The sequence below is a fragment of the Morus notabilis genome, unplaced genomic scaffold, assembly GCF_000414095.1.
Source record: "Morus notabilis unplaced genomic scaffold, ASM41409v2 Scaffold1219, whole genome shotgun sequence".
NCBI classification, from domain to species: Eukaryota; Viridiplantae; Streptophyta; class Magnoliopsida; order Rosales; family Moraceae; genus Morus; species Morus notabilis.
The window spans coordinates 1-64867 of record NW_010360067.1 but is presented as its reverse complement, the minus strand read 5'-3'; the positions used below and the strand labels follow the sequence as shown (position 1 = coordinate 64867).

General features: G+C 35.2%; 4 protein-coding genes across 4 annotated transcripts; 1 reads left to right on the top strand and 3 right to left on the bottom strand.

Annotated features, from left to right (window-relative positions):
* Positions 1-8457: 8457 nt before the first annotated feature.
* On the bottom strand, positions 8458-11973 carry LOC21400185 (7-deoxyloganetin glucosyltransferase). The gene is given in 3 exon segments (XM_010095833.2): positions 8458-9407; positions 11406-11661; positions 11663-11973. Coding segments are annotated over 3 exon segments (1485 nt in total). The 5' UTR covers positions 11942-11973.
* A 13779-nt stretch (positions 11974-25752) lies between these two features.
* On the top strand, positions 25753-28173 carry LOC21400181 (14-3-3-like protein F). Its single transcript, XM_010095829.2, has 4 exons — positions 25753-26323; positions 26966-27088; positions 27536-27652; positions 27773-28173. Exons 1-4 carry the CDS (start codon positions 25838-25840, stop codon positions 27824-27826), a joined length of 780 nt encoding a protein of 259 aa, XP_010094131.1. The 5' UTR covers positions 25753-25837; the 3' UTR covers positions 27827-28173.
* Positions 28174-33964: 5791 nt separating this feature from the next.
* On the bottom strand, positions 33965-38216 carry LOC21400179 (splicing factor 3B subunit 1). The gene is made up of 2 exons (XM_010095827.2): positions 38105-38216; positions 33965-38025 (listed from the first exon to the last, which is right to left on the bottom strand). The coding sequence occupies exon 2, from the start codon at positions 37987-37989 to the stop codon at positions 34177-34179; it is 3813 nt and encodes a 1270-aa protein (XP_010094129.1). The 5' UTR covers positions 37990-38025; positions 38105-38216; the 3' UTR covers positions 33965-34176.
* A 3503-nt stretch (positions 38217-41719) lies between these two features.
* On the bottom strand, positions 41720-58523 carry LOC21400178 (probable DNA helicase MCM9). Its single transcript, XM_024164127.1, has 9 exons — positions 58519-58523; positions 58197-58246; positions 57087-57168; positions 56726-56847; positions 56562-56629; positions 42351-42460; positions 42223-42270; positions 41941-42093; positions 41720-41811 (listed from the first exon to the last, which is right to left on the bottom strand). The coding sequence occupies exons 5-9, from the start codon at positions 56570-56572 to the stop codon at positions 41756-41758; spliced, it is 378 nt and encodes a 125-aa protein (XP_024019895.1). The 5' UTR covers positions 56573-56629; positions 56726-56847; positions 57087-57168; positions 58197-58246; positions 58519-58523; the 3' UTR covers positions 41720-41755.
* Between the last annotated feature and the right edge of the window lie 6344 nt (positions 58524-64867).

Sequence of the window (64867 nt, the reverse complement as noted above, 5' to 3'; positions counted from 1 at the left end):
CCCTATAGCTAATATACAATTAGGTTTGAGACTATATAGGTCAAGGATTCGTAGAAAATTAATTAGAGTTTGATTACTTGGGTAGATTTTGTATTTTTATTTCCTTTTTTTTGGGGGGCGCTCAAGATAAGATAGACATTGTATAAAAAGTCGCAGTACTTGAGACTTATTTGATTAATCAAATTGAGGTGATTTGAGGGTCCCAAATAATACAAGAAAATGTCACAAAAAATGTGGCTTCTCATCTATTATACATCAATATAAATATAATCATGTCACGAGTTAGCAAGTGCATGAATAAAGTAGTTGTAAAGAGAAATATAGCAATCGCGGACAATTTTAAAAGACTTTCCAAGTAATGGAACGGATCTTTGCTGGGTTTTCTCCAAACAAAAACAAAATAAAAAGGAGAAATCAAGGAACAAGACAAATGTGACCCCGCAGATTTTTTGACTGATGGTACCATTTCCGATTACAAGAGATGTGTGAGAAATAAATGGGGGAAACGTGAGGATTGGAGAAAACAAAAGTTTGATATTGAACCAAAGAAAAAAGAACAACAAAGAAAACCAAACCAAACCAAACAATTTGGCTTCAAGTTTTTGTGGACCGACAAAGACATATCAAAACTCTTGGAAAAACCGACCGCGCCGTACAAAAGGATAGTGTTAGGAACCTGTTATTATTAATATTATAAAAAATAGAAAAAAAAAAGTTGAGAGCAATATAATTCCAAGCAAGTGTTTACTTTCCCACAGGCTGAAGCCGTCAAAACAGTGTAACAATCACAATAACCAAGATAGTCTATTAAAAAAAAAAAAAATCTTGAGATCAAAATCATGAGAAGAAAAGCCTGGGTTGGTTTGGAATTCATTCAGAAAACGTTTTTTTTTTATGTTTTTTGAAGAGAAAAAAAGAGATTTATTTAATTATCTTCTCATGAAAAAAAGAGTATAACAATATCACAATAACCAAAGTTTCCTGTCTTCAAATACAGCGAAAGCCGAACTTCGTTTGCCTTTCTCTATATGGGTCCGAAACCTTTTTAAAGTTGGTGAGGCAAAAATCTTGACCCGTTTTTTGTTCATTAGCAAAAACAACTTTATTGGAGCTGGGTTAGACTTTAATCTCGCGGTACCACTTTTGAAATCACGAGTGGGTCAAAAATATTGTCAGTTGTCACGATCATATTTTACCAATGTGGTCTTTACTAATTATTTATTCATAGTTGTCCTGCAATTAGTACGTAGTAAACAAGTTTAGTGTCACAATCAGGGTATTGCACATTCATTTTCTCTCTGGAAAAACTCATATTTGCCGATGTTACACGTTCATTGTCAACAACAAAATCACTTTCGTCAACTACCTACTTATTATATACTCTTCACTCACATGGGTAACCATGTCGTTCAACTGCATAATCATGTCACTTTTCAATGTATTAATCCAGATTTTAAGAGCAGTTTAATTCGTTAATTTAAATTTTTAATTTGAATTAATATGTGACTTTACATGAGAGTTTTTTACTATGATATTGTGAGAATTTTTTATTATAACACAAAAATTAAATGTGACTGTTTCTATAAACATTTTACTGTAACAAAATTTAACCGTGAAATGAACAGAGCCTAAATTATCTACCTCAACTAAATTTAATAACACAATTTCTTACATCAGACGTATCATTTACGTCATTGTCTGGACTAGTTCTTTCTTATTCCACTTACGATTTCAATAAATTATCAATTATGTTTGGTGCCTGATCGGAGAATATGTCTAAATTTATAATATATCATGCATAATTTATTTTACACGTACGAAACACGTGACTTACAGTTTTTTTTTTTTTTTTTTTTTCAACGTGGGACTAGTTAATTTTAACAGAATGTGGAGCTTATCACAAGCTCCAAACTGATCTTCTTAAACAATGTCTATTATTACTGTCGCATTTAAGAGTTTCAAAAGTCAAAACAGTACGCATGTCCATTTCAAAAAAAAAAAAAAAAAGTACGCATGCATTATTGATTGTGCATTGCATGATATATGCTTTTGATGTGATTCGAGTTTTTAATTTAAATTAAGATGTAATTTTATATAAAATTTTTTTATTATAATAAATAAATTATATGTGATTATTTATGAGAATTTTTTATTATAATAAAATTTTAATTTTAATTTTGAATCGATAAAATAAACAGAACTCTAATAATCAATTGTTACATTTTGAAATAGAAAAAGTTGAATGTCAACGAATTAACTAGAAAGCAATTAATTATTTTTTGGGTAGGGATTAGAAAGCACTTAATCGGTTCATGGTTATCTCTTCCCATGCATTTAAACACCAATAATTAGTGGCTTTCTGGTCCCGCAGGGCTTTCAAAAACAGCTGGATCAGTCCACGATATATATGCCGATAAGCAAAACTTAAGACTAGGATTGAAGATCCTCAATTAAAAAAAAAAAAAAAAAGAAGGATCGGTGATTAGGAACCAGTTGTCACTCGGCATTATCCATGCGTGCAAATATATAATTAATCCGCTTTGGTTTTCAAAATCCAAGGCAAGTAAAAAATTTGCTGCTTTTTCCTATAAAAAAATTAATTGAAGCAAAATATATAGAAAATTTAGAAAAGCAAATCCATCTGGCAGGAAATTAATTTATTAACCTATTCCGAATTAAGAGAAATAACATACTCGTTCATTTCACCAATTTAAATTTTATTATAATAAAAAATTTTAAAAAATAGTCACATTTAATTTTTTATTATAATAAAAAAGTTTTTATATAAAGTCATATCTCAACTCAAATTAGAGAACTAAACGGGTCAGAAATAATATTAAGGTTCCGGTATTGAGAGAGAAAGTTAGCACAACCAGTTGAACTGTTGAAATTGGTATTCATACGCTTTGCCATTATTCAAGAAAATTATAGTTTTTGGATTTAAGTTAATTTTGTCTTAGATCAAGATGCAATACGATGCGGTCATATTCTATCTCATGTATCAAATAATAGACCTTAATAGTGTTCGATAGATATAAGATAACCATATTATAAATAAATAAAAGAGCATCTATTCCCTTAAATAAGAACCCCACAAATACATATATTGGTACTAAATTTGATGGCATTATATTGGTGCGTGGACCCAAAATCGAAAAGCGTGGAAGTAAAAAATTTGGAGTCGGCAAACGGCCCTAACATAATTTGAATTTATGAGAATGATTCGCCATCCAAAGCTGAAAGCGAGATTTAGGTATAGCTAATTAGAATGCATGAACTGTTAACAACTCTATACACTAGCCCTTTATCCAAAAAATAAAAAATAAAAAAATAAAAAAAAACTTTATAATAGTCAAAGATATGCTTTGCATCTATAGTTGCTTTCAAAATTGACACTCAAACCACTCTATGGGAAGAGATTTCGGTCCTCGTTAGCCCACAAATAAGATAAAATCCCATGAAAGAGCTTGCATATTCTATTAGTTTATTAATTCATCCCAAAAGTTGAAGTTATTAGGAGGTGAGCCAACAATAATTTTATATTTCAGAAATAGTAAAAAATAGGCCAATATAAAAAGCTTAAGAAAATATATAGGCCAATTTTTAGTTATAGAAATTAATAGGCCATAACTTGTCAAGTTATGGTTCATAACCAGATAAGTTATGGACAAATTTATCAAGTTATGGTTCATAGTCATACAAGTTAAGGACAAAAACCGTGAATTATGGACAATAACTTATCAAGTTATGGTTCATAACTAGACAAGTTATGGACAAAAACAGTAATTTGGTCTATTTATTAACTTATGTAAACTATTGGCCTATTAATTTTAATTCATCTAAAGTCTTTGCCTATTTCCCTCTTTCTCCCTTTATATTTTTACACTTTTCCTAATGTGTAGGCTGGTCAATGAGCAATCGTGTGGGTAAATTAATTGAAAAGCCTAACAAGTGAATTTTGAAGCCCGAAATATATTAAGAACCTAACACGTGATGACAATTTTAAATAAGGATAAAGAGTACAATTACGGGGGTTTGAGACCAACAATAATTTCATGCCTTTGTAAAAAATAACTCTTTTGAAAAGTTTTATTAGTAAAATAACTTTTCAAAAATTTTTATTTGCAAAATGACATCTTTTTACAAAGAATGAGTAAATGTATTTCTTCATAAAAAAGAGAAGAAGGTCATTTTGCTAATTTCACTTTGTTAGATAATCATTCTAGCATATTGCCTTAATAATTTTGTACTTTAACACATTCTAGTAGTCACGGACTCAGTCAATTTGGAAGTTTCCTTTCATCTTGTGATTCATATGCATTAATTATAAGCTAGCTACCGATCCCTTTCATGCATCATACCTATTATTCGTTTCTTATTCCATTAATTCTGTTGAGGTGCTCCCAATTATGTAATTTTGCCTATGATCTTGTTAATTAACCTCAATCTGATTAATTACATATCATGTAAAAATCGAGAACCCTAGATTTATTACAGGTGATGGGGCACGCGGTTGAGGACGACTTACCAAGACTATTTCAACTAATAAATAAGGATCGATTCTTAGGCCGTGTTCAGAATTGATCTCGTTTTTATTTTTCATGTTTTTCGAGAAAGAAAAAATGAAAACGTTTTCAAAACGGCGTTTGGGACAATAAAGGCAAAAAACGGAAATGAAAGCGATTTTTTAGTTTAGTGTAAAATGAAAGAGAAATGAAAAATGACTTTTAGTCGTTATTCATTTTTTATTTTTGTTTTCTCCTCTCTCGAGCAGAAAGAGACATTAATGAGGTTTTTTATACTGAAAACAATCTCTTGATAAAACTACCAAACACATTTTTAAAAATAATTTTTGTTTGAGATTAAAAACGTTTTCATTTTCATTTTCATACAAAAAATAAAATCATTTTGGAATAAATTCCAAACGCGCCCTTATAATCTATAATGAGACTGAAAATATGCCTCTCCTCAGTTTATCAAAATGATTTGAGTTGATATGATTTTGGAATCACCACATACTAATTAACGAAAACATGGTCTATAAGTTCTTTTTCATTCCACTTGTGGTCCTAGAAAATTGTCAATTATGACACCATAAATCTCTTTTTGTAATTCTTAGCAATGAGAATGATAAACAAGTCATGCTTTCAAACAACAAAATTTCGACATTCAATTTGTTTTGATTAAGCATAATACTGAGTGGGTTAATTGATGGAATTTCTCAAATAAAATAATTACGCATTAGAAATTGAAAATAAATGATGCATACCGACCCATCGCATAAACTCGATACATATATATATATATATATGTATATGTATAATCTTATTAATAGAATAACAATAAAACATGTGGCACAAGTTTCTTAAATTTTCCATCTCACAATATTTTAAAATCTTGGTTTTTTTTTTATTTTTTTAATTTTAAAGAACGTTCTTGGTTACAATCCTATTGTCTATGTTCTCTGAAAATATTTACCTAGAAGATATCTAATAATATTATTTTTTTTAAAGGAAAAAAAGTAATATCATGATGCATAGAATGACACTTATCTTGTATGCATGATATCTTATATTTCAGGCAATAGAACGAGAGATTAATTATTAAACAAACCTTACTCGGTATGGAATGACTTGATTGACTCTAGACAGTCGTTTGACTTGGACGCATCATGGCTAGAGATGTTTAATGGACAAGAGGATAGAGAGATGAGCTAGATAAGGTATGGGTCAAGATTTTATCTCTTTGTACTTTTGATCAATACTCTCATGACCAAAATAAAATAAAAAAATTTCAATTTTTATTTTAAAAAACAAAACACTGTTTACTTAAATGATACTAAACGCACCCATAGTATTTGATTAAAGAGTATTTATCGAGAGTAAATGGTGAAGATCAAGATCCATGTAATTTAAGAGGGTATTTATCTCATTTTTTTAAGAGAGAAAGAAAGAAATACGTCAAGACTTAAGATGAATTAAAATTAATAGGTCAATAGTTTACATAAGTTAATAAATAGGCCAAATTACTGTTTTCGTCCATAACTTGTCTAGTTATGAACCATAACTTGACAAGTTATTGTCTGGTTATGAACCATAACTTGACAAATTTATCCATAACTTATCTGGTTATAAATCATAACTTGACAAGTTATGACCTATTAATTTTTATAACTAAAAATTGGCCTATATACTTTCTTAAACTTTTTATATTGGCATATTTTTTACTATTTCTCTTTTTTTTTAATGGATAACAGCTGGTAGACCGCTACGATACACTTAGAGATAAGTCTAGCCCAATATGATTCTGATTGGGCTAGGCCCAGCATGTTTACTAAATGGACTGGACTTTTCAAAAATACTTGAGTCTGTCCAATTAGGACAAAAAATCCTAACTTGCACAATAAAGAAAGATTGCGACAAAATCTACCAAAATTAAATCAAAATCAACTTTAGATTTCCTTCTTAGAATCGGAATTATGCTCATCAAAATTATTTTTCTAAAAACCAAATGAGCACAACATATCATAATTAAACCAAAATCGAAATTGATGGATTTTGGTAATCACACCAAATTGATGGAAGAAAAAAATTGATGAACTCATCTTTTGAATGCATTGTTTTAAGATTTTTGCTCTTTACTTTTAATTATATACTTTTGACTAATGTAGTTATTTGAGTAAAAGAGTATTAATCAAGTGCAAGGGATCAAAATCTAAGGGGTATTTTATGGGGTATTTATTTATTTTTCTTTTTTTTCCCCTCTTGATGGAGGCCTTTCTTAAACTAAACGGGTAGAAAGGCTTTTCCTTTACCCATCCCAATTTGTCTTTTTTAATTACCTCTTTTATATTTGAACAAAATATGAGTCCTAAACATAGTAAAAAATAACTTTGAATAAATAATGAAACATTTATTTTTCTAAACATTTATTTTTCTAAAACTAATCAAATGAAAAAAATAAATTAATATTTATCAACTTAAATTATAAAAACACTCATTGACATGAACTAAAGTAAAATAATTATTATTTGTTAAAATTTAAATAATAAATATTTGTTTATTAGTTGTGATTACTTCAATTCTATAAATTTCATAACTAAATTATTACAGAATATAAAATAACAAAAATTATTATGTCTAATTATTGCTCTTAATTATTTTATATTCTAACTAACACTTAATTTAATTAATCTATTATTATTACTATCCTTGTTATTGTTATTTAAGTAACCTCGTACATAATTAATTAATTAGTCAAGTAGAACTAAATAAAACAATAAATAGTAGAGTAATTATTTATATTCAATAAAGTAAAAAATAATGATACATTGAACTCTTAAAACAAAAAATTTATTGTTTGTTCAAGTAATTCCTATTGACATATAATTAAATATTTAAAAAGCACACAAAGTTATTGTTTTATTGGACAAAATGACAAAAAATTATTTTTATGTAATTAATTAATTATTTTATATTCTAAAAAAATAATCGCTTTGCTTTTCATTTTTTATTAATTAATTACTGTTTACACAATTTTAATAATTAAATAATTACTGTGATATTTGTTTGAATATTTATTCTATTTTATTATTTTATTTGTGAATAGTGAAATAAAATAATAACATGGTAATATGATTAAATCAAATAATTAAATAATTATTTTAGTTGTGAAATAATTAATAAAGAATTTAATTAAAGTATAACTATTTTATATGATCAACTATTAATTAATTATTAAGTAATTAATTAATGATATAATTACTCTTGTTATATAAACTATTTATTTATATTTAATTAAATAATTGAATAGAGATAATTAAGCGTTTATTACTTCAAGAAAATATCATCAATTGAATAATTCCAAGATAAGGGGTATCAATTCGTTAAATAAATGTTAATTTCTTTCCTTCAAATGGATATTCAAACAAAGTAATCCTGTTGAATTATATAATTCCAAATCTCAATGAAACAAACACAGCCTGAGGGTTTTGAGCACTATGCCTAAGCTCAAAACGACGAGGCTGAACGGTCAAAATAAACGAAAGACAACACTAGTAGAAAATTTATAAACGACAAGCATTCGTGCAGCAACCAAAATGTTGCTCTGCTAGGGGATTATAAACATAACGACAGAAAAGTGCAAACAACGACACTTCTGTAATAAAATAGACGCAGCTTATTTAGAGCATCTCCAATCTCTAAATTTTAGCTAAAATATTATTTTAACTAGTAATTTTTTAGTAAGTTACACCAATCATATTCTTTATTTTAGCTAAATATTAATTATTTTAATATTTTTTTAAGTTTAAAATATTAATAAATTTTTTTTAACGTTTTACATATATTTAACTAGTAGAAAATACTTTAGTTAAAATAATTAATTATTTAGGTAATGGTTGAAGTGAAAAAAAAGAGACTAAATTATTAATTTATTCTGACTAAAAATATAAAATAATTAGTACGGTTGGAGCTGGTTTTTGAACAACAAAACCTCCTCGATCAACTTCTCAAAATTTGTTAAGGAAGAACCACCTGCCTCGGTGGCCTCCTCAGCCTTTCTCTTCCACTCCAACGCATTTCTTCTCATTTCCTTCCCTTTCTCTCCGTCCATCAACTCTCTCACTAGCTTCTCTACTTTCTCTCTCTTCACATCACTATCAATCTCCATCCCAACACTCCATTCGCCACAAGAAAACCTACAGTTGGTCTGCTGTTCGGCGAAGAATGGCCAACAGACGATCGGCACACCGGTGGTCAAGCTCTCGATCGTCGAGTTCCAACCGCAATGCGTCAAGAAGCCTCCGACCGACGGGTGCCTCAGCATCGTCTCCTGGGGGCACCAGCCGGCCAGCACTCCCCTTTCTCTCGTCTCTTCCACAAACTCCGGCGGAAGAATTCCCGAGTCGTCAGCAACGAGGTCCGGTCTAATTATCCAAACAAAGGGTTTCTTGCTGTTAGACAAACCCCAAGCGAACTCTATAAGTTGCTGCCGAGTCATGACTGTGATGCTTCCGAAGTTGACATAAACAACTGAATTAAGTTGCTTGGAATTGAGCCATTGGAGGCATTGGGACTCTTCTTTCCAGAGATTGGATCCGATGGAGGACAAAGGGCTGTTCGGACGAGTCTTTTCGGCGGGGAGGTGAAGCGGCCCAACGGTGTAGATTCGAGGGAAGATAGAAGAGAGAGATTCCAAAACTTTGTGTTCCAACACGTCAAAAGTGTTCACGATTATAGCGGAAGCTCTGGAAGATGCGTTTATCTGTTCTATGGCAATGTTTATCATAATGTCATCTGGGTTTGTTGTCCTTATGAAGCTAGGAAGATCTCTCAGTCGGATATCTTTCATGCCTGGAATCCAGTCTATAATGGTGTCTAAATATCCGTTTGACAAATAAGTTTCGTCTGCAAAAGAATTTTTAATTGTATGTTAGCTCCAAAATTGGTGATGATCAATATTATATGTATGTTTCTCCGATTTGGTCTTAGTTTAAGGACTTTGGTAGAATGGCTAATAAGGCAGAGGGTAATTACATTAATTTACTAATACAAAATATTTCAACTAATTGTCGCAAAAAAAAAAAAAAAAAAAAGATGTGTAAGTCAATGTGATAAAAAAAATAGACCAAGTTTACCAAAAAAAAAAAAAAAAATTTCATCAAACAAATTAAAAAAAAAAAGGAAGACTGCTTATATATGATTTTCTCACATTAATTTCTTTAAAAATATAAGTCTAAGTCTATAAGATTATGTACAAGTTGCATGCATAGTTTAACATGAAAATCAGACCTGACTTGGTGTAAAGATTAAATCCACCATATATTAAAAGAGAAAACAAAAATTGATTTTATGCTAATGTACAAAAAATTATCTCATTATTAATATAAAACACTTACAAGTTTTCAATGATTATGTCTTCATCTATAGTTACTGATCAAATTAGAAAAATAAGTGCATACCTTAATTACATTTAATGACATGATATTTTGTAGGACTTGCTATCATAGGTTAATCAACAACTTAACCTTAAACATTAACTAAAAAAATTAGTATGAGCTCTCTAAATTCATGGTTCATTAATTATCATAACTTTTTTTTTATTATCAACTATTCAATTCATTATAACCGTTTAATTCATATGGTTAAAACATTAATGTTCACCGATGAATAAATTTAGAGTAACCATTGAAACTATGCTCATACATATATATATATATATATTTGTACTTTTAATGGTGACTTTAACATTAACCCAACAATGAGTATCATTGTTTTAACAGTAAGAAATTAATCTGATGGTTGTAATAAATTAGATAGCTGACTTAAAAAAATTATGATAATTAATGAGGTTGTATTCTTATTATGTCACGTCATCAAAGTTTCATATTTAATGGATATTCATGATGAGAACGTAACCATTGAAAACTTGTCTATATATATACATGTGTGTTATAAAGTCTTAAGCCTGACATCCAAACCAGTCGGTTAAATTTAATCATTTTTGTAGATGCGTGTAACATCATTCTTGCACATGTAACTTTTTTTTTTTTTTTTTTGTATTTTAATATAACACATATTATATGTGTTGTATTTGTAGAATACTATATTAAAGCAAAACTGAGTGTTACACACATTAAATATGGGCATAAAAAAAGTTACATTTATTGGACTTGTAAATGAACGTAAGACAATTCTTATATATAATATACATACATACAAACATAATCATTAAGTTATTAACTTTTGACTATTTCAACGAAGTAATGTACTGGCTATTCTTTTTTTTTTTTTTTTTTTTTCACGATTCCTTTTTAGGAGCAGCTCTAAGCATATTGATCTTATCATATTTTTAGTAAAGATAGCTAATGATTTAGTTATTTTTTTTTATAATTTTTTTTCACTCCAACTGTTAGTTAAATGATTAATTATTTTATTGTTAGAGAAAATAGTTAACTATTTTAGAAAATATCATCTACTAGCTAAATATAATTAGTATAGAGAGACTAATTATTTCATTTTTTATATTATTTTATCTTTCGACGGTAGTAAATGTAAATATTATTTTCTAAATTTAATAAAATTATTTATATTTTAAATTTAATAAATATTAAAAGAATCTATATTTAATTAAAATGGAGAGTATGGTCGGAAAAACTTATTAAAAAATCACTAGTTAAAATAGCTTTATAGCCATTTTAGGCAGAATTTAGTTAAAATTAGAGAGTTAAGACACTCTTTGTCAACTTTGAGTGGTTGCAGACAAATACCTACATAAATAAATAAACAAATAAACAGAGGGACGAGGCTCGGTCCCGCTCCCATCTATGAACCAAAACATGATTTATAGAGATTAACGAATTAAAGTAATATACAACATGCAAGATCTTATGTTGTAATCCGTACCTTTCAGTGGTATAAGACCTTTATCAACAAGATGTCTATACTGTACGTATCCCATGAAGCCGCAGGCACTGGTCGTCCAAAAGCATGCAAATGGCACTCCAAATTCTTCCGCAGCTTTGAGGGAGAATGACATGGAGCCATCGGAAACGACGCAGCTCACCGGCGGAGAAACAAGACCGTTAATTGAGCTTCCGTCATTCAGCTCGGCAATAAGCTTCCGAAGGGGTTCTAGGCAGTGCTTTCTGGTGGAGTCGCAAAAGGGACGGGATGTCCTGCGCCGAGTCGGTGTCCGTCGGAGGGAGACCATCGGGGATTGCGGCAAAGCGGAAGCCGGGCAAGCCCTCGAGGGATTTGGGGCCTCTTGACTTGAGGAGACGCTTGTGGTTGTACTCGGTGTTCACAAAGGTTATGTGAAAGCCTCTTTGGTGGAGAAGTTTGGCCAATTTAAGCATTGGGGTAATGTGGCCTTGTGCTGGGTATGGGAGGCACACTGCGTGAGGCTTGTTTGCACCACTAATATGGAAAATAGAAGACATCTTGTTTGGACGATCTTGGATTTGAAGGAGGATATATCAACTGGGATTAATTTATATACCTTGCATTGTGCAGACTTCTGCTGTGCCCATATCTTCTATCTTAAAATGTCAATTTATTAAATAGGGTGCTTTATAAGTTATTGTTTGTTGTTATATATACTAATAATGTGGGACTCGGGTTTCTCTCTCTCCATTGAATTTTCATATATAGTTATTTCAATATGCTTTATAATCGTACAACTTCGTCCCCATTCAAATATTTAATTTTCTTGTATATTTTCCAATTGAAAATTAGATTTGCTACGTCTCTTCATTACAAGAATATATATATATATATATATATATGTTGAGTTCATATTTCGTACCTCATCTCATCTTTTACCGTACATGTAATAATTTGGACTCCGGTTTGACACTAAACGAGCTACCACGATTCTCAAGTAGGTTAAAACGACTCATCAATAAGTCAACTTCACTGGTTGATCCCATAAGTGAATACTCAGCCTTAGGCACTAAGCAACTAGAGAATATATTCTAAACATTCTTAAAACAGGAATTGGCAATCGAATCAGCCCAAAAAAGAAAGAAATCAGTTAGCCAAGCTAGAGGAATCAAGGAAAAAAAAGGTTAACGGATGACTTAGGTCGCAAAAAACACGCCTATTGAGCAAATTTGATTGCTTTTTGCATAAGAAAACTGAATCCTCATCAATCGCGCAATAAGGAGGCAGACATTTGACCAGTCAACGGGAAGGTGGATATGTAAAGGAAGGGAAAATATCACCCAAAAAGGAAACAAATACACCCATTGAGAGCCAAATCGACCAAGAAAACAAGAAACAATTGTGGAGCCTTCATCAGCTATAAATATAAGAGATTTAGACATCCTGAGAGATGCTCATCAGTATAATTAAGCACTCACGCTCCCTTCTAGCATATTTTTCTCCTATTATTTTCAGTACTTTCATGCATTCCCCCTTCTCTCTCTTCTCATTCTTCTCTCATCGACCCATTATAATGCCTTTTAGCATACAAAGTGAAACCATTGGAACCCGATAGAGGACTTAGCTCTCATTAACGAGCGAAGCTATATAAATTATTGTCTCTCTTTTACTGCTATATTTTACTTTCTTATTTACTAACGCTTTTGTTTTCACAACTGATCAATTTCTTTAATTGATGACTCCTAATTCGGTCATTCAATGGTAGATTTCAACCTCTATAATATATATGTATTTATCTATACAGGCACAGAACCAAGCTTGTGGGGACACGTGCCCCCACTGAACAGTTAAGAAATATATGTTAACATATAAGGTTAGGTTTTTTTCCCTTATAAATATTGATTGAGAATTTATACAAATTTTGAGTTTGTGTGCCCCCACGGTTAAGATACCAATACCAATTTTCCATATCTCCCCCTTCGCCAAAATTTGTGCCCCCACAAGCGTATTGCACAGAGCCACAAACCTTCCCTTTTTTTGTTTGCTAAAATGTTTGAAACGTTTTGAATTCTATCTTTTTAATTGCAATCGAATATAATTGACTCACTTAATTTTAGTATTATTGCATTTTAAATAAATATAATTTAGATTAAAAAACTGTGTATACATCATTATCATTAAGCGTTTCTAAAACATAAAACCTGTTTGCTTTACTAGAAAATATTAAAACTATAATTTAATTTTTCTATACTTTTAGTTTAATTTTTTTTCTTTATTTGTGCCCTCAAATTGAAATCCTGGCTCCATCACTATATATATAAATAATGCTAGGTATACCAACTTAAGTCCTAACTTTTGTATATCAACTGATATGAAATCTGAGTTATCATTTTTATATTAGTGAGTGTTTAAAATATTGTCACGTCAATTAATAATAAGAAATTGCATCTACTAATAATAAAACATGATGACTCATATGCCACATCAGTTGGTATATAAAAATTGAGATTTGAGTTAGTGTCCCTAACATTACTCCTATATATATACATATATATAGGAATTGTCTCCAATCCGGTGCCGGATTGGAGCGACATATGTATATTTTTTTAAAAAAATATGTATATTTTCTCTTAAAACAGTATAATGTGGGAAGACATATATAATTTATTTAAACAACTATATACATGATCGAAATTTTTTTTCCCCTGTCAGCAAATCTGATCAAAAACTAGGATCAAAGCCTAGATTGGAGCCACATATACTAAAATCTTATATCTCTTTTGGTCCGCCTCTTATTCTCGCTTAATAGCTTTCTTGAGTTTGAAAACTATGGATTTTTGCTTCATATCTTCAATCTATCTGCAAAAATTAATGAATTATTTTTCGTTGGAATCACGCATGCAAAAGCATACTAGACGTATAGTCAGTCAGTCCCACATCTTTTTCTATGTCTCGAGCATAGGTTTTTCCGCAATGATTAAACACGTACATCTAAAGTAACTTTAATCACAAATTTTTTTCATTTTTTGTGAAATTTTCTCAAACTGAACACACCCTATCTTGTTTGTTCTTTTTTCTTTTTAAGTTATATTCACCATGCAAAACTCGTTCATGTACTAGTTGGGGCTAGTGGACATGCTGGTTCTGGGACTGGTGTTTGTGCTGGCCTGCCCTACGTACTTTTGCTTTAATTATAAGTTGAAGTGGCCTTTGAAATGTTTGTGTGGTCAAATGGAGTAGAATGTTTATCCATTTAACTTGCCCTATATATAAATTACCCACACAAAAAAAAACTTGCCCCATATATACGCAAGTTAAAAACACAGTATTCCGTAAGTGCCTCAAAATGGAGCAACTTTCGACGTTTAAAATATATAGATATTACTATTAAATCTAAGAACCAAAACAGAGAATTTGCGTGATGAAAATACATAAGAAAATAAGGTTTATGCAAGTACTAGCAAAATAAGTAAAAGACTATTCTACACTTATTAAAGATAAAGAATAACTAATTATATTTAACAATTACCATCTTCAACCACAATTCTCCAATGTGTGGTTGCAAGACCTAGCGGTGAATCAACACTTTGACTCCACCACAAGGTATATGTTTTGATCAAGCCAATGAAAAAATTAAATTGATTCACGACAATAATGATGAGAAGGCAGTAAATCTTGCCGTATTACCATAAAATATATTTGAACATTGGCGCTAAAATATGGCAAGATGACTGTATAATTTAAGAGATATACTAAATTACTAATCAACATTTATATGCAGCTTTACTGTAGCAATTGTATTTGGTATTTGTAATGTTAGAATTAATTTGTAATAGTTGGTCTTTTATTTATAAACAGTACTCTTGTTTGCTTGCTTTGACAAGAGAAAGTGCATAGAAATCTTTTTCTCAATTCATTAGTTCTTGCATTTTCAATTATTCCATTTAGTGCAAAGTCTTTATATTCTTAATACAAATCTTTCAAATGCAATTATATATTCTTAATAAGAAAAGAAACTACTCTCAAAAGCGATTCTATATGCTTAATGTTAGTTTCGACATACTTTTTTTTATTATTTTTTATTATTTTTTAAGTTTTTCAACTTACTACTTGATGCTAAATTTAGTACCGAGTAAGATAATATGATGACTAGCAAGTTTCCTTTTTTTTTTTTTCCCTCTCTTCTCTCTTTTTCTCTCTCTCATGAGGCAGCTAGGGTTTTGAGTTTGGGATCTCTTCTTAGTGCCGGAGTCTGGCACTACCACTGGTTGGTCATTAGACTCTTGGCCCTAATTGAGACGGTGGTTGAGGTAATGCATGTGTGGCCAGTGGTTGCTGGGTGTGGTACATTACTGATGGATGCGTAAATCTGGTGAGGAGCATAAGCTTATTGGTGGATATGTAGCGCAAGGGCATTGTTCGAATTGTTTTTACATTCAGCTTTGTGGATGGCGGTTGCCCTTCTGCTGCGATGGCTCTACTCAGATTCGGTTTCTTTGGGTTCCATACAATGTCGTTGGCTGGTCATCATCATCTGTTCCTGTATGGTTGAGGAATTTCTTGTTTTTGATTTATTATTAATTTATATTTTCATTGGGCCTAAAGGAATTCAAAGAAAATTATTATCGTACATTTTTAACAAGATTTTTAATTTAGTGCATTAGCCCAAATCATGATCAGAAGATTTTATTATTTAAGCGAAGTTATTAATTTATTGAACATTCATTTATCGAGGTTTTATTTTATTAACTTTGAGCGGAGCAAAGCAAAGCAAAACAAAGCAGATTGCAAGGCAATAACAGTAAGATTTGGGGAACAAGTGAACGAATACGAAAAGATTAACGAAATAGAGTCAGCTATTAATAAATTATTTGCCTTAGTTACTGTAATATATATATGTAAGGATATATAAAATATTTAAGCTAAGACACATGTTGAAAAATATTTAAGTCTATAGTTTTCAGTTTGCTTTGGCTCATGAGTTTTAATTGAGAAGTATTCTTTTTGTATGAATATTAATAGACTACTTTTATGATGTCTGGAGAGGAATTTCCGATGACCTGTACATTTTATATTGGAACGTGCAAACTTCAGATGTTTGAATTATATAACGTTACAATAAATTTGTAAATTTAAAAAGAAATATACGATAGCGTCCACATTTAAACGATATAATTACGAATATTAAACGATGAAATTATAAAATTAACGATAACATTGTGGACCGACATTAGGAATGGTAACGGGAGGATATAAACGACAATGCCCTTCGCTAACGATATTTTGATATAAACGACAACAATGCCGGAAAACAAAAACAATCTTAGAGAAACATAACCACGTGAAACGAAACTATACATCTATACATACTTTAGAGTCAAAGAGTTGACTACTAAAGAGGCCATGGTCTCTATAAAGGCGAGATGTTTACTTCCACTTTTGTTTAGTTCTCTATTTTTCTCTATTTTTTCATTTTTAGACTTTTTTTTTTTATATATTTTTCTTATCTCTCCTTTTTCCCTCCATATTGCCTTTTTTTTAATATATATTTTTCCACACTATTGCTTACATATTGTTTTTAGCAGTAATTTTTTTTTTATTGATTCACTAAGTGTGAATGAGTTTTTGAATAACGATGAACGACATAGGATGAAACTCCTTAGCAGCCGTGAGGAAAGGTTCTAAGACATAGAGTTAAGGATTTTAGGGCTTTTAAAAGGACGCGATGAAGGGTGTTTAGAAATTCTCATTACTCAATTGTATTTAATTTAATCAATTATGAAACCCCCTAGCGGGATTCAAATTAGATCGAATTAAATGGTGAGTGGGCCAATTTGATCACACATGGCCCACCAATCACAACCCACGAAAGTTTCTCGAGCGTGGCTTGGGTCTACGAAGCGAGTCCAATAACGTCACGTAACACGAAGGTTGGACCTGAACCCTTAAATGAGCTTGGTACAAAATCGGGTATCAACAAATTCTCATTTCCATTCTCTCAAACAGTCTTCTACTTCTCTGTCTCCACTCGTCCCACCATCCCTTCCAAGTTCCAACTTCTCTTCCAATTTCTCCATCTGATAGTCCTTCTACCTCAAACTCTTCTGAGTCTACTCCTTCCACACCTTCCACTTACTCTTCATTCGAACCTTTCTCTAGTCCTTCTCCCACAAAGTCCTCTAACACTAATACTACTTCACAGATTAAGGATGTTGTAGGTTCTATGCATTGCATTAATTCAACATCCTAACTACAGCCACAATCCCCACCACCACAGCGCCAATCTAAACCTCCCAGACAACTAAAACCAAGTGCAAACACACGTCCAATGCAAACTCATCTCAAAGATGGTATTTCCAAACCTAAACTTTACCCCTCCTCCTCTCCCACCGATCCACCTTATGAGCCCTCTACTTTTAATCAACCTGTATCACATGCTCATTGGAATCAAGCTATGCAATTGGAATTTGCAGCCCTGCAGAAAAATGGCACTTGGACTCTTGTACCTCCCCATCCTTCTCACAATCTAGTGGGCTGCAAATGGGTAGTCAGAGTTAAGCTTAAACCAGATAGTTCCCTTGAGTGTTGCAAAGCTCGTTTAGTCGTTGTATCATGAAATCGAGGGCATTGATTACTACTTCCAGTCCTGTGGTCAAACTTACTACCATTAAACTTGTTCTTAGCTTGGCAACCCAATTTTCATGGCCAATTCAGTAGCTTGATGTCCATAATGCTTTCCTCCATGGCGACCTTCAAGAGGAGGTCTATATGACCTAACCCCATGGCTTTGTTGGACCCCAATTTCCCAATTATGTCTGTCATTTAAACAAAGCTTTATACGATCTCAAACAGTCTATGAGAGCCTGGTTCATTAAACTAAGTTCTGGGATTCTCGATCGAGGTTTCATTGGGTCCAAATCCGACACGTCCATGCTCGTGTTTCACACTCAAACTGGTATCATGATTTTACTGATTTACGTCGATGATATAATAGTGACAGGAAGCAGCAATGTCCTCACTCAAAATGTCATCAGTGCTCTTAATTTCAAATTCTCTTTAAAAGATCTGGGGCTATACACTATTTTCTCGGTATTAAAGTGTACACAACAACAGAGAGCTTACACTTGAGTCAATCCAAATACCTTTCTGACCTTCTTGCCCGAGTTAATATGCTGGACTGCAACCCTTCTCCTACTCCCATGTCGTCTACGGTTTCTTTATCGCCGATGTGTCGTTGGTGCTTTGCAATACTGCACTCTCACTCGTCCTGACATCGCCTACTCCGTGAATAAATTGTGCCAATTCATCATGATCTAAAAGATCTTCATTTGCAAGCTGCAAAACGTGCTATCCGCTATCTCAAAGGCTCTATTAACTTTGGTATTTCGTTTTCCTTGTCTGATCTCTCCCTTACTCTTGTTATACTGATGCGGGCTCGGCCATTTCTACTAATGATAGACGTAGTACAAGCGGTCATTGTCTTTGCCTTGGGCTCTAATCGAATTATGTGTCATCAACTTGATGTTCACTTTGTACCTTCTTTAAATCAACTATTAGGCCTTCTTATGTCAGGATACGGTTCAAATAATAAATATTATTTTTTAAACGGTTTACAAGCTGCTGTTGAATCGATTAGTTATGAAATACCATTAACTTTATGCGTGTTATCAATATCTCTACGTGCGATTCGTAAATTGTTTTCTATTTCTTCTTTTTTAAGAAAAAAAGTGGTCATTTCATTGTGAAAAGAGTAAAGGTGGTCTTCTTTTACTTTTGATTCGGTGTATAAAGTCTTATATACTCCATTTTGTACTGATTTTGAGAAACAACAATACAACAAAGAATATTCTTTGATTTTACAAAATTTCTCTTCACAGTTCCTTAACTTCCTTTTCTTCCTCTTCTTCCCTTTTCTCCAAACATCATTTACTTGAGTCAGTGGTGACGACGATGTACGATGGTAACGACAACTATAAAACATAGATTTGGGGTTTTTATTTGTGGTAAGTTTTAGAAATTTTAATAACTTGGGGATTTAGTTTAGAACTAAACAAAATATAATTAGAAAAATAAAATAATTATATTGCAATCATCTAAAAATGACAAAAAAAAATTAGGGAATATAAAGTGAATTAAATTATTTTAAAGGAGAACTAAGTGAAAAGTAATCAGGTAATTAAATGAATAATGAATAATGTCTAATAATTTATTTCTCATATAAAAATTTAAATCGACAAATAATTTTTAAATCATAATAAATATTGATATATTCTTAAGTATAAAAAAGTAAAAAAAAATATTCGGTAAATAAGTAAATATTAGTAAATATGTTATTTACTAACAAAACAGTGTAACTCTGATAAATAAAAGTATTAATGAATAGAAAATACAATAATCTTAGATTACGTTGTAAATCAAGAGTTTACCACGTAAATCAGAGAACAAAGATTGTGCTCAACTGGTAAATAAAGGATATTCATCATAAAGTTAGGATTTATCAAATCTTTTATTTATCCGAGGACATATATTGTATTATTGCTGCAAATAAAGGCAACGTAAGTTCAAGTTTTACTAGAGAACACACACTGTATTATTGTTGTAAATAAAAGATATACACTTTAAATTCAAGATTTCACCTTTAAAAAATTCAAGATTTATCAGATAACATAAATTGTATTATAGTTGTGAATAAAATATATAACTGTAAATATAAAATTTCAAATAACACAAATTGTATTTTATAGGTAAATCCTTGATTTATCAATGATTTATTCGTATAAAATTAGTTTTAGGGAATTTATAAATTAAGGCTTATTTCTCTTTTCAAAAAATAAATTACTTTTATTTACAAAAAAAATAAATTTCAACACTAATTAATTTAAAAACAAAAGATAATGCAAAAATATTAGGTAAATTTGGTAAAAATTCTTGTACATAACATATTTACTAACAAAGCAAAGTATTTATCTGTAAATAAAAGACTATTAATGAATAGAAAATAATACTACGATTATTTTACACCGTAAATTCAAGATGTATCAGAAAAATACATAACAATTCTATTGATAAATGTTAAAGCATTAAAACATAAAGAATGCAGATTATGTTCAATTGGTAAATAAAAGGCATATGGTGAAAGTTAGGGATTTACCTAAATCAAATCAAGTTTTCACCTAATTTAACCCTAATTTAAATTTATTCAGTGGATTAAGGATTTACATACGAAATCACTTTGATGAAGACAAACTGCGTAAATGAAGGATGAGGAAAAAAAATCATTTTATACCCTTTATAAAGTCACTTTAGTATCCTGTAAATATTTTATTTACTAAACCATTTTCGTATCGACCTGTTTTACTCGGTAAATAAAATATTGTTAGACAAACTTACACAATATATCCTTTATTTATGAAATCACATTTTATTCACTAAATCACTTTAAGCTCATAAATAAAGGATTTACATGTATATCTTTTACTTACAAGCAAATCATTTCTTTACAATGTTCATTTTAGTTAGACCAGACAGACACAATAATGACATTTTGTACACACAAAACGGTTAAATCAACCTTATTTAAACATAAATAAAAAATGATGTGAAGTAAAATGCAGAATAATTAAATGAACACAGTAATATGGTTATTTAACGTGGCCAAAAACTCTTTTGAAAAAAAACCACGTGTGTTGATCACACCAGCACAAAGAAGATTTCACTATCACCAAATACAGTTACAAAGCTTGGAATTACAAGAAACCTCCCGAATCTACACCCTCCGAACTCATGGTGACTCCTCTTTGACTCGCTTTCAGACTCATCGCCTTACTTCGAGTCTTCTACTTGCCTTCGGTCCTCCTGACCTACTCCAGGCACGATGCCCGCTTTCAGTCCCCTGACTTACTCTGAGCGCCACGATTTGCCTTCAGCTCCTCCTCAGACCTACTCTGAATCTCACAAAGTCCACATATTACAGGGTTTGAGAGTTACAAATAAAGCCTAAGAAAAGCTATAGATTTCTCTCACTCTTAAGCACAAAGGAGAACACTCAATTTTTCTCTCACAAAATGAACACTCAAATTTTGTCCGTGCTTTCCCAATTTCAAAGGTCACAAGGTGACCTCCTTAAATAATAAACCCAGATATGAGAGATGCCTAGGATCTCTCCACTTGATCAGGGTTGAGATTTGATTGCGATCTTCTCATGAATTTTTGATGCAATTTCTTCATTGAATCTCGTTTTCACTGTATGAACAGAATTTCTGATCCTGCAGCGGTTAATATAATCTGGATAGATAACTCGTGATTTATTAATAAAAATGCATTCAATCATGATTTTAATCAAATCCTAAATTGATAAGAAAAGTCCTGAAAGAAATGTTCAGAAAACATAGTCAATGATTGAATTAATCCTCACTGAACCTAGACTCAATTATGCACAAAGGTCAAATCCACATAATCTGAAATTTCAAGAAATTACTAAAAATAGATGAGATAAATTTGTGATCAGCAAATTAAAAATATTATCTCATATAATAAGCAATCATATCCTGTAAAAGAATCCGAATATTAGCCCAGAAGTTAACTTGTGATGACAAAATCTTCAATTATCCAATCAAATCGGGCTATTTATGGAAACAAATCAACGAGATTACAATCAACCAAATAAGGAGACAAAGTGTAAAAACAACAACACAATTCTATTGATTTGATACAAGGTTGCCAACAAAAATGCACAAATCCCTCACCAATCACAAATGCCACATAGGAAGATTTGTTTCTCATATGATTAAAAATCCTAACAATCTCCATCTTTGGCATAGTTGGTATCAAAACCATTTAATTGAAAGAAGTTCCTGCATACACAAAGTGTTAGTCCATAAATACAATGATCCATGCTCAATGGACAACACTTCAATGTTGCTCAAGATTTGTTGCTGCAAAAGAAACGATTCTTCTCCCCCCTTAATGAACTTCAAATCTCTTTCCAATCTCTTTATTGATTCTTTATTCCTTATTTAATTTCTGTGCAGTTTGATGTTAGCTAATTAAAGTTTGTATTCATTTCATATCTATTTTAGTTATTCATATTTCATTAGTTACATTCTTTAAGATTAGTTTTAGTTTTATAATTTGTAGAAACTACTTCATACTATTTTTATTGTCTCAAACAAAATTAAGATAAACAAATATTGATAATTAATAAACATCCTATCTCCGAGGGAATGGTACTTAACTCTCACTCTATTACTTGTTTAAACAGTATCTTACACTTGCGATTTTCAAAATATACAACAATCAGCCGCTTGCCACAACTGGAAACATTCGCACGACCTCAGACCTCAAAAATCGGAGTCGGCGAAGTTCAAAGATCGCCATCTCTAACTTGAGATGTCACCAAACTCAAATGGGAAATTAAACTTCGTCAACAACCTTCAGTGATAATTGACAGAGGAAGGGAATCGATGGAGGCTTTGTGAATTTCATACGCAAAATAGTGGCGGCTCGCCAAGTTAATCTTACTTTAGGAAGATTGATCGTGGCTAAGATTTATTGATGAACCTCGTTATAATGAAACAAAAGCTAGAAGATGAGCTTCGTCAATGAGTTGTCATCGCGATGTAGTTCTATCTGGATCCTAACGAAAATCATGCATATCTTCTCACGATGTAGCTCATGACAAGCATTTAGTTTAACGACAAGCTTTCCATGATTATGTCGTCGATAATCCTTAATGGCAACAAACAACACACTGTTGTGACGGTAAGTAAGAGGCGAGGAGAGAGAGTGTTATTGTGGGGTGGTGGGGTGAGAAGGAAGGGGAGATTAGGAGAGCAAGGGTTTACAAATAAAGACTGAAAAGGGTAAAATTTAAATACTACATATGATAATTTTAAATTTTAAATTTATCTCTCTCTCTCTCTCAATCACTAGGGTTTTCCGTTGTGTTGCTGACAACACCGCCTCCTTTTCCCATTAAGGTCGGAGTCCGGCAATGTCTTAGGGTTGATTGTTATATCATGTTCTAGAAAGAAGTGTGACATAAGGGTCTTTACCATCATGGAGGTAACCCTCGATAGGAAGTCGGATGTTAACTGCTTGGGCGGGGCCGCATTGGGGCCTGCCGGGGATTAGCGTCGATGAGATCTTGTGAGGGCATCGTGGTTGGAGGTTGCTAGGCCTAGATTCAGCCTTGGTGAGATGGATCCATGGTTGTGGGATGCTAGATCGAGCGAAGAAAGGTGTTTTCGTCAAATGTTTGGGTGCGACGTTGATCATTAGTGGGAGATGGTTCTATGGTAGTGATGGCAGATGTCCTCCTCTGGTCATGGTGTTATCTTCATTCATTTTCTATTTTTTGTTTTGTTGATTATAAAAGCGGTGTTGTTTTCACCACGTTTGTGTTCTAATAATAGAGCCGATGTCTCCACATTCCAATTTTGTATGTTTGTCCCACTTGTTTGAGTTGGTTATTGATAGTGTATATGGTTTTTATCAAGATTTGTTTCTAGATCGAGGTTGCTTGTGTCCCCAATATTTGAGGTTTGTTCTCGATTGACTGGTTTTATCCATCGACTGTAGAGGTTATTTTTAACGAGCATTTGCCGCGCTTGACTTTGTATGTGCCAAGCATGTGTTTTCTCTTTTAGCTAGTCTTGACACTTGTGTTTATCTATGTCCTTCATATGTTTTCACAGGTGGGTCCACTCAATATTAAAGATGGAATTCTCTTATAGTTGGTGGTCATTTACTGTTATTTTTAAGTATGTAATTTGTTGAATTTAAAATAAAATTTTTCCTTCAAAAAAGCATATATCTACAATTTCTTTTAGGATTAATTTCAAAAATTCCTCCCGAACTATGACCCTTATAACACTTTGCCCTTCAAATTTTAAAAATTAACATCGGTTCCTCCCGAACTTTGTTTCGTAACAATTTTACCCCTTCTGTTATAATGAGTAACGAAATTACCACGTGTCACTTATTTAGTGAGAATTGAAAGCACAATTACGTTTATACCCTCCTAATCAGATAATTCCTCATTTTTATTAAAAAAATTCACCATCTTCGTTCCTCATTTTCGTTCCTTTTTTTCCTTATATTATTCATCAATAAGAAGTTTTTCCTTATATTATTCATCAATAAGAAGTTTGCCAATGTGCGAGAGTTTGAGGTTTGAAAGCGTTGTGTTGCTCAATTTCATTAGCCTCTTACCCAGTAAGCATTTTAATCTTTTTGCTTTTCAGGTTTTCTTTTTTTTTTTTTTCCCGAGTTTTGTATACGATTTCCCAATTTCCATTTTGAATAGCTTTCTGGGTTATAATAATTGATCATAATTTGCATCTTATGATGAAAACTGATTTCTTATTCAAATCTGACAGATGCTGATAAGTGTTTCCAACACGTTCTTTTTTTCTGCTTCCTCTCTTGCCTTGATGAAGAAGAAAAGGATGGCCATAGAATTTGCAAAACGAATAACAATACCCACACGGAGATGAATTTAAAGATGCTTGGAATTCGTTTCAGAGAATGCTTTGAACGCGTCCTTTTTCTTCTGTCGCAACGTTTAAAATCATATTATTCAAAATCTTATTATTCTATTGTGATTTCTCTATATAAGCAAATGAGTATCAAATTTTCAGTGACTTGGTGGATGCTCTTTGCAAAGAAGTTTAAAAGAAAATTTAATGCTGCATCCATCAACCAACAACTCTAAATACCAAAAAAAAAAAAAAAGACATAATGAGTTGTATTTTGAGATTTTGAGTTTTTTTAACTTTTCTTTTAATAATCTAGGGTTGTTACAGGTTAATTTATGATAATACCTTCTGGTCATGTACCTGACACGTGACGATTTTCGTCACTTATTGTAACAGAAGAGAAAAACTTATTAACGGAACAAAGTTTAAAGGACAAAGTGTTATAAAAGTCATAGTTCAAGGGGAATTTTTTAAAATTGATCATTTCTTTTATTTATTCTTAAGTTTATGAAATTAGTTGTATGTTACAAATCCATAAATTATTTTAGAAGATTCTTAGGTACGTCTAATGTATCGGTAAGTCAAATTTTTTTAACCGTTTAAATATACGTATTTTTAATTTTTATGTAATTTTATATAAATTTAACGAATAAAAAATTTAACTTATTAATATATTAACGTATTAGAAAATGTCCCAAATATTTTAAAACCCTCCAAAAATAGAAAATAAAATATAAAAACTAGAGTAACTGATGGGATATTTATTTTAAGAATTTATTTTAATTTTGAATTATAATTCTTAATTAAAAAGTTTTTTTTTTTTTATAAAAAATTTAAATTATAAAAATTAAAATCATAAATCGTGAATTTATAACTGCACTTTTCTTTCTTCGCAGTTTGGATTCCCTTTCATTTCCTTTCCTCTCCTCTCCTAATCCAAACCCTCAAGGCTCAAACGCAGAGATAGATCCGACAATGGCGGCTCAAACATCACGGGATGAGAGCGTCTACTTGGCGAAACTGGCCGAACAGGCCGAGCGCTACGAGGAGATGGCCGATCATATGAATAACCTTGTTACCGTCGTTGCCGCTGGCGAGGATCTCACCGTCGAGGAGCGGAACCTCTTGTCCGTGGCCTACAAGAACTTGGTCGGTGCTCGGCGCGCGTCGTGGCGGATCGTCTCTTCGATCGAGCAGAAGGAGGAGTCCCGCGGCAATGCCAGCCACGTCGTCGCCATCAGGGCGTACAGGGCGAAGATCGAAAGCGAGCTCTCCTCTATCTGCGGCGACGTTCTCGATCTGCTCGAGAAGAAGCTTGTCCCCTCGGCCTCCGCCGCCGAGTCGAAGGTGTTTTACCTGAAGATGAAGGGCGATTACCACCGCTACCTCGCCGAGTTCAAGGCCGGGGACGGCCGCAATGAAGCTGCCGAGAGTACGCTTTCCGATTACAAGGCTGCTCAGGTTAGGATTTTCGCATCTTTTTGTGATTCGATTTGACCGGTTTCCGATTCCATTTATGGCTTGTTTTCTTTTGTTTCTTGGATTTCTTGTAATCCTTAAAATAAAATGGCTGTTTTGCTCAACTTCGAAGGAAAATGTTTTATAGTAACTTGAAAATTCTTGCACTTGGTTTTAGGACTTGGGACTGAAACAGAGGTTTCATTCGTAGTTGCATTATAGGGGTCAGCTAGGGGATTAATCCTGTTTGTTTCTTGGAATTTCTGAGTGGCTATCTTGGCTTGATGATCTTTATTTGGTTGCTTTAGCCCGTTTAGTTATCTGATTCGAGTTTTTAATTCGAGTTGAGACGTGATTTATGTGAGAATTTTTTATTATAATAAAAAAATAGATGTGACTATTTGTGAGAGCTTTTTACTGTAGCAAAACTCAAATCGGTAAAATGAATGTGACCTTAGTCTTTCTGAGTTTGTGATGTCTTTGTTTTATTTTTTTTGATTCATACTTGTGATATTTTGTTGATTTTGCATTATATTATACGTTCGAACCTTGCATTTTTATTTTAGTGGTATTTAGATCAGATGTTGAGTTATGGCACTTAAATGAACCCACTCTGTGTTTTTGTTTTGAAATATTTTGTTGCAGGATATTGCAACTACTGAGCTTGCTCCAACTCATCCTATCCGTCTAGGATTGGCTCTTAACTTCTCTGTGTTTTACTATGAAATTTTGAGCACTCCTGATCGCGCTTGCGCTCTTGCAAAGCAGGTAAGGAAATTTCAATTTGATATGTTAGTTTTACATCGATCCCTGTTGATCTTGAATCTTTTGATTGGGTATCGTTCTCAGATAAGCGCTCTGCCTGGGGTTGCACCCAACCGAATTCCAGATTCTTTCAGGGCCATATAATCATAAATAAGTAGAACTCTTTTATAATAAATATGGTAAATATAGTCTAGCTTAGCTTGCATGTGTCTAATCCCGGCTAGCTTATTTCTTATTTAAATGATGGGTTTGGTGATTTTCGGTACGATGCTCAAATAATCAATTACAGTGCTGGATTTGCCTCTTATTTTTCACATTCAATCTTTTGTTCCCCCCACCCCTAGCTCATTTCATTTTCATACAATTTATGTCGGTATATTCCCATGGTTTTCTGCTTTGTAATCTAAACCGGCTTCTCAATGTTCTTCTCTTTATTTATGTTTCGTTTAGGCGTTTGACGAAGCAATAGCAGATCTGGATACATTGGGAGAGGATTCCTACAAGGATAGCACTCTGATAATGCAACTTCTTCGTGATAATCTCACTCTGTGGACATCAGACATTCAGGTTTGATCCTAATCCCTCTTCCTCGTTCCCCCATTAGTTATTGTGGATTAACGATGGAAGATTTATGAACTCTCTGGGTTGTGATTATTTACTGATCAATTTCTGCTGGTATGTTTGTAGGATGAGGGAACGGATGAAATAAAGGAAGCACCTAAGCATGAGGGTGACCAGTAGAAGTGAGAAACTTCACACCTGCGTAGGAGTATTCTTTCCTAACTGAAGTTACTTGGTCCTAGTTTGAGTTTACCATTTATTCATAGGGCTTATTTCTTGTGCTCCGGATTTAGGGGCTTTGCTTTGTACTTAGATGAGCTTCCTACGGTGTCTGGTTAAGTTTTAGTTTGGATGATTAACTTGCATCTCTTTCAAATTCTTGTTAGCATGTCGTGAAAAAGTATTGCTCAAGCGATTTCCATCTTATTGATCGTTGGAGGGTTTTTGTGCCCTTGTATTGAAACGATGAATAAGATAAATTTATGTACTAAATGAATTTTTCTGCGATATATCCTTATATTTCTTGTGTTTTTTATGGATAAACTACAAATCTATTATCTTAAAATTATAGGAATTCCCTCTGAACATAGGCACGCGTTGCAAATTCCCTCTGGAGTTGGTTTTTTTCCTTTTGTTTGCTCAAAAGACAAGCCATAAGGTGTATTAGTCAAGAACTTTGGGGCCTTAGAAGCATGACAGAGGCTATATACTCTTCGGAGTTGCGCCTTGCGCGTCTCTGTCTTCATGTTAAAAGACAGAAGCTATTCGTGAGGGGCAGACAAAATTGTCTGTTGACGGTTTGGGAGAGGCAAACGAAATTGTGTCTGTTCAGACGGCAGCGGTCGTAGCACCCAACAGCTATTCGGGAGGGGCAAACCAAAATTGTGTTTATTGAGACGGCAGCGTTCATAGCACCCGAAAGCTATTTGGGAGGGCAAAACGGGAGGGGAAAATGAAATTGACTGTTGAGACGGCAGCGGTCATAGCACCGGATACTTCAAAACAAAATGGTTTTTGGGATTTCTGTGGGCTTCAAATTCAAAACGATTTATGCTAATTATGCTCACGTATAGACTACTTAGTAATGGGCATGTTGGCTATGTTGGCTTTGATGATCTTTTTTTTTTTTTTTTAGAAATTGAAACTGGAATTAGATTAAACAGAAGCATCACGGTACTCACAATATTTGCAATGCTATCAGGGAATTCTTCCAGCCAAAATTGGTCAGAGTCTAGAGAGATGACAAACCTTGCTAGTTTGTGGGCAGCTTCATTACTGATAAAGCCACACGAACCACCACCAACTTCTCTAAGCAGCACTCTAATATCTGCTAAAACAGGCGCCTTCACAGCCAAGCTGGCTGGGCTATTAACAAAGGTTTTAACCGTAGAAGAGTCACACTCGACCAAAGAGACCGCCAAACCACTATCTTTTGCAAAAAAAGAAGGCTTCCCGAACAGCTAGTGTTGACAAATTTGGCGGTAAAATAAGAAATGAGTAAAAATGAAGATAATATAGACACATAGTATTTTACGTGGAAAACCCCTAAAGGAGACGGGATAAAAATGACGGGGCAAGTGTAGAAGGATTTCACTATGAAAAATAGAGATTACAATCTTCTCTCTATATTACACGGAGAAAACAATAAGAACCTCTCTCATGCAAATAGGAGAAACTACTCACAAAAGAAGAAAAGCTAGAAAAACTAAGGTCGTGTTTAGAATTGATCCCGTTTTTATTTTTTACGTTTTTCGAGAAACAAAAAATTAAAACTTTCTAAAACAGTGTTTGGTGCAATAAAGACAAAACATAAATGAAAACGATTTTTTGGTTTAGTGTAAAATGAGAGAGAAATGAAAATTTCATTTTTTGTTTTCGTTTTCTCCTCTCTTGAGCAGAGAGAGAGAGAGATTAATGGTTATTTTTATACTGAAAATAACCTCTTGATAAAACTAATAAATGCATTTTCAAAAATAATTTCTATCTGAGATTGAAAACGTTTTCATTTTCATTTTCATACAAAAAATAAAATAATTTTAAAACGAGTTCTAAACGCGCCCTAAATTTCTCTCACACTATGGGACAACTCTCAAAAAAAGAGAGAATGGGACGATCAAAAACTGAGGAGGGAGCTCAGTATTTATAGGCCCAAGGCCTCCCCCCTTTTATTTCCTTCACATTTCTTCCTTCCCTTCTCTTCTTTTCCTTTCTTCTTTCTTCTTCAAACTTGTGGGCTGCTGGGCTTCTTTTTTTTCTTTGTTTTCGGCCACCCATTATCTACATCCCATCATATTTGACATTCTCCCACTTGGAGATTTGATTGAAGATCAATCATGTCTCTACACCATCCTTTCTACCTTGTCGCTGCCATGCTACTTACGTTTCTGCTAGGCCACTTGAGGATCTACACAATTTGAACTTGTCAATATTTAGTGGCTTGGTCAAAGCATCTGCTAGGTTATCCTTGGTGTGAATCTTATGCATATCTACGATGTCGTCTTCCACTACTTCACGAACAAAGTGAAATTGAACACCTATGTGCTTCGTCCTGAAATGAAAGGCTAGATTACTTACACATTCGCTCTGACTGTCACAAAACAAAATAATCTTTTCTTCTTTGTGCACGAGCTCCTCTAATAACCTCTGAATCTAAATTGCTTCTTTGTAAGCTTGTGTAGCCGCCACGTATTATGTTTCTGTTGTAGATAACGCTACAATGGACTGCAATTTCGACACTTAGCTTACAACTCCTCCTGCAAGTGTGAACACATAGCTTGTAGTGGATTTTCTTTTATTTAGATCACCTGCAAAATCTAAATCCACATAGCCTCTGACAACAAACTTCGATCCTCCATAACATAACGCAACATCTGAGGCACCCTTGATGTATCTCAAGATCCTCTTGATAGTACTCCAATGTTCTCTACTAGGATTTACCATGTATCGATTGACCGCTCCTACTGATTGTGCAATGACTGGTCTTGTACAAATCATAGCAAACATTAAGCTACCCACTGCTGATGCATACGGCACTCGATGTTGGGAAAGGTGTCCTTAAAACATGAGATGTAATAAAGATATTTTATTATTTGATTAATAAAATAGTTTATTCATTATTTATGCGTATGTATTATTGAATAATTTATGAATATCATAGAAAATTCTGCAATTGTTTATGTAACCTTAACTATTGTATATAAGTGTTATATACGAGAGGACAATATTTAAGGATAATAATCGAAACAATGTTCGTAATGAATGTAATTAAAGTTTTCAGAATCTTTAATTAAAACATTATTAATGCGTGTCATTCCCATTAAGAATGAAATGGTGTTATCCGCATCATTAATATAAAGGGATATTAAATGAGTATATTATGTATAATGAGATTATGTAGAACTGGAACACATACACAATTTGATTTTCTGATAATTTCCGTTAGATATAGAAAATCAAATTTGAGTCTACCATTGGTCATATATAGAATGATCTTAATCCTGAGTTGTTAGTAGACTCCTATTTGTGGATTTGTGTTCTTTTATTTACTCAGTACGGATTTCGATATCTTAAATCCTATTCCTTGTATCTTGAAAACATGATGAAATGGATGAAATGGATGACCTGGAATGCTGATATACAAGATGGTATTCATTCCTTCTTTTTTGAAGAAACAGATAAATAATTCCCTTGAGAGTTGATTCGGTACTTGAATAAGTAACGAGTTCGTATTCATGAATGTGTTTTTATGAATATACTATTCATTAGAGAATTAATGGTACTCAAAGATAAAGATGTAATTAGAGAGGTTAGTGGATTTTACCTAACTCTAATTATGAATTATTTATGGATGATTGATCTATATGTAGTGACTATATCAAATGGAAACTTCAAGTTCTTAGAAGTAAATTATGTTTATAATTTCGAGAATGCAATTTCAAGTTTTTAGTGGAGTAACTTTTTAGAATTAATGGAATTAATTAATTAATTAAAGAGTTTAATTAATTATTAATTTCATTGGAGCTCAGAATTATAGGTCCATGAGTCCCTGTGTTATCCTTGTATTATTTGCAAGACAAGATGAATTATCAAAATTTTATTTCACTCGCGAATAATTAATTAAGAATTAATTATATGTTAAATAATGTGATTATTTAATTATTTTGTTCACACACTGTGGTTGGTCCATAGGGGGCATGTGACAGGGAAAAATCTCACTGGGATTTAGTTGCTTGCTCTCCAAATAATCCGGTTTACTTGTCTGACAAGTTTTCTAATTAAATTCAAAAAGGCAACTAAAGTGTTACTTTATTTGGAATCCGGTTTACTTATTTGACAAGTTTTTTAATTAAATTCAAAAAGGAAAGTAAAGTGTTACTTTATTTGGAATTGAATTTGAGCTAAAATTCGAAACTGGAGAGAGCAAAGAATTTTTTTCTCTTTCCTCCTTAGTTTGGCCGACCACCATATAAGGAAAAGGAAAGGAAAGTTTGTTTCCAAAATTAAAAGGGAAACTGTATTTTTAATGAGATTAAAAATATAGTAGTTACTAATTTCCTATTTCTTTGTTTACAAGCAAAAAGGTTCTTCTAGTATTATATAAATAGGAGACAATATGAATTGGAGAAGTTGATTTTTGATATCCTAATTCCATAGTTGGCCGAATTTCATAGAGAGAAAAAAGAGAAGAAAAGTTCTTCCAGTTTTTTTCTAATTCTTTCACATATATGCGTTGCTAGTGAAAGAATACAAAATTAGCGAGTGATCCTTTCTGATAGTTTTTACCTTAAGCCCACACTCATCGTCTTGTGAATTTCAAGGAGTAGACGAGGAAGACTTGGGTATTCTAAGAAAGCTTTGGAGCGAGGATTGTCCATTGGTCAAAGAAATCAAGTTATCCGCCTAATCATTAGCAATGTATCTATTGTTATAAATTAATGAGATTAATTTATTATTGCATAAATTAATATAATCTATAGCGTATTCAAAAGTTTTGTTATACACGATCTGCACTACCACGCTTATGCACTTTGAAAATGTTTCAAAACCAATAACTGGTATCAAAGCAGTCAATAGACTATATTAATTTATGGCATGATCATGTGATAATAAATCTTTATTAAAGATGTGATATTTAATTTGTTTGTATGTGATGGGTAGACACTTGCATTTATCATGGATGTTTATATTTACTCATGTTTGATGAATTTATAGATGATGGATTTGGTCGTTAATTATATGGTTCCATGGATCGGTTTTATTTATTTGTAAAATTTTTAAATTTGATTAGAAATTTTGTAAACCTTTAGATATAGGATTTTTGTTGTAATTTTATGAGATAAGATTCAAAAAATCCGGATCACCTCCGCCGGACATCCTTACTGTTGCTGTTGTCGCTGCAGCAGCCCGCGCGCCCAGCAGGCCCGTGACGCCCAGCATCCCACGGGCCTAGCTGCTTGCACGTTCGCCTGCGTGCCAGCGCGCCTGTGTGCCCCGCCCACGTGCCTGCATCTATGGCTGAGCCACAGTGAGCCAAACCAGGCCCTTATGATTTGGTTTGCAATTTGATCCAAAAGAGTTTTGGATGGAGAAAAAACGGAGCCCGGACCCGAAGAGGATGAATTAGAAGACCGAATTAAATTCAAGGCCCGTTGATGTAAATTATTGTAATTTTAATTCCATTATTTATTTCAATTGGATTGTAATTTAATTATTCGTGAAACTTGATCAAATTCGTCTCAATAGCTGATTGCTTATTTATATTTCATGAGATGAATATATATTATATGTCCATGCATATAACATGCCATATAGATTAAGTTTGCCTACTCATATGTTTAATTACATGTCATGCATACATGTACATACTATTATTTATTTATTTTGTTAAACGAGTTTTGAAAAATAAAATAAGAATTATGCGCTAAATTAATTTAATGAGATTAAATTAATTTTATTGCAATGTTAATTTGCAAAAAAATGTAATTATATGAAATTATATTTAAGAGTTAAATTTTAAAATTTCAATAAAATGTTTATTTTATTGAAGTTTGAAAATCATAAGATGATTTTTAAAGAAAATACATATTTATAAAATATTAAGTAGAAAGTCCACGGTTCTTTTTTCCTAATCAAAATGGTGTGCATGTATTATTTTTGACAAGGAAAACTTTCGCCTGTGAACAAAAATCTCCCTGATACTCTTCCACAAAAAGATAGATTTAAAAAAAAAATAAAAGAAAAAAAAGGAAGGAGTTCGCAACCAATCTAAAGGATATTCCATCAGAACTAAACAAAAATTATTGCTAGTACGCAGAGGCGTGTTGAGAAATCTGTTGATCTTTCTAATTTTAGAGATAACGAGCTTTTATGTATTTTAGCAAAAGCACCAACATGAAAAAAAAGAGACGGCACCATAACCATCATTAAAGCAGACCATTTTTAAGTACTCTCTCTCGATCAAACTACAACAACTAAAACATAAAACTTGACTGTTCCATAAAAATTCTATATTAGCTAAATAAACTACAACTTCACACGAACATCATCAATTCAGGCCTGCTATACACATTGTTATGCTCATCTTCCAGCGTCGGATAAGCCGCCACAAGGGCATCTTGAGCTCCAATATACAGCGAGTTGTAAATCTTCCAATAAACCTCTCTAACCTTCCTTGCAGGATGGAAAAGCCCTTGAAGGCAGTAGTTCAGGACAATGGCAGCACCCAAAGCCACTCTCATCCCTTCAATGGCTTCCATCACGGCATTTATGACATGTGGGGAAGTCTCGAATATGTTTGGCCACACATAGTTCAGCAGATGGACCAGCGCATCCTCGCAACCCAATCCTGCCACTCCCAGGGCCATGTGTTTCACGGCAGAAGCTGCGGTTTGCCTGTGCACCAAATCTCTGTCCATCAGGGCATCCTCGAGCAAGGGTGTCACAGCATAAATGTAGTCCTTCCCCATTTCACCAATGTACTCGAACAGGAACGAGAGTGATTTCAGGACACCATTCTGAACGTTCAGCTCCGGAACACGGTACTCATTCATCAGGGCAGGCAGAACTGTGAAAGGCGAACAGGTTTCGGCGACTATTGCAATAGCTACAGTTGTGCATACACGGTTTTGACGTTCCTGAACCTTTAGATTGTTCAACAGGGTAGCCAGCACATCTTGTGGTCCAATAGCTTTAGCAATGTAACCAAATGTGTTCACCGTAGCTCGACGGATGCCCTTTTTGTGGGCTTTAAGCATCTCAAGAAGTTCGAAACATATTCTCATCCACTCCCTAGCGGGAACAAACTCAGCACCACGATCAGCAATACGACCCACAAGGTCAATACAGTTTTCTTGCACTTTCTCGTGCCTGTTCTTTAAAATTGGAGTCAACCTGGGAAGCAAATCCTTTATAGGAGGTGTCATCTTCGTCATACCAATGACATTAACAATTGCCTTCAGCGCCCCGAGAATAGATCCAAGAACTTCAGGGTATTCTTCTCCCAAATACTCGTATAACACAACACCAAGATGACCCATGAGTTGTTCTTCTTGGCACTGCTTCATGACAACAGCAATCCTTGAAATAAGATCAGCCGCCTGCTGTCTAACCTTTGCACTCTTATTATTCAAACGCCACTTGATGGTACCACAAATCTGAGGTAAATACGGCTTTACCCTCTGTCCAAGAGAATTTACCACTGCTCCAAACCCATTAAGCATCACATTGGCATCATCACTGGTCTGCTCTTGGAAAGCATAGAGAATTCCATCAATCAGAAGCTCTTCCAAGCGAGCATCAATATCAGACGAACCCAAGTTTGCTACAACCTTTTCAATTGTCTCCATAACCATTCGCCTATATGGTTCACTCTCGTCCTTGAGATCCTCAACAACTCGTCCAACAATATCAGCAACACCAACTTTGTTTGCCATCTCCACAGTTGTTTCCACTAGTTGCTTATAGTTCCTTCTATCCAATGCCATCCTCCTGACCCAGAAGTTCTTGAAGAACTCGGGAAGAATATCAGTTCTTATGTAATCAGCCTCCACACCCTCCGTACTCACACACTGCTTCACCACTTTCAGCACAATTTTTTTCATTTCTTCATCAGGTGACTGGAACTCTCGAATCAATATAACCATCACTTCCTTGGTATAGTAACTGGCATATATTGCATCCATCAAAGGAATAATAAAACCAATGGCCTTCAAAAATGCAGCCAAGACCTTACCACGGTGCGACCTAATACCTTTCCACAGCGGCTTCAAAACAGAGTCGAAGCTCTCAATACCATATGGAGCGGCAGCTTCTGCAAGTGCAGCAAGTGAGAGGGCAGTAATTGTCCTCACCTTTTGATTCTCATCATTCAGACCGTGCTCTATAATCTCCACAAGAGACCTCAAGTGGGGAAGAACAGCACAACCAATCAAGATGGCAATCTGCTGAACAATCTTGATACCAGTGTGCCGAGCTTGCCAAGATTTCTTACTCTGACAAACGGCTTTCAAGAATGGCAAAAGCGCAGGGATACCAAGAGCAGAAGCAACAACACTAAAGGCTCTAGCAGTTGTGTTTCTAACATACTCATCGATGTTGTCAATATCAGGACGCATAGCGGCGATCATAGTCGCCAACCCTGCTGCTTTACTAAGATTGGAGATAATCTCTCTTCCTTCCACTCTAGCATAATAATCTTCATCAATCAATAAAGGCTCAATGACAACAAGAATTTTGTGAACATACGGTCTTACCAATTCATCCAATTTGTAAAGCACCCTATCAATGACCTTAACCAAAAGATGCCTCTCTTGGTCCTCCAAAGTAGGTTGCATAAGCAGCGGCAAAATGCGGTTAAACAATGGACCAGCACCAAAGTCTCGAGCTTTATCAGTAAGCTGTCTTAACGCCGTTTTCCTCTGTGGCGGTGTACCATTTTTAACCTTGAGCAAGAGCTTCATAATCTTCCTCTCTTTTTGTTCCTCGGGGGACAGTTCTTCCTCATCCTCTTCGTTCAACAACGCCCCAAAATACTGGTAATCCTCTGGTTTCATAAACGGCAAACCACCCGGAGCTTCCTTTGGAACATCAAACTGCTGCCCGCGGTTCTCCTCCGGGATTGCATAAAGAGGAGTTCCCATCGGTGTCGGCGTGGCGAGCAGCTTCCTTGCCGGAGTTCTAATAGGCACGTAAGAAGCCGGAGGCTCCAAAATCTTATAACCCTCTTGTGGGAACATAGCATCAAGCTCTTCATCAGTCAATGGGCGGTTTCTCTCCTCAATATCCTTCTCCCACCTCCATAAATTATACTGCTCCGGTGTAACCGTGCCACGCAGATTAATAGCCCCCGGTGTTGGAGTAGCAAGCTCAACCCCTCCAACAGGAGTCACACCAGGAGTATAAGCAGCCGCGGGCGTAGCTCCCGCCATCGGAGTCGCACTACCCATCGTGGCCGGGGTCTCATCCCACCTAGACCTCTGCTTTTTAGGAGTCGGTGTGGCCATCCCCGCAAGCTTCGGGGTAGCATCCCAAGTCATCCCGGCAGGGGTAGCGCCAGGGGTGACCGCACCAGCTGGGGTGGCATCCGAATCCGCCACTCGCCCCGGTGTCGGTGTCTCATCCCACCGGTTCCTCCTCGCAAGCGAGGGCGTTGAATCCCCCAGTCTCCCAGGCGTCGGGGTCGCGTCCCATCGCCCCGGTGTCGTATCAGGCAAGTCCCAATCGGATGTCGTCTTCGCCTTCTTCGCAGTGCCATCGTCCTGAGACAGGTCCCCCCTGTTCCTCCTCTTCTGCGGCTGGGAAGCATCGGCCGAAGCAGCCGGCACGCCCTTCTCCGCCGCCTCCTTGGCGGCCTCCTCTTCCTCTTTCTTCTTCTTGGCAATAAGTCTTAGGGTTTCCTCCTCCTCCCTCTTCAACGCCTCTTCCCTCATCACATCCGCATAAGTCCTCACCGACGGGTCCGGCGTCTTCTCCCCAGAAGCAAACGGATCGTTTCGGTCCGGCGAAATCACCCGATTCAGCCTCCGCTGCCTGTACGGATCCTCTCGATCGATAATCTTCTGCGACTTCTTAAACCCTAAATCCCCATCTTCTTCCCCTCCCCTGGGCACCTCCTTCATCAGCGACTTCGGGGCGGTATACGACGCAAGCTTGCGAGCGACCTCGTTGTCCATCGCGTCGAGATCCTCGTCGTCGTCCATTACCGGAATAGAGGAGACATAGGCATCCTTGTCGTTGCCACCATAGAACTCGGTATCGTATGTGACGGAATTAATCGAGGCAAGTTCTCGCTCCATTTTTCTTCTATCTTCCTGTGTCTTCGCGATCTCCGGGTCTACGGACGCCATTGTTAACCCTTCCGAAACCCTAGAAATTTGCGAAATCTGGTGAAACAAATGAAAATTATGGTTAAAGTGAGATATTAATAATGAAATGCGAAGTGAATTTGATTTTGGAACTGACCTGAGGTTTAGGGCTGGTTCTTGGCTTTGTTGTTTTTGTTCTTCACAGTTTCTTTCTTTCTAGGAGACGAATGACGATGTAGGGTTGGAGCTTGAGATGAAAATGACGAAAAGCCCGATAAAATATGAATGGCAATGATGTTATGGTTTTGGATTTGGGGCCCCGAATATCGTCTTGATAACCGACATTCATAGTCGGAAAGTCGGTTTGGATCTTTGGGCTCCGGCTCGGCCCATAGGACATTATTATGGATTTATTTACAGATAAGTCCATAACATATCAAGAAATGACCATCATATCCTCCATTAGCTATTCCTTAAAATTATTTAATTCATAATTGCTCATATAATAAGAACGTGCATGACAATGATTTTTTTTTAAGTGCATGACAATGATATTACTTCGATTTTCATAAAAGTTTTATATTTATAGTATTGTTAAGTTTAAAATATGTTTACATCATAAAAGTATATATTTATAATATCGTGAAATTAGAGACATGTTTTAAATATGGAATTCCAAAATGATCACTTGTGTAATTATTTTCGCTATAATGGATATAGAGTTAAATTTATGACAGGTTTTGGATTTTTTTTTTCCTTTTTAGAATCAGTTTTTGTATCTCAAATTGTTCTAACTTAAATCCTAAACTTTTTATAATGTCTCAAATTTAATTTCTCAATTAAAATTTCATTAACTATGAGATGGAAAACTACACTCTCGTAATTTCACCACAAATGATGAGCAATCTCATAAATTATCAATATGTTTTTTTTCTTTGGTGTTTATGAGTTCTCGCTAGATTATACTTTTGAAAGTGTATTTTATTTCTTGTTTTTTTTAATATAAAACACGTGAAACTCAAATTGTAAAACTTTTTCTTTGTTTTGTTTATGCTTTATTTCCTCTGATGTGCTTCTTTATACTTTATTGTTGTCAATGTGTGATATATTTTCTTTTGTTTATGCTTTACAACTCGAGTTTAAGTTTTAAGGATACAACAATTACTAAATATTTTTCTATATAATATGTAAATTAAGGGCACTATATTCTTTATTTTTTCTTACATGTAAATTTAAATGAAGAGATTTTATTGACACAGAATCTACAACTTAAAAATTAGACTATAAATTTTTTTTTCCTCTCCTCTAATTGGAAAAAGCTGCCCACAAAAAGAATGATATACTTTCTATTTTGAACGATGTTTTGTGCTTTTTGTGAATATATCTAATGATTGACAAGTTGATTGATTTTTTTTTTTTTTTTCAAGAAAAGCTTGATTATGAACATTTTCATAAAATTTTATTTGTACGAAGCTGGTTTGTTTTAGTACATTATTATAATGTGTAGAAATTTGAGTATCTAATCTTTTTGTTTAAAAACATTAAATAAAACTTAAATCTTTTGATTTTGTTTTTTAATGAATTTAAATGTATGAACTTTCTTATAAAATGAATATGAATTGGACCTTTAGTGTCTTTTTTCGCAAGAAATGTGGGAAAGGGGCATGAACCCTTTTTTTTTTTTTTTTTTTTCTTTCTCTAGCTTAACTATCATTAATTTGATATTTTTTGTCTAAATTTTAACGAAATTTTAATTGAGGGATTAAATTTGAGTCATTTAAAAAGTTTAAGTTAAAAAAAGTTTTCAGTAAGACCTCTCATGAATTTAACTCGTAAATATATGCGATTTTTTTCCTATCATAAGAATGTTAAAATGGAGCATGTAAAAACATATTTAACCTTTTATAATAAAAGAGAAAACAACTAAAATAGCATATTTAAAATAGAACGTTCTTACCTTACATATAAAGAGAAAAAAATAAAATAAAATAAGCTACAAGGTAACTGGTTGACCTGCTAACTTTTTTTTTTCTTTTTTTTTTACCGATAGAATTTAAATGAGGTGATAGAGTACCATCAATTGCTATGTACATAAGATGTCATTCTCAAATTGAATTTAGCACGACTACACGAGACATGAAAAGGATTTGAACTGATTTGTGATAGAGCAAACCTATGGCCTCAATGCTAAACAGCAATAAAAAATTTCGTTCATTTTACCGATTCGAGTTTTTAATTTTAGGTTTCTACAGTAAAAAACTATAAAAAAATGTCACATTTAATTTTTTCTGCTATAATGAAAAACTCTCAGAAAATATCACATCTCAACTCAAATTAAAAACTCGAATCCACGAAGTGAACGAGGTAGTTTGGCTCTGTTCAATATAATATTCTTCGGTAACATCTACTATCACTAGCAGAGTCCTTCATTTATGTCGTCCTCTCACAATGTTGACATATAATGAAAAAGACATCATTTTTCGTCATTGGATATGGTTATTAGTACTTATCATCGATAGTTCCAGCGAACCCTATCGCTTTTTATAGTAAGGTATATCCTATCCCGCTGCATGATTCTACACAGCATATTAAGAAGAAAAAGTAATATTTCATACCATGACATAATAATCTAACTCAAAAGAACATAGGCTGTTTGGTTTACAAGTTTGAACTGTGGTGATTTGAACCTTTTTTTATTTAAATTGTAGAATTTAAACTTTAGTAATTTTACCTATTATGTAAACCAGAGTTCGGATATGCAAATAAATTATAATTTAAATTGAGAATAAAATCCAATTGTGTTTGAATTTAGTGTTAAAAACTGTCATTTAACTTCTATAACAAATTTTATAAAACCACGTGTTTTCAGCAAATTTTATAAAACCTCATATTGTAATGACATTTTAATATTACATATGCATAGGAATTTACTCCTCTCTTAATTATGAACACAGAAAAAAATCATCTTAATTAGAGTTGAAACAAAGAAATATGACATTTTTAAGAAATACAAGTATCAAATCCAAAAAAAAATTATGTTGACATTGTTTTTAACTATTTGGGTTGTTGAATTTAGGAGGGTCAATTCCAAAATCGGGACTTAAATTGTGGTTGTGGTTTGAATAGTCCTCTTTATTTTGGAACAAAACACTAAATTGAACTCTTAGGCACAATTTGAATTGGTCTTCCTAGTTTAAATAGTTGAACCAAACAACAACATACATGATACCCACCGAAAACAGTGGCTAAAGAAACTGACCAATTGATGTACCTTTGTCTTTCCCTCGGAATGTGGCAATGAGAGGGACACAATGGACAAACTTTTTCCGCTCTCGATCCACCCTGTTATTCTCTCATCATGTTGATTTTATATCACTAACTTCACTTATGAGCTTTCGAAGAGGAATTGCGCGGTTTCATAAAGAACTCAAAAAATAACTAGTCCAAGAAGAAAAGGGGGTAAATAAGTACATTGATCCTAACAGAATATAGTGCAGCTTTCTGCTTAACATAACACCGCAAAATTAGCCCTTGCATCGACCTAACTAGCATATCAACCCATAAAATGTCCAGTGGTTACGAAAACATTACACACACCTCATCGCCATACATTGTTCCGTCCCTCGTTACCCGAAAAGAACTATACATTTTAGCGGTACAAAGCAATATCAAATTCTGAGGTTAAGCAAAATACTAAATTTAAGATACATTGTAATTTGAAAATCATGCGGAGTCTTCAAATTATGGAGAGCGTCGATCTTGCTAATTCCCTACAATGTCACTGCAACAATCCTTCTGTCTGCACTTCCTAAGAGACTTCATCGAATGATAGCTTTTCCAGGATCAATCTCTCTTGCTTGGTATCTAGTTAATCAGGAGTTAAGAGTTGAGACTACGAGTTGTTTAGAAGAAAGTCATACAGGGCAAACATATCTAAATGCAACAACGTGAATAATAAACATAGACTAATATATACGGAAATTGGCAGGATACATTCCAGGTCTGGGTTTTCAGTGAAATTTGAGTGCAGAGCGTTCCCGACACTGTCTACAATTGCAGAGGTAGTCATGGATGATTCAATGCACAGAATGGCTGTAATAGCATCTAAGCGAGTGACCTCATTTCTGAACATTAATCTTGCATGCGCTGCGACATTCACAAAATCAAAATGTTATGGGGTGAAATGGGATTCTCTTTCCATTTTTTAAATCTGCATGAGGATAAGAAAATGGGTATTTGTTACATAATAGTTGTTCATTCAAGAAGGGGACATACCCTGAGCTAGGCGTATCAAACTTTCAAGCATGCGCACGGTTGTCCTAGCTGAATCACAATATACTTTGTGGTTAAGGAGCAATGATGGACTCAATAACTTGTATAGAAAAGAAATAATTAGTTGGAACCTGCATTCTGAGTTGCAGATCTTCTTTGGAGCTGATAATAACTCGAGATAACTGATTCAGCATCCTTTGTGAGGACTGGTCTGAAATTTTCTTTTACGTAGTGAATATACCTGCAAGATGTCATGAAAAGGATGAACTCATGTCTTTAAAAGCAGAAATGTAGAATGCATATGACATGGTTGACTCTCAAATTTGCGAAAGAACATTCTTTGTGATAAACCTACAAGAATACACCTCGAAAATTTTTTCCTGACACACACATAGAGAGCATATCCATTATGTTCTAAAGGTATCAAGGTAAATTTGTGTAGTTTTTGGAGGAAAAAAATATTTTTTCCTTATTCAACGATTGATAAAAAACTACTAGTATTTATAGGTAAGCATGACAACACCCCTGTCATTGAATCCCATAATTCTAGTAATAGATAAATCACTATCTTAATAGATAGACACTAAGTAAATTAAATAGAGATTTAGGATATCTCCTTATCTCTTTATTTAAAAAAACAAATAATCCTAACTAGATAACAATAACCGGAAGTTATCCTAATTTAAATTTCCTAATTCGACACCCCCCCTCAAGCTGGTGCATAAATATCTATCATGCCCAGCTTGGTAATGAGAAATTCATAGTTGGTTCTGAACAACCCCTTTGTAAGAATATCAGCTATTTGTTGTGATGTTAGAACAAACATCATACAAATAGTTCATGCTTCTATCTTCTCTTTTATGAAGTGCATGTCGATCTCAACGTGTTTTGTTCTATCATGTTGCACCGGGTTATGGGCAATAGTAATTGCAGCCTTGTTGTCACAGTATAACTTCATAGGCATCTCCATTGGTCTCTTTAATTCTTCAAGGATCTTTTTTAACCACAACATCTCACATACTCCATGAGCCATTGCCCGGTATTCAGCCTCTACGCTACTTCGTGCTACCACGTTTTGTTTTTTGCTTCTCCAAGTGACTAGATTTCCCCATACATAAGTACAGTACCTTGATGTAGATCTTCTGTCTATAACTGAGCCTGCCCAATCTGTATTTGTGTATGCTTCAATCGTCCTCTGCTCACTCTTCTTGAAGAAAAGTCCTTTCCCTGGAGTACTTTTCAAATATCTCAGAATTCGGTATACTGCCTCAAGGTGTTCCTCATATGGTGAGTGCATAAACTGACTTACCATACTAACTGCGAATGCAATATCCAGTCGGGTGTGAGATAGATAAATCAGTTTTCCCACCAACTTCTGGTACCGAGTTATATCTACAGGATTTCCATCTTTGGTATCTCCTAACTTCTGATTAGGATCCATTGGGGTATCGGCCAGTCTATACCCACTCATTCCGGTTTCTTTGAGAAGATCAAGAATGTATTTTCTCTGTGAGACAACAATACCCTTCTTTGCACGAGCCACTTCCATTCCAAAGAAGTATCTTAGAAACCCTAAGTCTTTAATCTCGAATTCTGAAGCCAGACTTTCCTTCAACCGATTCATTTCAGTAGCATTATCCCCAGTAAGAATAATATCGTCCACATACACTATCAAAACTGCAATCTTTCCATCATTGGAGTGCTTTATGAACATAGTATGATCACCGCGAGCTTGAACATAGCCTTGATTCTTTATGGATCGAGTGAATCGTTCGAACCAAGCCCTTGGAGATTGCTTGAGCCCGTAAAGTGATTTCTTCAACTTGCACACCTTGGATCCAAAGTGTTTGTCAAATCCAGGTGGTGGATCCATATACACTTCCTCCAATTCTCCATTTAGAAACGCATTCTTCACATCTAACTGTTGAAGCGGCCAGTCGAGGTTTGCTGCAATTGAAAGAAGTACCCTCACAGTTAACTTTGCCACTGGAGCGAAGGTCTCGAGATAATCAATGCCATAGGTTTGAGTTAAACCTTTGGCCACCAATGGCGCCTTATACCTTTCGAGAGATCCATCTGAATTATACTTGATGGTGAACACCCATTTGCACCCTATTGTTGTCTTACCTCTCGGCAGATCTATCACCTCCCATGTGTGATTTTTCTCAAGTGCCCTCATCTCTTCAGAAATAGCCTTCCTCCACTCAGGAACCTGTAAAGCTTCCTGTACACTATTTGGAATTTCCACAGAAGAGAGATGTGAAGTAAATGCAAGAAACGAAGGAGAAAGATTTTTATAAGATATATAGTTAGACATGGGATGTTTGGTACAAGACCATACACCCTTGCGAGTAGCAATAGGAACATTAAGATCATCAAAGGACTTGAGACTAGGATTAGAGTAGCAATAGGTTATTTTTGTTTCCTATTTTTTCTCCCACAAAGTCAGTTAGGATTTAGGGGTGTTAGGAGTTTGAAGTATATTTATTTCCATGTACTTTCAGCTTTATTTTCAATAAGAAGAATTGAGATTATTTCTTCTAAAACCTATAGTTTATTCAAGGAAGAAAAGACCACGAGAGGAGATAGAGCAAAACCATGAATCCAATCTGATTGCTAATAGTCCAGGTAACACATTTCATGAACTTCAGATAGATATTACTGTTAATAATGATCTTGATATTCCCATTGCATTAAGGAAAGGTGTGAGATTGTGTACTCAGCATCCAATCTACAATTTTGTTTCTTATGATGGCCTATCACCAAAATATCAGGCATTTGCTGCTAATCTCTCCAATGTTAAAATTCCAGAGTATTAGGAAAATCAGAATGGAGGCCTGCCATTGATTATTGCTCTAGAAAAGAATGGCACTCGGGAGCTTTCAAATTTAGCAGAAGGAAAACGACCAATGAGATGCAAGTGGATTTTTTCCGTTAAATTTAATCCACATGGAAGTGTAAATCACCACAAAGCAAGGCATGCTGCTAAAGGATTCACTCAGACCAACAGCATCGACTACCAAGAGACTTTTGCTTCAGTCGCCAAGCGTAATACTGTTTGGGTGTTGTTATCCTTGACAGCTAACTTAGATTGGCCTCTTCATTAATTAGACGTCAAAAATGCCTTCCTTAATGGTGAGTTGGAAGAGGAAGTGTACATGGAGATTCCACCTAGTTTTGAGACAGGAAGTAATGTCAACAAAGTCTGCAAGCTCTGAAAGTCTTTGTATGGACTCAAGCTATCTCTTAGAGCGTGGTTACATAGGTTCACAAAAGCAATCAAGCATTGGTGCTCTCAGGGTCAAACTGATCATAATTGTTCACAAAATTCTCTCTTAATGGGAAAATTGCCATTCTCATTGTTTATGTTGACGAGTTAGTTTGAAATATTTCCCAGGCATGGAGGTTGCTCATTTGAAAAAAGGTATTGTGGTTTCTCAATGCAAGCACATCTTAGACTTACTTAAAGAAACTGGATTGTTAGTATGCACGCCTGTAGACACTCCAATGGAATCTGTGAAAAATTGAGAAAGAACTAGAATATTTCTCATTGAATAATGAATAATGAAAATAAGTTTAAATAGGAGGAGATGCCCCAATCAATTCCTCAAAACAAGGAATTGATAAACTAAAACAATATCTCTAATCCTAGTAAAGATAATAAACAAGAAAGATAAATGAGAGGATCAGGTAAGTCATTATCCGAATCTCTTTATTTTTAGAAACCAAAAGACTAACTTAACCCTAGTAATTTAAACACCGAATCGCCACACTCCCACTCAAGCTAGGTTGTAGATGTTAAGTAATCCTAGCTTGGAGACAAGGTCTTCGAACGTCTTCCTAGGCAAGGCTTTAGTAAGGATGTCTGCAGTTTGCTGACTTGTAGGGACATGATGGAGTGATATGGTGTTGTTCTCGAGCTTTTCTTTAACGAAGTGTCGATCGATTTCCACATGCTTGGTTCTATCGTGGTGTACTGGCTTCTTGGCTATACTGACAGCTGATTGATTATCACATAACACCTTCATAGTTCCTGGAATAGGGATTCCCAGCTCGTAAAGTACTCGTTTAAACCAAATTCCCTCACAAATTCCGTGTGCAAGGGCTCTAAATTCTGCCTCTGCTGAGCTTCGAGACACCACCTGCTGTTTTTTGCTTCTCTAAGTAACTAAATTACCCCAAACATAAGTACAATATCCAGAGGTTGATCTTCGATCAGTTACAGACCCTGCCCAATCTGCATCAATAAATATTCTAACTTCCCTGTTTGTTGTTTTCTGGAAGTACAGACCCTGTCCTGGTCTCATTTTCAAGTATCTCAAAATCCTATACACCGCTTCCATATGTTCTTCTGTTAGACAGTTCATGAACTAGCTTACCATACTTACAGCAAAACTGATGTCTGGTCTGGTATGGGACAGATAAATAAGTTTTCCGACTAACCTTTGATATCTTCTTTCGTCAACGGACGCACTATCATCTTTGCTTCCCAATTTTGCCGTAAGGTCCATAGGGGTATAAGCCCTAGCATTCTTGTTTCTTTCAAGAGATCTAGTACATACTTCCGTTGAGAAACCGCAATACCCCTCTTGGATCAAGCTACTTCTATTCCTAGGAAATATTTTAGATTGCCCAAATCTTTGATCTCAAACTCCTTAGCTAGAAAGCTTTTGAGTTTTAGAATTTCTTCATCATGATCCCCAGTTAGGATGATGTCATCGACATACATGATAAGTATTGCTTTCTTCTTTGATGGTGATTGCTTAACAAACATGGTGTGATCCGTCTAGCATTGATTGTACCCAACCTTTTTTACTGCCTTAGTAAACCTATCGAACCATGCTCTTGGTGACTGCTTAAGTCCATATAAGGACTTCTTGAGTTTACATACCTTATTGGTATTAGTCGGAGTTCCAAGTCCAGGAGGAATTTCCATGTACACTTCTTCAAGATCCCCGTTGAGGAATGCATTCTTCACATAAGATTGTGTGAAACCCTTAGCAACCAGGCGAGCTTTATATATGTTGACACTCCAATCTGAATTATACTTGATAGTGAATATCCACTTACATCCTACAGGACGTTTTCTTGATGGTAATTCAGACATCACCCACGTTCCATTCTTCTCTAGGGCTCGGATTTCTTCCAAAATTGCCTCATTCCATTGTGGTATAAGAAGAGCCTCATGTATAGAATTAGGAACTTGTATTCTGTCCGGATTGCTAACAAAGGCACGGTGATTAGAGGACAATTTTCCATATGAAATAAAATTATAAATGGGGTGATTAGTACATAACCGTGTGCCTTTCCTCAAGGCTAAGGGTCTATCATCAATATCTTCATCAGGCTGATTATTAGGAGCAATTTCAAGACTAGTGTTACCTGGTGGGTTTTGCAAATCCAGACCCGGGTTAGATTCATGGCCGTGATGAGTTGGCTGCAGTGCTTTATCTTCTTGAGTCTTATTCCTCCTAGTATAGACACGTAACTCTTTAGTTTCTGCAGGCTGAGTTGGAGTGAAACTATGAGGGGCTTGAGTGTCATACTCGGGCTGGACTGGATTTGGAGTTTGAGTGTCAAACTCGATTTGTGTTTGGGCTGCTTGGGATGACTCGAGTGAATTTGTGTTATGGCCATCAGGTGACTCTAATGCATCAATATCCCAAAGCTGGTATTCTTGAGTAAAATTCTCCCCCTGAATATCAGTTTTGGGATAGAAGGGTTGAGTTTCAAAGAAAGAGACATCCATGGAGTTGTAGAATTTCGAGTAGTCAGAGAATAACACTTATACCCTTTTTGGTGTGACAAATATCCTAAAAATATGCATTTGAGAGCCTTAGGATCAAGCTTGCTTCGGTGTTGGGCATGAATATGGACAAACACTGAGCAACCGAATACTTTAGGAGGCAGAGTGATTAGGACACGGGTATTAGGAAAAAATTGAAGGACACGCTGTGGTGTTTGAAACTTCAAGACTCAGGAAGGCATTCTATTTATTAGGTAAGTGGCTGTTAAAACAGCCTCTCCCCGGAAATATTTTGGGACATGGGTAGTGAACATGAGAGAACAGGCAACCTCTAGAATGTGTCTGTTTTTCCTTTTTGCCACCCCGTTCTGTTGGGGTGTGTCAACACAAGAACTTTGGTGAATAATGCCCTGGCTCCCAAGATATTCTCCTAGATTTGTCTCAAAATATTCTTTTGCATTGTCAGTCTTCAACACTTGTATCTTTGTGGCAAATTGTGTCTGAATCATAAAATTGAAATTTTTAAAAATTTGCCCAACTTCAGATTTTTCTTTCATGAGAAACAACCAGGTGATTTTGGTATGATCATCAACAAAGGACACAAACCACCTTGTACCAGTAATGTTTTTTATTCTAGATGGCCCCCATACATCACTATGAATCATGGAAAAAGGATGAGATGCTTTGTATGGCTGAATATGGTAAGAATTACGAACATGTTTTGAGAATTGGCACACTTCACATTGAAACAACTTCGGATTTTTATTGATAAAGAAGGAAACAATTTTTCGATATGTAAAAAACTTGGATGACCTAAACGATAGTGCCATAACATGTTGCACTATCTTTATTAGTGTTTTCAACAGATACTAAGCCTACAGTATGAGTTTGTCTTCTAGGAGGTCTGTCAACTTTGAGAAGATAAAGTCCCGAGCTTACTCTAGCACTGCCAATCATCTTCCCCGAATCCAAAACCTGAAATTCACACAAATCCGAGGAGAATTTAGCAACACAATTAATTTCTTGAGAGAGCTTACTCACTGATAAAAGATTGCAGTCCAGATTAGGAACATGAAGTATTGTCTTCAACTCTAGGGTTTCTGAGAGAATAATAGACCCTGTTCCAGCCACTTTAGCGAGTGATCCATCAGCAATTTTTATTGTAAGATTGTCTTGACATGGTATGTAATGATGAAACATAGTTCTGTCTCCTGTCATGTGATCAGATGTCCCAAAGTCTACTATCCATGTGTCCTTATTTTCGGAATCAACAGAAAGAGCACTCAAGTAATTACCTTTGTGTGCCAAAGATCCGTTTCCAATGTTACCCTGAGCAGTTGCTGCTTGTAAGAACATCTTATGTAGGGTTTCAAGCTGTTCCTTGTTGAAAGGATTGGATTCCGAGGAAGTAGAATTTCCTTCTTCAACTGCAACATGATTTCCACGGCTATCTTTGTCCGTAGCTGGTCTTGAAGGTTTCCAATCTGCAGGTTTGCCATGTAGCTTCCAGCATGTCTCACGGATGTGTCTTGTTTTTCGGCAATGATCGCACCATGGTCTCCCCTTCTTCTGCCGATTGTCATAGCTGGTGTTCTGGGCTCCTCGAACAACTAGGGCAGATGAGTTATCTGTGATCGAAGCACTGATGGATGACTCCCCGAGCATCACCTTTTTCCCGCTTTCTTCTCTACGCACTTCAGAAAAAACTTCTCAGATGCTTGGTAGGGGTTTTGTCCCTAATATTCTTTCTCGAACTTCATCCAAGTTCTTGTTGAGTCCCATCAAGAACTTGAATATTCTCTTCTATTCCACGATTTCTCTGAATCTTTTTGCATCACCCGGACAGTCCCACTTAGAGTCCTCAAATACGTCTAATTGTTGCCAATTACGGGTGAGGATATTGTAGAATTGGGTGGCAGAAAGATCTCCTTGTCGAAAGTCATGGATTGTAGTTTCGATCTAAAAAATTACTGAGGTATTTTCCTTACTCGAGTAAAATTCTTTAGCCGCATCCCATATTTCATGTGCAGTGCTATAGAGCAAAAAATTCTCACCTATTTCGTTGGTCATTGAATTTATTAACCATGACATGACCATATTGTTCTCTATTTTTCAGAGTCTGAATGTGGGATCTCCTTCCTTTGGAGGGATGATCTCGCCTGTGAGATATTCGTCCTTCCCTTTTCCGCATATGTACATCATAATGGACTGCAACCATTGAAGATAATTGTTCCCATTCAGTTTGTGCCCTGTAATGGGAAGATGAACGCCTTCTGCAACGCCATAGGTGCTAGGGTTCGAGACTCCAGAGCCTGAAGTGACTTCGGATGATGACTCCTTCTGCCTCTCGGTGGCCATTCCGTATTTGGTCATCAGAGAGGGATTTTTGGAAGGCTCTGATACCATGTGAAAAATTGAGAAAGAACTAGAATATTTCTCATTGAATAATGAATAACGAAAATAAGTTTAAATGGGAGGAGATGCCCCAATCGATTCCTCAAAACAAGGAACTGATCAACTAAAACAATATCTCTAATCCTAGTAAAGATAATAAACAGGAAAAATAAATGAGAGGATCAGGTAAGTCATTATCCAAATTTTTTTTTTTAGAAACCAAAAGACTAACTTAACCCTAGTAATTTAAACACCGAATCTCCATAGAATCAAATTATAAAATTGGTTTCAAAGAGGATTGTCCCCCAATTGACACCGGAAGATACCAACAATTTGTGGGAAAGCTCATTTATCTCTCTCACACAAGGCCAGACATAAGTTATCTAGCTAGTGTTGTAAGTCAATTCATGAACAAGCCTAACGAGGAACATCTAGAAGCAGTTTATCGAATCCTTCGATACTTGAAAATGACTCCGAGTAAAGGAATATTCTTTCATAAAGGATCGAATAAGTTGAAGTCTACTCAGATGCAGATTAAGCGGGGTCAACTACAGATTGAAGATTAACCACTGGCTATTGCACCTATGTATGGGGAAACTTAGTTACTTGGTGTAGCAAGAAACAATCTGTTGTTGCCAGAAGCAGTGTTAAGGCACAATATGGGGCTCTAGCTCAAAGTATGTGTGGAGGAATATGGCTGAAGAGATTGCTTGGTGAATTAAGAATTTTGACAATAGAGCCAATGAAGGTGTTCTGTGACAATTTGGTTACAATTAGCATTGCTAAAAATATTGTTCATCATGACAAGACTAAACGTGTGGAGCTAGATCGTCATTTCATCAAAGAGAAAGCTGCAGAAGGGACACCAAACTTGGTTTACACTCCACATCTCCAAGTGGCTGATATCGTAATGAAAGCTCTTCCAAGAATAAAGTTTGAGGAATTAACTTCCAAGCTGGGAATGACTGGCATCTATTCCCCAGCTTGAGGGAGAGTGGCATTCCGAAGATTAGCTCCTAATGTTTAGGGATAAGATCTTGACTTTCTTACATTATATTGTTTCCTATTTTAAATAAAAAGATACTGGTGATTGTGCCCGAAATCTCTATGTTTTATTTTGTTCACATTTATTCCTTGATTTGAGGAATTATTTTGTAGCAGGAATTATGGAGAATCAATAACATACCTATTGTCATGCTTCTATATATTCTTGCTTTTTTCTGCCATAAATGATATCAGAAAATAAGAGTTTTCCTCTTTATAGTTCTTTAGAGACAATTTCAAAATATTGTGATATTCACATAAAATTTCTTTTTGCCGAGTACTAAATTACTGAAAGGTACTGCCAAAAAGTTAATTCCCAAACAAGAGATCAAACAAAATCCCTCAAGAAAAGCGGCCGGAGGGGGGTCCATAATTTTCAAGCCAGTGCACAATGTTGCAACAAATTATTTAGTCTCCTCTTTTCGTTTTTTTTCTTTTTTTCTTTTTTCTTTTTTTTTTTTTGCTGGAGAAGTCCTCATTATTATGCTAGTACAAAATCAAACTCCTACCATGACCAAAAAATACTCGTTGTTATATCACAGAGAATGAAATCTAACTTGTAATTCAATAAAATAAAACATAAATTGTCCTTTGGGGGGGGGGGGGGGATTTGTCACCTCTTGTAGCTTGCTTTCTTCAAATCTGGTTAGAGATTAGGGTCCTCTTAAATAGTTTCCTTTTGTCCTTTTGTGAGGCACATTTCTTCCCTTTTCCCTTTGTTTTCTCGTGTACATATTTTTCCATTATTAATTAATGTTAAAGTATTAAACTATTGTTGGCCCACCTCCTAACAGCTTAAGCTTTTGGGATGGATTGGTAACTAACATGGTATCAGAGCGGGAGGTCCTGAGTTCAAACCCCCGTAATTGCACTCTTTATCCCCATTTAAATTGTAATCATGTGTTGGGTCTTTAATATATTTCGGACTTAAATATTCACGTGTTGGGCTTTCCAATTAATTTACCCACACGATTACTCATTGTCCAGCCCACACGTGAGGGGGAGTGTTAAAGTATTAAACTATTGTTGGCCCACCTCCTAACAGCTTAAGCTTTTGGGATGGATTGGTAAACTAACAATTAATAAAAGTTCCTTGTTTAAAAAGAAACATAAAACTTTTTATTGGCAGAAGTCATATTATACCTGTTTACAGCTGTTAGAATCCCTAATTTATGTGGGATCAATCGGCTATCATCTTTTTGACTTTTTTGTCGCAGATTTTTTTGTCTGTAATTTACTCCGTGTCGCCTATCTACGTCATTTGTTCACTATAGTCGCCGTTGTTCAAAAACAGTAGTCGCCGCCCAGAGGTCAAAACTAAGAGTTAAAAAAAAAAAATGTCTAAAAAAAATGATTCAGCCTGCTGTTACTTTGTTGGTTCAAGCAACTACACTTTCCACTCTATGAATGTTGCTAGTCTTTCAAGTCAATCTTGGATCATAGACTCTAGAGCATCTAATCATATGACTGGTCATTCATCATATGACTGACCATTCAAACTTTTATACATTCTATATCCCTTGTTCAGGAAGGCAAAAGGTGAAAATAACAGATGGCTCGTTATCATCAGTTGTAGGAAGAGAGCGTATTCCTATATCAAAAAATCTCTTTCGCCTCTGTCTTACATGTTCCTAATCTTTCTTGTAATCTCCTTTCAATCCACAAGATTACCAAAGACCTTAATTGTGTTGCCATTTTTCTTTTCCCCAAATCACTGTGAATTTCAGGACTCGCGCTCGAGAAAGGTAATTGACATTAGAAAGGAGTTTCAAGGGCTTTACTACTTCGAGAGTGAATCTATTGGTTCAGGTAATCTGCTACATACACACTTCAGCTCTTCCATTAATTCTAATTAAGCAATTGATCTTTTGCACAAAAGATCAGGTCATCCAAATTTTCCATACCTAAAAAGAGTGTTTCCTGCATTATTCAAAAATAAAAATGTTGATAATTTTCAATGTGAGGTTCTCCAGTTATCCAAACACCATTAGGCTCATTTCCCAGCACAAATGCACAAAGAGTCAACCTTTTTCTCTCATACATAGTGATATTTGTGGACCTTCACGTGTTGATAATGATTTTAGGGCTAGGTGGTTCATCACCTTCATTGATGATCATATTCGTGTAAGCTCGGTCTATTTACTCAAACATAAATATGAAGCTGCAGACATTTAGACTCAATTTCAAGCCAACCATCAAATTCTTTGAACAGATTATAGGAGAGAATATTTTGCCTCAATCCTTGGGTCCTATTTGACAGGTCATGGAATGGAACTGTAGGTCATAGTTCTTGTGTTGATACACCCCAACAAAATGGGGTTGCTAAGAGAAAAAACACGCATCTTCTTGAGGTTGCTAGAGCCTTATTGTTTACCATGGGAGTACCCAAAAGTTTTTGGGGTGAAGCCATTCTTACTGCAACCCATCTTATCAATAGAATGCCATCAAGGATCTTGAATTTCAAAACACCACTTGACACTCCCAAAAATAAATATCCATTATCCAAACTTTTTAGTTCTCCTCCACCACCCAAAGGTTTTGGCTGTGTAGCATTTTTTCACATACATGATCATAAAAGAGGAAAATTGGATCCAAGGGCCCTTCGTTGTGTTTTCTTAGGTTATTCTCCGACTCAAAAGGGGTACAAGTGTTATCATCCTCCTACAAGAAAATTCTTCATCTCTATGGATGTCACCTTTTTGAAAACACTCCTTTCTTCACCAAAACTTCTCTTCAAAGGAAGAGTCAACGTGACAGACAACATGATGAAGATCCATTTTGGTCTCCTGTTATCAATTCATTGCCATTTCCCAATACCATTCATGAGTCATCTGTTGTTCCCAAGTCGTCTCCATCTATTGTTCCAATACCATTCATGAGTCGTCTGTTGTTCCCGAGGCGTCTCTATCTATTGAAACTTTCTCGTCATCTCTTGAGAATTGTCAACCCACGCCTCCTCTTTCTGTACCCTCTCACGTACCTCATGAATCTGTTACCTTTGAGGTTCCACAGCTTTCATCTCTAATTCCAACTCCATTCGAGTGTGTAAGAGATAGAGATAAAGAAGCAATAGTTTATTCAAGAAGGAACAAGACACAACCTCCTCAACAACACCAATTGCCTGAACCAAGCGCAAAGATTCTGGAGTAATTCTTCAGTTCCTAATATTTGTAGGCAACTTGACTTGACCAATCTTCCTGATCTTTCTGATGTTGATATCCCAATTGCTAATAGGAAAGGTGTTAGATCTTCTAATATGCACCCTATTTCAAGCAATGTCTCATATCAAAAAGTATCCCCAATTTCTAAAGCCTTTGTTGCTAATTTGTCTTCTTGTGAGCCTATCCCAAGTATCATACAGGAAGCCTTTTCTACTCCAAAATGGAAACATGCTATCTTTAAAGAAATGAGTGCGTTGATAAAGAATGATAGATGGGAACTTGTTGATCGTCCTTTAGGAAGGAGACCAGTAGGATGCAAATGGATGTTTACAGTGAAACACAATGCAAACGGGACAGTTGAAAGATAAAAAGCAAGACTTGCCGTAAAGGGATTTACGCAGACTTACGGTGTTGACTACCAAGAAACTTTTGCTCCAATTGCCAAGATGAATTCAACTTGATGAGAAGAATGCATTCTTGTATGGAGACTTAGCAAAAGAAGTGTATATGGAGCTAACACTAAATTCTGAAGATGTGTTTGGACAAGAAAAGGTGTGCAAGCTGAAGAAGTCCTTGTATGGACTAAAGCAATCGCCCAGAGCATGGTTCAAGAGGTTCACCAAGGCAATTGGTCGTTTTGAGAACACTCAGAGCCAAAGGGATCATACCTTGTTCTACAAACACACTAAAAATGGGAGCATCACAGTCTTGATTGTTTATTGTTACTGGAAATGATATTGGTGAAATGAAAAGACTAACGGAATGCTCACCAAAGAATTCGAGATCAAGGATTTAGGAATGTTAAGATAATTTTTTGGGTATCGAGGTTGCAAGATCAAAGGACGGGATATTTCTATCACAGAGAAAGTATGTCTTAGATCTTCTCAAAGAAATAGGAATGTTGGGTTGCAAGCCAGCAAAAACTCCAATTGATCCAAAATACAACTTAGAAAGTACAATGGAAATGTTGCAGTTGACAAAGGTCGAGATCAGAGATTGGTTGGTAAATTGATATACTTGTCTCATACTCAGACAGACATTAAGCAATTAGCGTAGTGAGTCAGTATATGCATTCTCCTTGCAAAGTCCATATGGAGGTTATTATGAAGATTCTACAGTACTTGAAAAGCTCGCCTGAAAAAGGACTACTGTTCTCAAAGAATCATCATCTCCAAATAGAAGCTTACACATATGCCAACTGGGCTGGTTCTGTGAGCGACAGAAGGTCCACATCTGGGTATTGTACTTTTATTGGAGGAAATTTGGTTACTTGGAGAAGTAGGAAGCAAAATGTCGTGGCTAGATCAAGTGCTGAAGCTGAGTTTAGAGCAACGGCACAAGGAATTTGTGAGTTGATATGGTTGAAGATTTTACTAAGTGAACTACGAGTTGTCACATAAGAAACAATGAAACTTTACTCTAATAATAAGGCTGCTATCAACATTGCTAACAATCGCGTACACCATGACAGAACCAAGCACGTTGAAATTGACAGATATTTTATCAAGGAGAAGATATTTAATCGAGAAGATTGAAAGTGGTGAAATTTGTATTACATTTGTCACAAGTGGAAATCAACTAGCTGATATCCTGACTAAAAGGATTGACTCGACCTATGTTTCTTTCATGCATTAGCAAGCTAGGTATGATGCATATTTTTCAACCATCTTGAGGGGGAGTGTTGGCAGATATCATATTAGTTGTTTACAACTGTTAGAATCCTTGAATATGTGGGATCAATGGGCTGTCATTTTTTTAATTTTTTTGTCTATGTACTCTTATTCATACGGCTATATATAACCTTGTAATATAGTTGAGAAAAGATACAATAAGATAAATAATTTCCTCACTCTTCAACGAATGACCTACTATGCCATTGTTATCTACGCCTGAATTGCACAAAAGTGAAAACCACAATGAATAGTCGTGGATCAAATGTTAGTCTCATACAAAGAATAGAAGTACATAAAACAGTGTTATTCCTGCAATAGTTTTACCTTCGAAGCATGTGAAATGGCCAGATGTTTGATAAGTCTTCTTTGCTCCCATCTTTTTCAGGTTCTCCCTGTAAATTATTTTGATACGCGATTCAGATTTGTATTCATCGAAGGCTTCATGGCAACAATAGGATGTCATTGAAAAGATCTTCGGAGTGAAGTACCTTGGAAAGAATGTGAGATGACACAACCCCATCCCATTCAGGATTTTTTGTGTCCAGAAGGACAAGGACTATATCAAATCTGCTTAATAAGGGACCAGAGAGTGTTGTATTAACAGATAGAGCTAGAAAAAAGAAAACAACAAAAAAGCAAATATTAGTCTCATTGGAATAGAAAGTAAACTGAATGAAACCAGCCAATTGACAGACAAATTAGAAAAGCATATTGATAAAATACCATAACTCTTTTCAAAAGGCCCTTCCACAAAATAGTGGGAAAATTAAAGTGCTCAACACAGAGTTAAAATTCTAATGGACTACATAAATAAACACAATTGACATTATCATTTGACAGAAGTAATACATTGATCGGGATCATAATGTCCCTTTGGATTTGTTGCACCAAATACAATTGTCCTCGTACTGAGAGTTGTCACAAGACCAGCCTGAAAACAAGGGAAGTCAAATGATTGGAAAATATATTAGAAGCAATCATCAAGAATCCTGTAAGACTTTAGACTTCTACAAACATGAATATGGAAAAGAGTAAGAAGCAGTCTGTCAAATTAAAAATGCATACTTGCTTTCTTTGATTTTTGTTCATTTTGGACCTCTTGTTCACTTTATTGTACTCGTTCTTTTATTAATAAAAGCTTGTTTCTCATTAAACAAATAAAATGCATACTCAGGCCTTTGCCACATCAATCACAGTGATCACTTGGTGATACAATCCATTTACAGAAAAACGAGACTTTACATGACCCATTTAATAGACACATATCAAGATGCACAAAAATGTTTGTAGGAGGAAGACATAGAGTGAGCATATGTATGAAGGAACCATAATAATACAAGTACTTGTATTCATTTACTTCTAATCAACTTTTTGATTCATGTACAAGCTTTTGGTAAAGATACATTGTTGATTTTTCTTTTCTTTTCTTTTTTTTTTTTTGATACGGTGTGGGGTTTATGGCTCCCACTTTACCCAAGAAATGAAACCGCAAGGATTCGAACCCTAGTGGACACAGGCGAACACTCATGCACCCAGCCTCTAGAGCTAACCTCAAGTGGTGTTGAATAAATTATACATAGAATACTTATAGCCCATCTGGTTTGCAGGTTTGAACCTCAAAACAAATATGAATGCTAAGAGCATGTAAAGTCTGTGAAGCTCCAATGTAGTGATTAAACTTCTTCTTTCCTCTATCCTGTGATGTAGTTTAGAATTCACGGAACATACAAATGTCCAGGAAGACATAGAAGCCACTGGACTATAGTGAAAGAAACAAAAGGTTATATATCTCAAATAAATTTATAAATACTCTGCCTTTATCTTGATTGCTCAGTTCGTATGCATTAAGTAACACTAAGTTTTAGCTCTGCAGACTGTTGTTAGAAATTAGCTATCATATCTCTTTTGAAACTTAGAAGACAAAATATAAAAATAAATAAAATAAAATAAAATTCTTACGCATGTATGAGAAAAAGACTGGATTTGAAATCTAAGCAAACCTGCATATCCTACAGATTAAAGGGGGATTAATCATGGAAGAAAACAAGAATTACTTTTTTGTTTCAATCAGAGGACTCCTTGTCCTCCTTGTTGGTGTTATTTGTAAATTTTTTTTTTCTAATTACGTATTGTTTCTTTTCAACAATGTGTGTTTGTGTGTGGGAAGAGAACAGATAAAGAAACAAACGGAGCACAAATAGAAGTCCTATTATATTTTGGTTGTGAATTTTAAACAATATCTGCAATAAATTATTCAAAATAAATCATAAGAGAATATTACCTTGGCAACACTTATAGTTTGCTGTTCCATTGCTTCATGTATCGTTGCTCTATCATGTTCTCTCATGCTGTCATAGAAGTAATATTAGCTTCGTACTGTAGCAAGAACAAAGGGAATCAACATTTTTTCAGGTGAAGAACAAAATAAAAATATAAATGAATTATTGCAGATTCCATAATTGCACTAGGGTGTGTGTCCATCTGATAGGACCCGTTAATGATAGGCTTGGGAAGTAGGCTTGGGAAGTAAGCTTGGGAAGTTAGCTTGGTTAATAGGCTGTTTGAGTATCATAGTAGAGGCTGTTCAAGCGTTACTGATTAGTAATAGTGGCCAGTAGTTTGTTAGAGGGGGATTAGTAGTATAAAAGGAGAATTAGCAACAGCTGTGGGAGGATGGTCAGAGTTACGGGAAATTGGGGGAACCCTTGGGTGAGTTGGTGGTCTCTTGAATACCACCATTGTTAGGGCTTGTAGGATTATATTCAAATTCATCAATCTTGATTCCACTTTTCAGTTCATTTTCTTTGTTTCTTTTAGAGCCTTGTCACTGTCCCTCTCCAGTTTTTATAAGTTTTTCTTAAAATTTTCAAAATGCTATATCTTTATAAGAACCATGGTACATGTATATATCTGTTTGTATCATACATTTAATAAGCTTTCCCCTTGAAACCTTACTGATGACAAATAACCAAATGCAACAGCTTAAAAGATAGTTGGCTAGAGTTAAAGGCGAAGCGACCTAAAAATAACTTTTGAAAGGACACGGCTGGAAGTTGAGGACATCATAAAGAAACAAATTAGAGAATTAGGCATTGGATACTGTCACTGTGAGACAATAATTCGCCACATAGCAAGTCCTACTTGAAATGACTTGCAACAGCAAAGACGATAAAATATTTCATGTAACAGAAGTAACAGTTGCACTTTAGTGAAGGTTGTTGCAAAAGAGAGTTATTCTGCTTCTATAAGATCCCTATTGAACTATTAAACCACTTAAAAGACCTACAATTACTGATTTTCAGTAGCCACAACCTGAGTTCCTCTGTTTTTTTTTTTTTTCTTCCTGAAGTGACATAGGAAAGTTATGAAAGAGACAATTTGCTGATAACACATTATTTGTCGGCCAAATTTTATAAATTCCACCTGAGTTTTATCACTTGTGCAATATGCCCCCTAAACTTTCAAATGTGCATGTTGTGCCCCCTGAACTTTGTAACTTGTGTCAAGTGTAAACATGCCCCCTGAGTCTAACACCATCAAGTTTTCTAACGGAAATGCTTATATAAGTACCCCCACTTTATCACTTATGTTAATATGCCCCCTAAACTTTAAAATGTACATGTTGTGCTTCCGAAATATGATATGTCTCTAACTTTTTTCTCCTTCCATCTTGATTCTATCAATTTTTTAAACTGAAATGTTTATATGACTATTAAATTGCTAATTAGTTATTGAATGCCTTCTCCTCCAAAAATATTAGTTAGGCAATAATTCTCAAACCATTTAGTTGATTAAAGGCAATAAAGAGGGAAAAAATGAGGAACAAATTTGTATAATGGAATGGGTTTTGTTAGTTTTTTCTTAACTTAATAATATTTGCCCTAGATAGAAGTGCTCGAAATAAAACGTGATTTTTTAAGAATTCAACACAAACGTTGAGAAACCCATTAACTTAACAAACCTTAAGAAAAAATCTTCACCATAAAAAAAGGAAACAAAACAAACACGTAATACAAAATTCAAGAAAAATCTATCATCTATATTGAGAAACCTATTAATTTAATAAACCTATCCCAATGAAAAAAAAAAAAAGAAAAAAAACTAAAAAATTAACAAACCCATTACCTTATGTAGATTTGCTCCTCAATTTTTTCCCTCTTTATTGCCTCTAATCAACTAATGTTCTGAAAATTGTTGCCTAGCTTATATTTTTGGAGCGAAAGGCAATCAATAAATCCTAAATATCATAGCTAATTAGCAATTTAATGGTCATATCAACATTTCCATTTAAAAAATTGATAGAATCAAGATGGAGGAAAAAAAGTTGGAGACATATCCTGTCTCGAACGACACAACAGGTACATATTAAAGCAGGGGGCATATTGACACAAGTGACAAAGTTCAGGGGGCGTTATAAGAATTTCTGTTAAAAACCTTGACGGAATTAAATTCAGGGGGCATGTTGACACAAGTGACAAAATTCAGGGGGCACAACATGCAAATTTTAAAGTTCAAGGGGCATTTGACACAAGTGACAAAGTTCATAGGGAATTTATTAAATTTATCCTCATTTTTCAGTTCATCGGAGGAAAGCTTGTCAAATTTATCTACTATTTTGGAAATAATTTTGTTTAATATCAGGCCTGAAAATAAATTTGGATAAAAGCATTATTCTGGGTATATATTTGGAGGAAGACAGGTTGTCTAGACTGGCAGGTGTCATTGGTTGTACAGTTGGTTCAGGACCAGTCAAATATGTGGGGTTATGTTGAAGATATGAATATTCGGTATCAATTATACCGAATATGGAAGATATTGGACTGATCATAGGAGATTAAGTCAACGAGCCTAATTGAAGAAGATTAGGAAAGTAGTGATTAGAATTGATTTTGTACAGTAATTAACATTCCATATTTACTAGTCTTTCCTAGAATAGTTTTCCTCTATAATTAGTATTTAAGGAAATGTTGTACACCTACTGAAAATACAATTTTTATAATTCTTTCTTCTCTATATTTCTCTAGATGGTATCATAGCGTTGATCCCTTTTGCTCAACCCTAGCCGTCATCTTACAACCCTAGCAGTCCTTTGAACCCTAGTCGTTCCAACCATCCTTTCATCATGTCTGAAACAATGTCAGAGTCCACAAATACCACTGTAAACCAGTCAAAACCCACTGAAACTGATGCATCCAAACCTCATGTCCCTACCCATGATTCCTATTCTGTCCAGATTACTACAATACGATTGAATGGGGAAAACTTTCTGCGTTGGTCACAATCTGTGCGCATGTACATCTACGGGAGAGGGAAGATTGGTTACTTGACCGGAGAAAAGAAGGAACCAGCCCTGGAAGATCCTTCTCATCCAACTTGGGACGCTGAAAACTCTATGGTGATGACGTGGTTGGTGAATTCCATGGAGGAAGAGATCAACTCCAACTACATGTGTTATCACAGTGCTAAGGAGCTTTGGGACAATGTCAACCAAATGTACTCAGACTTGGGAAATCAGTCCCAAGTGTATGAATTAACACTGAAACTCGGAGAAATCCGCCAAGGTGAGGGAAGTGTCACAAAATACTTTAATTCTTGGAAACTTTTGTGGTAGGATCTAGACCTATTTAGTGATTATGAGTGGAAATCTCCTGAGGACTGCAACCACTATAAGAAAACCTTGGAGGATAATCGTATTTTCAAATTCCTTATTGGACTCAATGTTGAGTTTGATGAGGTTAGAGGGCGAATAATAGGCAGACAGCCCCTTCCATCCCTTGGAGAAGTTTTTTCTGAGGTTCGTAGAGAGGAAAGCCGTAGACTTGTCATGCTTGGTAAGAAAATACCAGGCCATAATGTCGAAAAACTCTGCTCTTGCCACTGCCACTGCCGAGGCACATGCTGGACGCTTTAATCCTCGAAAAACTGAGGAGAAACCTCGCGTGTGGTGTGATCACTGCAACAAGCCACACCATACACGTGAAACATGCTGGAAGCTTCACGGGAAACCAGAAAACTGGAAAGGGAAACATGAAGGCAGATTCAATTCCTCACCTGCTGCACATGAAGCCGCGGCTATCCCATTTAGCAAGGAGTAGGTTGATCACATTCTTAAACTGCTGAAATCCAACTCGGTATTATCGGGTACTCCTAGTGCTTCTCTTGCTCAAACAGGTAGAGAATCAATTGCCTTATCTTGCTGTTTTTCCGATTCTGCTCCTTGGATAATAAATTCAGGAGCTTCTGACCATATGACCAATTTTTCTCACTTATTTGACACTTATACTCCTTGCTCTGGCCATGAAAAAATTCATATAGCATATGGATCTTGTAGAAAGGAGCCGATTAGGTTATATAGATTAGGATAGTGTTATTTGTGTAATCTGATAAATTAGGATTTTTTATTTAGCTTCCTAATAAATAGGATCAGTTATTGACTTGACTTATTCCTAATTTAGTTACTTTCCTAGTTTGTTGAGATTCCTAACTTTGTGGGATTCTCCTTTTATTTTCCTAGAATAAGTGGACTGGGATGCCGGCCACTTAAGTATAAATATTAGGGCTGTATTTCCTTGGGTTAATAAGAATTTCTCTTCACCGAAATTCTCATGGTATCAGAGCCGGATTCAAAACCCTAATCCACTCTATCGTCAATCTCTCATCATGACCAAATACGGCATGAATACCTAAACCAGTTCCTCGGAAGTCCAGTCAAGACCCGAGCATAATTCCCCAGCCATCAACGCTGATAATCCCTCAGCCAATATCATCGAAAACTCACCCCTTCCTGTTACCAGTCACAAACTCAGTGGCCACAATTTCCTTCAGTGGTCACAATTCGTCCTCATATATGTATCTGGCAGAGGAAAAGATGAGTATCTCACCGGTGAGGTTCCTGTTCCAGCGACAACAGATCCCAAGTATCGTACGTGGAAAACAGAAAATCACATGGTTATGTCATGGCTAATAAACTCCATGACCACAGAAGTTGGAGAGAATTTCCTTCTCTACAAAACAGCCAAGGAAATTTAGGATGCGGCACGTGAAACCTACTCCAGTTCTGAAAATACCTCAGAACTTTTTGAAATTGAAACTCGACTTCATGATATGCGACAAGGGGAGATGACTATCACTCAATATTTCAACACAATAACCCGGTACTGGCAGCACCGTGATATGTTTGAAATATATCCCTGGAAATGTCCTGATGATGCAGCTTTATACAAAAAGATTGTTGATCAAAAGAGAACATTCAAATTTCTCCTTGGTCTCAACAAGGATCTGGACGAAGTAAGGGGGAGAATCATGGGAAGCAGGCCACTGCCTCCCATCCGAGAGGCATTTGCTGAAGTCAGAAGAGAAGAAAGCAGGAAGAAACTGATGATGACAGAAAATATGAGCACCCCGGTTGCTGAAAGCTCGGCCTTATATACACACAACTCATCCCAGGACAACAGGCAAAGAAGAGGAAGACCGACCATTGCAAGAAGCCTGGTCACACCAGAGAAAATTGCTGGAAAATTACATGGGAAGCCCGCTGATTGGAAGCCGAACCGAGCTCGCCAGGACCGGGACAGCCGCGCAAACGCTGTCACCACTTCAGACAACACCAGCACCACCCCTGAAACCAGTCCGTTCACTAGGGAGCAGATTGAGGTACTGCAGAAACTACTCGGACAGGTATCAGGTCCTTCTCAGTCCACATCACCCACTGCTGAACAACATACCAGCATGGTAGTACATCAAGGTACATTTTTCGTTGCTCATATTGCGAAAACCAGGAAATTAAGACCATGGATAATTGATTCTGGGGCTTCGGATCACATGACTGGAGATATTAATGTCTTCCACAAGTTCAGTGCATATTCTAGTCCTAGCACAGTACGAATAGCCGATGGATCACACTCAAACGTGGCAGGAATCGGATCCATCAAATTGACAAAGGATCTCCTTCTCTCATATGTCCTTTATGTTCCAAATTTAGATTGCAATCTGATTTCTATTAGTAAACTCACCCGTTACTTGAACTGTGTGACTAAATTCTATCCAAATCTTTGTGAATTTCAGGCAGCGAATTCGGGGAAGGTGATTGGCAGTGCTGAAATGTGCGGTGGTCTCTACTTGCTCAAAGGGAACACTCCTCCACATGGACAAGTTCATTCAAGTTGTTTTTCTGAGTCTGTTTCCAATTCTGTTTCTGTTTCAAATGAGAATCAAGTCATGTTATGGCATTTTCGCCTTGGTCATCCAAATTTTGTGTACCTTGAAATATTGTTCCCTCATTTATTCATCAATAAAAATTCGCAAGTTTTTTCATTGTGAAATATGTTAACTTGCAAAGCACACTCGGCATGTTTATCCTAGTATTCAATATAAGCCTTCACATCCATTCTCCATAATCCACAGTGACATTTGGAGACCCTCACGAGTGAAAAATATTAATGGGGCTCATTGGTTCATATCTTTCATAGATGATCATACTAGAACCACCTGGACATTTCTAATGAAAGAAAAATCTAAAATAGGGGAAATATTCAAGTCCTTTTATTCCATGATTCACACCCAATTCAAAAGCAAAATTCAAGTTCTTAAGACCGATAATGGCAGGGAATACTTTACATCAGTTTTGGGTT

Coding starts and splice junctions, on each gene's coding strand:
- LOC21400181 (XM_010095829.2), top strand. CDS start 25,838: ATGGCGGCTCAAACATCACGGGATGAGAGCGTCTACTTGGCGAAACTG. Junction 27,089..27,535: donor CTTGCGCTCTTGCAAAGCAG/GTAAGGAAATTT, acceptor TGTTTCGTTTAG/GCGTTTGACGAAGCAATAGC. Junction 27,653..27,772: donor TGTGGACATCAGACATTCAG/GTTTGATCCTAA, acceptor GTATGTTTGTAG/GATGAGGGAACGGATGAAAT.
- LOC21400179 (XM_010095827.2), bottom strand. CDS start 37,989: ATGGCGTCCGTAGACCCGGAGATCGCGAAGACACAGGAAGATAGAAGA.
- LOC21400178 (XM_024164127.1), bottom strand. Junction 42,271..42,350: donor ATCTGCAACTCAGAATGCAG/GTTCCAACTAAT, acceptor ATTGTGATTCAG/CTAGGACAACCGTGCGCATG. Junction 41,812..41,940: donor TGAAAACCCAGACCTGGAAT/GTATCCTGCCAA, acceptor CTGATTAACTAG/ATACCAAGCAAGAGAGATTG.